General features: G+C 37.3%; 1 pseudogene; it reads right to left on the reverse strand.

Moving 5' to 3' along the window:
• Positions 1-16,177: 16,177 nt before the first annotated feature.
• LOC124107037 (small ribosomal subunit protein uS5-like) lies at positions 16,178-47,474 on the reverse strand (annotated as a pseudogene).
• Positions 47,475-72,089: the final 24,615 nt, after the last annotated feature.

A 72,089-nucleotide genomic window follows, 5' to 3' on the forward strand; every position in this document is an offset into this window, starting at 1 on the left:
AGATAAAAAATGTCTGGGGAAAAAAGTCTGGAAATTGGAAAGAGGATGGGAACATGATGAAGGATGAAACAGAGCAGAAGCAGCTGTAACCCAGGACCCGTGGAGGAGGGAGGTCTGTGGAGAGTGTTTGAGGTCATGTGTGTGTCCGTTGTATGTCTGCCTTGCTCACGCTTGTGTATGTGGTGGGTGCATCATGCACCCTGATCTTCCGGGTCATGCTTAGCTGACACTTGGTTCCCTGGTTGACAAGGGAAAAGGATAGAAATGAGAAATAAAGCCATAAGCTGTGTTTATGGAGAGCTACATCTATTGGTTACCCATGTCCTTTCCCATCATTATACACAGAAATGTTCACTGCAGAGGTAGAGTATGTCAAGAACAGGATGATTTCATTACAGAACCAATGTTACAACTAGGTGTCACTCAAAAAAGAAGATATTCTAGTGTAAAAGTCAAATGTATTTGCTCACACTTTACTAATTACTTAAAATCACACTGCATTTCAGCCTATTTCATATTCGGTTATTCCTAGATTTTATAGTTGACTTTTTTTCTGCTTGAGAAAAGAAACATATACTGTATATACATTGACATATTTAATTTTATGACAAATCTGATAGTTGGTTAGAAAAATGAAAACAACCAGAAATAATGAAAGTGCTCACCAATATATAAAAATATTGGGTAAGGAAATTACAATGTGATGTTACTATGGAATGACGCACAACCTTTAAAAGGAAAAGAAGTAGATGTGTATGCTTTAAGGCAGAAAAATGTTAAGAGGCATACTTTCAATTGAAAAAAAGAAAGACTCAGCAGTTTATAAAGTTGATTCCTTTACTTTGCGTGTGTTTGTATGTGTTCATGTGTGTTTGTATGTGTACATGTGTGTTTAAAGAAAATATATTAATAGGTGCATGCATTTTTCTCATGTGCTAATGTCTTTTTTCTTACAATGAATTACAGAAATTGGGAACAGTAATTAGCTCTGGAATAGGTGGGAAGCAGGGTGGCTTTTGCTGTCAATTTTCTATAATATTTGTAATGTTGGGTAGGAAGCAAGTTTTCAGTGTTTGTGTTCATTTTGCAAAATACAGGTATATATAATGTACATCAAAATATATTATTCATAAAATTTGTATTAAGACATATTTACAAAAATAAATACTATATTACAAAGTAAACAGTGGTAATTTTGATGCCTGTGATTAATGGCTTAAGATCATTGGTTTTCATTATAGGATATACAGTAAAGGATAGTACATTTTTCAATTTTTAGATCGTGAACTTATATTACTTTTACTTAGATTTAACCAAAATAAAGATGGGATATAGAATCAATGGCAGCAGAGGGAAAGGCAGAGTAGAGCAGTACCTGAGAGCCTCAGCTTGAATCCCATGTCTGCTACTTACTAATTTAATACAACTTGAGTAACAACTAACCAGTCTATCTGTGCCTTGGTTTATCCAATTGTAAAATGAACAACAGAAGTGCCCTTCCTATGGGATTGTTGTGAGGATGAAGCAAGTTAATAGAGATGAAGTGCTTAAACTCACATCTTGTGCATAGCGTGCTCTGCATCTAATTTATTATATATGTGTACTTAGGCAAGAAGAAAGGACATATGCCCTGAACCAATTCAAACTATATATTTCCTCCAACTTGATCCATGTCTACTTTCATTAATAATTCCAGGTTTGAACTAATTCCAGGTTTGAGAGGGTTTTCAGGGAGAAGAATAAAGGTTGAATCTGAGCAGTTGTTTAGAATCCCTGAAGGAAGAACACCATGAGAGGAAATTGAATTTAGCTGAATGTTTTTAAAAATGCAACTTGTATTCTAATTGTTTTGTCTTAATCAATATCTTCTTTTCCCCCTGCTACTACCATTCTGAAAGGCCTTGAAGACATTTTTTTTCCTGTTCTTTTTTAATTTTAAGGAACATTCAATCCTGATTCTCTCTAGGAAACTTTTGGTGAAGCCTCTGGCCCACTCTGAATTCTCTTGCCTTATATTACGTTTTATCACCTTTGGCCTTATTTATATCATGTGGTCTAAACACTGGGACCACAGGAATTAGTACTTTATTGTATGATACCATTCTGTAGAGTATATTTTACCAATTACACAGGTTTTCAGGATGTTTATGGTTTGGTAGCATTTTTATGAAAAATATTGATTTTTACCTTGACCCCACATTTCCTATAATCTTGTACTTTATTATTCCTTCTTTTCAAAACCAAACCTTAAGTGTAAAAATTTATAATACATAGCAGTGCAGTTTCCACTTCTACAGCATGTTTACTCCTTGCACTTTATAAACTCCTTTAACCTCTTCACTCTGCTGAAACCATTCCTATTTAGTCAGAGGCAAATATATATTTAAGCCTTTATTTTACTAAACTGTTCAACATCAACATCTTGATAACTAACTTGTTGATTTTTTCTCTTGAACCCTTTCTGTTGGATTCCAGGAAAACTCCCCCCTAGCTTGCTTTCCACCTGTGACCACTCCTTCTAAGTCTTCTGCATATGCATCCATATCTAAGATCTTTTGTAATCTTAGATCTAACACACCAATCATTGTGAACAGCATTATCAAATTTAATGAAAATGCTCTTAAGAACTGAAACATTATGCAAAATGTAACAAACAACACTTTCTAAGGAAATAACCGTTATAGAGACAATAGCAGTTTTGAGTATCCAGGATTATGAAAAAAAATAAGTTTCTGTGAAAACGTTAAAATTGGATATTTTTTCAGTGTTCAGTAATACAATTAAAAAGAAACTCTTAGAAAGTGAGCTTACAAAACTAAAACCATTGCTGGGAAAAATGTTTTAAATGCAGTTCTTAGAAAACCCACCTGTAGGCTGGGTGTGATGGCACACACTTGTAATCCCAACAATTTGGGAGCAATTAGGTAGGAGGACTGCAAGTTCTAGACTAAACTTTGCAACTTAGTGAAACCCTCTCTCAAAAAATAAAAAATGTGGGGCGCCTAGCTTGGTGGTAGAACTAGAACCTCACTGAGTGCAATCCCCAGTACAAAAACAAAAAGAAAGAAAGAAAAACCTGCATGAAAATTCATTCTGACTCCCTAACAAGCCCCCAAACCCTATTCTTCAGAGCAAATAGACTCAGGGATGTGCCTGTAATTCCAGCACCTCAGGAGGATGCAATGCTAGGTTGGAGGTTCTGAATTTGGCTAGAATTCACATAATTTTGTTTCCTATATTTTGTAATGTAGATAACAAAATTCTAATATCCTCTGGTTCTCTACTGTTCTAGTATTTTCATATATTTACTTTTTTAAAAAATATGATACTGAGGATTGAACCCAGGGAAGCTCTATCACTGAGCTACAACCCAAGCCCTTTTTATTTTTCATTTTGAAACAGGGTCTTACTAAGTTGCCAAGGCTGACCTTGAACTTGAGTCCTCCTGCTTCAGCCTTCTGAGTTGCTGTAATTACAGGCATATGCTGCTACATCTAGCTCATAACATTCACTTTGAATGAAAACTTTCTCCATGTTTCAGAATTTTTTCACAATTTTTTAAAATGATAAATTAAAAATTAGGATCAGAATTCATAACAAATGCAAACCTTTTTCTTTGGGGCTTTAGGACTATATAATAGTAATAAAATGCATTTTACAGTATTCACTTGAGGATATTAAAACATTACAGTTTTTATAGACAATTCCAATCAGCATCCCCAATATATATGTAAGGGAAATGTTGAGTCATTCTAGTTTAGGTGGAGAATGCCTGGCATAGTTAAACACTGAAATTCCAAAATTCTAACCCTGAGCAATTTGAGGCTCAGCCAGATTAATTTAACAAAGATTTACTGAGTAACTACCATGCATGAAACATGGTGTTAGAATCTGGGGAATCCAATACTTTACCAGACCTGGTCCATGTCCCTGAAATTTTTTTTTTTTTTTTTTTCAGAAAAGGGAGAGAGAGAAATGTGAATCAAATAAATCAACTGTAAGATTCTCTTTTTCAGAGGTGTAAGATTCTCTTTTTCAATACCAGGGTGGCCAGGTATTTTTTGGCTAAATACCAAATGGATTAATGCTAAGTTGGGGTTTCTGAATACTGGATCTTGGGCTGGTAAATGCTCTGAACTGTCCAGGGGTGGGCAGAATTATTTGGTAAGTAAAAACCATGATGCAAACGAAGCAACAAAATTTCCTTGGAGAATTCCAAGATCTAACATTTGGGGGAGTGGAATCTAATCCTCATAAATTAAAATCCAAGGCACCAAGAGTCTGGTAGACAGTAGGACCAGGTAGACAATGAGAAGAAGGCAGAAGGAAAATGAGAAGACTCAAAACCATTGCAGAGAACAGCCGGCCAGCTTATGACTCATTTCTTGTGGCTGCTGGCCATGTAAATTGTGAGCTAAAGGCCTGAGTTAGGAGGACACCAGCCAAGTACTATATCATCATGGGGCAGTGGTAAGAGGACAGTGATTTCAACAAATCATATAAGTTAGTTGTTATTTTCAGCAAGTTCAATTTTTAAACTGGTGGATGGGAGTTCTCCCAGAGCAGCAGAATTATAGAGATGGAATAACTAAAATAAGCAGGATCATTGACATATATTTTGGACTTAGTGTATTTGCTTTCTTTTATGTCATGCATTTATTTCTAGATCTGTGGTTAAGACCAGGTCTTCTAGACATATATATGTCTAGAAGGATAGGTGAATCTACTAGGTAAAACTGGAAAACTGTTTCCAGATTTGCAAGAAACTGAATCCAGGCTGGTAAAGACAAAAGGAGGGGAAAAAATACAAAAGTCAATTTATTAAATGCAGGCAAAGAAAATGATGTTGAGAAAGAAAAACACATCTGAATTTGTCCATAATCTCAAAGGTGAAAAAGTCTTCAGACTCTTAAAGGAAAACTTTGAACCAGGCAGGTACCGATTGGAATCCTGGTTTAGCCACCTAGTAATTTTGTAATCTCTGGAAAATTAAGTAATTTCTCTGAGCCTCAGTGGTAAAGACAAAATTATGATGCATACCTTGACTATGAGATGAGAGAACTTTTCTGGCACATAGTTAATTCTTATTAACATCTTTCAAGAGAATATATATTCAGTGGTAAGAAATGGAAGCCAAAAAGTAACACAGAGAAAATAAAAGATAATAGGAATATACCTTTGACACAAGAAAAATAGCCAGTGAAAGAAAATAGAGAAATCAGATGATAACTTAAAGATGGCATCAAGCTATCCTTATTTTTACCACCCTGTCTGTCACTGCTCTAAGATAGGGAAGGCTTCAGAGAGCCACTCAAGTGAGATTGTGCCTTTCCTGGGCTCTTTTATGCCCAATGGCTGAACACCATGAAAGCACAAAAGTGGAGCAATTTTGACCTCACTGAGGTCATCTCTAATGGGTGATATACTCTCTAGACCTCTTGAGAGATTGGCTGAAGCATTGTTAGACTTATTGCACAGTTGATCAATCTTTCTGCTTTACCCTACTTTTACAACCTTCCTTCCACAGCATTCGATCTCTAATAGACACTCACCATGCCAATCTCTGCCTCAGCATCTGCTTCCAGAAAACACAAACTGCAACACACCAGTACCTACCTGCATTCCAAACCAGAAATCTAGGTATTCTATCTTCCTCACCTCCTTCGTATACCTGCCATTAAAATCCCAGAAATTCTTTCTCCTAAATCTTTTCCCATTTTCTAGTTACTTTTTCTGCTACTCCCTATTTGCTGCCAATGCTTTAGCTCAGGTTTCACATCCTAGGCAATCCTGTCTTAATAAACATGAAGGTTAAAGTTTCAACTGTCAAATGGACCCAGAAGGGTCGTTGTTCTTCTGCTTGCAGAACTGCGAGTTTATACAAGTCTCTCATTTAACTGTGTGCTCTTCCAGGCTAGAAGCCAAGTCTAATTCACCTTAGTATACAATCTCCCCAAACTTCACTTACCCCTCAACTCTGTGGCAGAAACCTCACTGGGTGTCTGACACTTAGAGAAACTCTGTAAATGTTTGAGTATTTAATGAATCAATATTACCCAGGTACATAAGGTTTAAACAATGCTTAATATGGTATTATTTAAAAATATAGTTAAATAGTTTTGCCCTACAGATTGCTTATTTATAAAACAACTTAAGCACATCATTCACACATCATAAAGCTGCCCCCTTTTCATCCTTTAGCTATATTTCATGGGGGGAAATTTAGCTGTGATATCCCCACTGAGAGTATTTAGTGTAGGTAAGGTAATTCAGTTCACTCAGAGAAGAGAACAGATTTTAGCTATTGCTTATTTTTCACATTTGTAGTTTCAGTTTGCTGTTTGAAAAAGTTACCTTTGACTTTCAGTTTTCCATGCTCCATACAGAGCATGGAATAAGTACATAAAAATTAGGGGTCCATCTTCATAATGAATGTGGTTTCATGTTCAAAAGCAAATCCTTCATTTCCAAAGACTGATTAGGATGATGCTTGGGAAAAGAATCCCACATGGTTAGGGCCCTGAAAAAAAACTCCACCCAAGGATCTCTTCTGTAGCATTTTTGTTTGATTATGATTTGGATACATTTTTATTTACTCTAAACCTTTCTTTTGGAATTACCTATTCCAATATGCTTAAGTCAGTGGCAAGAGAACTGTTGGCCAAAGTTATTGCCTACCTTATACAAATGGTCTTTTTTAATTATATGACTCCCACTTAAAAGTGGTTTTATGTGGCCAAGATGTTTTCAGTATATGATTGTGCAAGAACTGTTCTGTGATTTTTGCCACTGAACCTAGTCTTTTCCCTTTCTCCCTCAGCTCTTGCCTTTTCTCTTTCCTGAGGTCATCTGAGAAAAATGGAGAGGCTTATAATTAATTGTGCATTGGTCTTTTTGTTTGCAGTTTAAGACTGGAAAGTTTCAAAAGAAAGAGAAATTGGCATGGATCATTGTTTACTTAGGATTTCAAATTTCCTTCAACAAACAATTGTGGAGTGCTGGCTGTGAGCCAGCATTAAAAGTGCATATTTGTCCACATATCTAAGGAGCCATGTCTGATAGGAGACATTAAAACCTGTAGTGATTCCTAATCATTGTGACCATTAGGAATAGGGATTGTACTGGGGCTTCAGAAGCACTGAAGAGGTGTTTGATTCTACATTGACCAGGTGTTGCTTTCCTTTCTGAGTGGGCAACACCCAGACCTTAGAGAAAGAGTGGAAGTAGTTGGGGAAGAGGAGGAGGTTGTGGAATGGACAAGATAGAAAGGGCCTTCTGAGGAGTCAGGAGTTTGTGAAATTGTAAGAAATTCTGTCTTACAAGAAGAATGCAAAGAGGCAGAAAAAAAATGATGAAATTGTGAACATTTATAATTTTGCTTCCAGTATTGTGGAAATGTGAGTTCTAGACATTCTAGCATTTCTTTTTTCTGAGTGGGGCAACATACTGTAATGCAAAACCAAAGTAGCTGGAGATTTCACTACTTATCTAAAAAAGATGGATAGACCCAAGGGAGGGCAAAACATTTGCACAATAGGACCTTAGATGGTCTGGATGGAGAAAGAAGCAGGCGGAAAGCTTGAGGAGATGGTAGTGGAGAGAGACTTCAGGAGGAGGTGGTGTGAGAGACAGAAAAAGACTCACACACATGCAAACACACACCGAGAGATAGTGAGAGACCCAGAACAAAACAGGTAGTGATGCCTATAGGGAAAAACTCAGAGATAGGCAGTGAGAGAACAGAGGCAGAGATAGAGATACATAGAAAGACAGACATTAAAAGGCTACCACAAAGATTAGAACTTTCAGGAAGGAGAACTGCTATTTTAAAAGAAAAATTGCCTGTACTGTTTTATATAATTTCCTTTGTTGACAAAAAGTTCAATAAAACTATCCTGCTTTTTAGCGCTGTTAGAATTAGTGTTTTGCAGATCCACATGGGCAGACTTGCCCCACAGATGCCCAGTTATATACCATAGTGGGTGAGCCAGGATAAGAACAGAGAAATCCCATGTGTCCCAATACAAGTTGGGGTTCACCAGAGGTCAACTCAAGTTGATCAGGCTTCTTTTCACCTGAAAAGGGTGACTTTTCTCTATTTAAAACCAGGAATGGTGGGGCACACCTGTAATCCCAGCAGCTTGGGAAGCTGAGACAGGAAGATCTAGAGTTCAAAGCCAGCCTCAGTAAAAGCAAGGTGCTAAACAACTCAGTGAGACCCTGTCTCTAAATAAAATACAAAACAGGGGTGGGGATGTGGGGATGTGGCCAAGAGCCCCTGAGTACCAAAAACAAAACAAAACAAACAAAAATCAGGACTGGGGCCTGGGGTTGTGGCTCAGTGATAGAGTGCTCATCTAGCATGCGTGAGGCACTGGGTTCAATCCTCAGCACCGCATAAAAATAAATAAATAAAATAAAGGTATTGTGTCCATCTACAACTGAAACAATAACAACAAAACCAGGACTGATGTGCAAAGAGCCCTTGGAATCTCTGAATCTCAGGAAGAGCAAGTTGGGCATCACCTGGCCTGGGAAATCCTCCTTGTTCCTGCAGACACAGTTATGCGTGCTTCTCCTTTATGTTCCCACAGCACCCTGCCTCACTTCCTTTCCCACAGGTAAGACAGGTGTACTTTATTCACTAGGGGCCATATATCTTTATTGTTACTAATAGACACCATGAGAACTTGTATTAGTAGGGATACTGAATTCTTGGTTTTATAGTGAAAGGCACAGAATACATATGGGAAATTAGCTTACTGGTTTGTGCTATGCCTTTACATGAGTGGATCCTAGAGACTTGCTCAAATGGAGAGAAACCTCCAGTTATTTCTCCCAACTGGCCAAAGTGGGACAAATCATTTCCTTGCTTTTCTAATTCATCAAAAGTCAAATCCAGTAGTTTATAGGCATTAATGAATGTTATTGTTCTCACATTATCTAGAAGAAAGGGCTTATAAGATTTAACAGAGTTGATCAACATGAGAGTAATAAATGGCAGTCAAAGTCATCTAACATACAACTATTTCCACTCTATTGCTTTTCACTTCAAAGGAGTTCAGTGAATTAGAAGTAGCTGCAGATGCCTGAGTAAGCCCATTCCACATATTTATGCCATCTCGAGACTGTAAGGAGGCCAAGTGGCAAATATAGATGGTTGGATCTGACAATGTTATATTTTTTTTCTGACAAATTATCCTGATTATCTCTATTGCCAATGATCAAATACCTTGATATTCTTTTCCCCCCCACATAGTAGGCACAACTAACTATAGATAGTGAATTAAAGTGGGACAGGCCATCTTAGACCGTTCCAGGTCTTGGAACTGGCCTTCCCCACTGTGATGGGCATGTGCTGTAGTAGGAACAGATCCATTTATAGATGAAAAGAATAATTTCAATTTGACAAGTGAAATGTGGAAGTGAGTGAGTTATTATATAATAAGCATTAGCTAGGGGGACAGTCAGGGATGGGTGAGGATTCTTTAATGGGGAATTGTTTCAACTGAGAAAACAGCACTATAACAGGGAGGGTGAAAACATGTGGTACTCTGGAATCCTGTTAATCTATCCACTTTTTGCTTCTGGTACTGGGGATTGAATCCCAGGGTGCTCTGCCATTGAGCTACATCCCAAGTCTTATTTTATTTTTATCTTTTATTTGGAAACAGGGTTCCAAAGTTGCTGAGGATCTTGCTAAATTGCTGAGGCTGGCACCAAACTTGAGATACTCCTTCTTCAGCCTCCTAAGTGCAATACCAGGGATCACAGTCATACACCATTATGCCTGGTAGTATTCTAGATTACTGGATATGGAAAGTGGACATCAGGGGAAAACAGGTGCAGGAAGCAGAGGCCTCATTTTGTTATGTAGTAAGACACTGTGGACCAAGAGGGAAATAGAAGACTACAACAGTACAAAACAGATTCCTGAATAATAGCCTAGGTAACCAGATACTATGTGTACAGGAAAAAAGTAATGGCTGGACTGCAGAAGAGTAAAGATATCAAGTCAAAGAATGGTAAATGGAGATGCTTAAAGCCCCTGTACCTAAACTCAGGATTGGTCCTAACAGTGTGATTTTCCAAGTGTGCAGACTGGAGCCAACATATAGAGAGAAGAGCTGCAGCCCCTAAGACACAACAAAGGCTCAATACTTGTATTTTGAATAGAGAGTAGTACTGTTTGGGGGCATCTGACTCAGCTGCTCATGCAGAAAAGTATAAAGATATGGAGACTTTTTTATTAAAAGCAATGTGCTTGCAGCACTAAAACATCTGTTAAAAGATAAAATATCTAGGAGTAATTCTAAGAATATGTCATTCAAATAGATTATGCATAAGGAATAAGTGAGTACTTTTGTTCAGTGGTATTTACAAAACAACAAAACACCCAAAACATTTGTTTTTAAACAGAAGACTCTAGAAGGGGAAAACAAAAAAGCAACTCTCTTTATGATGAAGCATTCAAATGATAGAAGAAATCAAATTTTTGCACAGATTTTATTTATTTGGATCAAATAAATTCAAACTTTCCAATGAGCAGCTCTGATGATACATTCCTCCAATGAACCATCATCTTCAGAAACAGTTTTCATGTATTATCCAATAATCAGTTGGCAATATAGGAATTTACCTAGGGTTAGCCTGGTAGACACAGGAACCATGGGTTTGTTACAAGTTGAGCCAATTCATATGTGGGCAGTGTTCTGTATCCCAGCATCCCAATCTTGATTTAGATTTGAGGGAACTGACAATGTTGTTGGTGGTGATGTTTTTTTTTTTTTTTTTTTTTTGAGTTTGAATGTTAGTCATCTCTACCTTACACTGGGATCCCTTTTAGGGCTATGGTGAAATTGAAATACAGCTTTACGGCCACAGAAGGGAATGAAAGGAGGGCTTCCTTTTACTTATCTCTTCTACTACATAAAATTATGCTAAAGTACCTCTGTCTGGTCTTAAACCATGACTATGTCTATTCTTCATCATGTCAATTTTGAAAGATGAGAGACTAGACAACACAAGAAGGAGATTCAATACAGACTGTACAAGACATTCTGTGGTCACATCCTGTCCCTTGAACAAGATTTAAGAGCATTAGAGTTTTAAAGATCCTATGGCTTAAAATTAACCAACCAACTAAACAGAATCCAACTCAAAACACTACATTATATTTACTGCATGAGAGAATGTAGGCCTATAAATAATTCAGCCCCAGTGGCACTTCTCAGTACAAATGAACCTGGGTCATTTTGCAGCATTAACTCTGATGATTTTTTTCTTATTTATTTTCTTTTTTTTTTTTTTTTTCTTATTTATTTTCTAATGCAGCCTTGGTTTACCCATAATGGATTTCTTAGGTCATTTATTTAAAATAGTCAGGTTCATCCTGCACTCCCACAGAAACAATGCCTATTTCTCAAATTGAGAGTTGCAGAGAGAGAGAGAGAGTCTAATTGATTTTGTGTGTGTGTGCCATGAAAAGGATCTGTGTGTTTTTCAAAATGGGCAGTGTCGCAGTGGCTGGAATCAAATTGCTCTAGATTAAAAACAGACTCATATCCTGGAATGCTGAGTAGAGAGCCTAATTAGGTGACAATTGTCTGTTATTCTTTTTTTTTACTAGGCAACTAAAATTGACCAATTTCTCAGGGGTGCAGAAAAGGTGAATTAATATGTAATTGTTCAGCATTTTTTATCAAGGTAGAATATTATAACATTACTTTTCATTATTACATTATTACATTACTTTTCATGATGTGTGATGATGCATGTGGATTAAAAAATTCAGTTTTTTTTCAGTTGCCCATTTTGTAGCAATTTGCACAATCTGCTTATTTTGGAAGAAGATCTTTCTTTCACTTTATTTTAATCTAATTTTTTGCTTATTTGTTTTTTCTATTTTCTGCCTCCAAGGTGAAGAATGCAATCCAACCACGGAGCTTCTAAGGAACATTTTCTTGCTGAGAAGGTACTTCCAGGCAAATATACCATGTGAACCTGTGCCATGATGCCCTCTTTCCAAATGACCAGACTAGATGACAACTGAGATGAGGTTAATTAATTCATAGCATGGGCAATTGCTGATGATATGATCTTTTGCAAAACTTTTATTCCTAAAAAGTGAAGTGTCCTTTAGATTATATGTCTTATGAATCTGCATTGCCATGTATGTAAAGAAAAAAATAGAGAATTCTGAAAAGGAAGAAGACACAGAACAAGAGCTATGCTGAGACTGGCGGAGTTAGTTGAAAGGTCTAAATATGAACTGGAAATCCACGAGCTATTGCTGTCAGGGTTGCTTAGACTCTGAATAACCATTTGATTCCAACTTCTATGAGCTATATTCTGTTTTCTACCCTTCTAGATAGCTGGTTCTTCAGCGTTCATTGGCTTCTGGGAAGACTCTTTATGTGATAGTGCCTGCTCCCTATTTCCATAGGACAAAGCACCGTTACTTAAAACGATCAAGTTAGTCTTTGTCCTTATGGCAATAAGAATAAAAATAAATGGAGGTTTTAAGCAGGCAAGTTCTGAAAAATGGGTCTTAAGTTGGAGTCACTTTTTGCTCTACTAAGTAGGAAGGTGAAAAAACTGCTCCCAGATTTTAAAACAGAATAGCAATAGACCAAGGATCTCCTATTCTGTAGTTCTAGGCTCTTGTACTTCAATTTCTCTCACCCACCCCTCACCATCAAAAAGACACAAACTCAGGTTTTTTTGTAATACTTTTGTTTTTTGTAATACTTATTTTTTAGTTGTAGTTGAACACAATACCTTTATTTTATTTATTTTTATGTGGTGCTGAGGAGCAAACCCAGGGCCTCGCACATGCTAGGCAAGTGCTCTACCACTGTGCCACAACCCCAGCCCTGTGCTGTAACCTTTTATACAAGGGAGTATAAGTGTGTTAGTTGCTTTCCTATTTGCTCCTAAATAATTTCCCTGCCTTTTCTTCCTTTATTTTACATGGCAACGAACTACATTTCCCAGAGTTCTTTGCCAATTAGTTTCAAGTAGACTGAAGGACAAATAGTAGGAGGAAGTCATCTACTATGGATGGTTCTTCAGTCTCTCCTCATTGGTTCTGGTTCCCACAGGACTGCTCCATTCTCTTATTTCTTATAAGACAACATTATAATAAATTTAGTTACATTGTTCACAATTGTCTTTAATTGCAATTCTGAAATTAGATAGCAGCCCAGAACAAATATGGTTCAGAATATTCAACCCTGCTACATGTGGAGGTTATATTGATAGCAGAGGAGAGAAAAATGACACACAAAATTGGCTGTAGTTGGTATTTCTTTACAGAGTCATATTTTGGCAGCTTTCACCCTCTGATTGGCTGGAAGTTCAGCTGTTATGATTAGCTTAGATTTAGTTGCATGGTTGTGGAGTATATCCTTAGGTTACATGCCAAGCTAGGTTATAGTTTGCAATGTACAAACGTTGCTTTAGGCCAATATTTACCACCAAATTATAGAGATAAATTTAGGCCCAAATTAACTGTGTTTAAAAGTTCAGATTTCTGGCAGGACAGGTAGTCCTTCTGTGCTTCTAGCTTTCATTCTGTGACCCTGGTTTTTGGATTTGAGGATAACTTCCCATCCCCTTTTGCTCTCCTACGCTAGAGCTACAGAAACTTCTTATTATTGCTCAACTGTCACTTAATTATCCCCTACTTGGCTTTATAGCTCTTCCATTGCTCATATAACCAATTTCCAGTATTAAATTTCTCCTGCTGAATATCTACAGTTGTTTTCCATTTTCTGACTGAATCCTTACTGATATAGAGTACAAGAAAATAATAAATGTTCATATTTAATAATAGATAGGGGTTGAACAGAGTATGTGGGAATAGCAAGCTTTATAATTAGAGATCCTTGTTCAGACAGAACATATCAGTTCAAATCCTGGCTCTTATTCTGTTTGTGATCTAGGTGAGATGTTTAACTGAGCCTCTATTTCCGCATCTATAAAATGGAGATAGGAAGATGCCCTTCAAAGCTAGAGAATCCTGTTCTATCCACCATGGCCTCAAGAAGATCTCAAGTCTATAAACAGAGCTGATTAAATTAAGCACTGACAAATCCAGCCTCCTGAAATGGGGTTTGCTGTGTTAAGAGGGTGCAACTAATCCTTTAGCCATGTGGACAAGTTCCAGGCTAAAGGATTAGTACTTTCCCAGTACTTCTAGTGGATGTGGCGAAATGTAGTTTGCAGACAGAATCATGGAAGACAGCATTAATCTTCAGTAGAAGTATATGGAGTAAGTAGATATTTCTCATCACAATGACCCTGGATTCCCAGCTTAGCACATTAACATCTTAAAGTTTCTAAGACGTCTCAATAGAAAAGAAATTGTTAATTTATTCTTTCAATATGGCAGTAAACGTGGCTACCACTGCAATTTTACGTTTTATGATTTCAACTCTCTGGGGTTTGTGCTACCTTCCTATTGTTCTTTATCCCAGATAAAGGTCTTTGCTGCCCAATTTCTGACCGTTAATCTGTGGCTAGAGGTAGTGGGTGTGACTCATGCTTTACTAAGGAGGCAGCTGGTACAGATCCATTTAGGAAGGACTAGGATTGTCTGCCAGCTCCTAGAGGAGGGGGTCTTAAAGCAGGAGATTCCACAGATGTCCTTTAGAAGTGCTTTTGAGGTAGGCAAGAGTCTAAATGGATAGAAACAAGAACCTAGCCAGTGTACTATAACTTAATTTGGGGGGAAAAAGGCAGAGGGATGGTGATATAGAAGAGAGAGGATTTTCAGTGAATGGTAGATATGGTGAAAGAAGAAGAGTCAAAGACAGTTGAAGGATTTAAAATACAAGTGATTAAAGGAATGTTTTAAAAAACCAAACAAACATGACATTCTCGGAACTGTTCCAAGTAATTTCCACACATTAACTGATTTAATTCTCGTAACAACCCATTGTGGTAAGGAAACAGGCACACGGAGGTTAAGTAACTTGTTCAAGACCACACAGCTAGGAGGTGGTAGAGCAGAGCTAGAGACCTGGTAGGTTGGTTTTAGGGTTACAACATGGTAAGAATAGGCAGACTTCCCAAGGGAACCATCAGGGGCTGAAACCTGGTCCCTGATGATTGCTGCCATAGAAGACGGCACAAACATGTCTTCCTGCCCCATTATCCATCTCTGGTTGGGTCATTGTAACCAGAGTGATGGATTAGCTGGACAACTTGGCTATATGTGTCAGGATGGGAACCTTCTTACTTAAACAACACAGCTGAGGACAGAGGAGGATGATTCCTACATCGTAAAAATGTGTTTGCTATTTGCTAGAAGATGGGGAAGATGAAGATTGGTGGCAAAAATAACACATACCACAAAAATGAAAGAAAGCAGGGGATTTCACACTTAAAGGGGGCAATAGGAGTTGCTGAATCAGGACAAGAGAAAATAGGAGACCACAGGATGGACAAGAGAACAAATAAAAGCACCACTTGGGGTCTTCCTGAAATAGTTAGGCTTTCATGGTTAGTGTTCTCCACTGTGATTACTGGCACCCACACAAAAAAGGCCTATTTTGTCACTACTCTGTGGTCCCATTCTGACCCTTATGTTCTTAACTTACAGCAACATAAGTTGACCCCAAAGCTGAACCTCCTGTGCATCCCAGTGTCTTTTTTTCCAGGACTCTATATACTGTATCTATGTCATCTGCATGCATCTTTTCTTTTGAGCAGAAAAACAAGAAGGACAGTTTTCATACATAATTTGACCTCATAACCTCATATTTCTATTTTAAAAAGCAACATTCTACCAGAATGACTCTATCAGTGTTAAACCATAAGGTGTAAGAAAACTGTATTTTGCTTCTCAATCTCTATTGTCTGGGGTGGGGTATGGTCAATCTCGATTCAGCCTCAACTCCGTTATAATCTTGGTGGAAAGGGGGCCAAAGCCAAGAGAAGAGAGGAAAATATAATATGTTAACACTAAGTTACCATAGCTCATCTTTCTCTTAAGAAATATAGTTTTATAAAAGCAGCCTTTCATTTAATGTAACAAGTAAGCAAGGAAAAAATCCTTACCTTTAGATTTTAATTAGATTGACCACTGATTTACTAAGAAATTTTTGACAAGTCACTCTTTTTTAGCTAATGGGAAATAAAAAGTCCAAAGATTTTTTTTAAACAGGCTTAATTAGTTCATTTTCCTTGTATAAAAACCTAAGCTCATAGCCACAGCTGGGGCCCGAGACTTCTACATAGAGACTCCGGTGTGGGTTTTTAGGAGTTGGGCACTGACTCCTTATAGGGTGACTTGATGAGTATGGTCTCTTTCCAGAGGTTGGGAGTCAGATAGCTGTAGGTCTTGGAGATGGGCTCAAAGGTAGTCTTTGCAAAGATTCATGGGGTGGCAGTGCTGGTTCTGCTTGAGATGTAGATGTAGTAGTCCTCAATACTGGCAATCAGCAATCACTCCTTAGGTACAGGGGCTCAGGCAATGCTCTATCTTTGTAGGTGGAGGGATGAGGTGCACCAGTATAGAATCTTAGTGGCCTATTTCCTTGCTAGGGACAATGTGGGGTTTGCCCTCTTGCTCCCCCAGTAACCTACCTGTACAGGGACAATGGAGAGCTTGGCCAGGATGATGGCCCCATGGATGGTGAAGGCTACCTCCTTCAAATTCTTATCATCCAGATCAATAAGGCCATTGTAGTCCCTAATTGTGACAAGCATCTTGAATCTGGTCCTCTGGGCAGCATATATCTAATTTTTTTACAAGTATAATATTTAAAAGCTCATCTTTGAAGGATTTTTTTTCCTTGAAGGAAAAGGTCAGTGATCTCAGATTCCTGGATGGGCAGAGAGTAGAAATAGACCTCCACGGACTTGATATTCATGTCCTTGACCAAGTAGTCTGCTTGGTATAAAGATCCTGGCCTTAAGCTTGGGGTCTCAGTACCTCTTTTCTGCACCTATATAATCCACCATTTGGTATTTTCCCAAAGAAGATGATAATGGAAATATCTCATTGCTATATTTAAATATAGGTTTCTAGATTATTTCTAGGCTACGTAACTTAGTCGACCAGTATTTAACTTATTGACTTAAATTATTTTCAAAATAATCTAGTGATTATAAAGGGGATATCAAGATTTTTAAAATGTACTGACAGATAATATTCAGATCCCTAAGATGCTTCTGGAGCTTTAATTCATTCTCCCTTTGCATACATAATTATAAAAGTACCATTTCTACTTCTCATTCATCTTTGGAAAGTGTAACATAGATTCCATGCCTCTTCTCACTTACTTTGTTATAGTATTATATTTTCTCGTTTTTAAATTGAAAGATATTACCCACCCAGAGTCTCCTCCCATAATGCTAAGAAGAATAACACCATCATCTGATCCATTTTCTGACATTAGAAATTTCCCTGTGGAGGCCTGTTGATTAAATAGTTTCTATTCTCTTCACATTTCCTGGCTCTAAAACTCTATTTCCTTGACTTATAGCAAAAATATTGCTTTGTTAAGACATCATTCTTTACTTAAAAGCAGTTTGCCACCAAATTTCAATTATTGCAACATCATTTAAAAGACAAACAACTCATGTTTGAATATTAGTCACATGACCAAAAATGAACCAGGTATCTTCTTATTGAGTTGATTTTACTAAGTGAGTTTTAAAAGACCTAGTTGTTATTTTACTTTTTTTTTGGAAATATAATCTCTAAGCTGATTTCTGAACATTGTGTAATGCATTTATCAAAGCATGTGCAAATATAAAAAATCATATTTGTATTATTTGAAACATTTATACTTTCCAGCTTGAGGAATTACAGTATCTATCAATATTGTATTAAAAGTAGTCATTTAGGGGCTGGGGTTGTGGCTCAGTTGTAGAGCACTTGCCTAGCATGTGTGAGGCACAGGGTTTGATTCTCAGCATCGCATATAAATAAATGAATAAAACAAAGGTCCATCAATGTCTAAAAAAAAATAAAGTAGTCACTTGGTAGAGCTCAGAGAAGCTAAACCATTTTAAAGACATGTCATGAACAGCAAAATAAGCCAATAGTAGTATCAACTCTATCAACTCCCATACTACTTTTGGTAATTCTGTGTCTACTGGCTCTGTGAGGTAAGCCTGATGGTTATACTCACTCCCAGTTTAAAGATGAGGTACCTGAAGCTAACTACATTTTAATAATTTATTCATGGTCAAAGGACATAACAAAGCTAGAAGCAGGGCAAGACACAAGATTTTCTAATTTTGAAGAATGCATATGTAAATATGTAGTATTTTGTTACATCAAGGTTTTGATACATCAAGAAAATTTGCTTCTCGTCAAAATAAAATAAACATTTTCATGCAAAAAACCTCTTTAAAAAAGATTTATCAATTCTGACAGTCCAAATTTCTTGGTTAGTGTGACCGGCTTTCCCAATCTTTCATAACTTTGTGATTCTACTTGGTGCTGAAGCATTGGAGGAGCTTGTTTGGTTCTCAGTCAATAGTCTGCTATGGTTGGACAGCAGTCATGCTAATCCAGTTTGTACAGTCACCTCAGGCCTGGAACTCTGCTATTTACATACTGTCCTTGGGCAGAGAAGACTGCAATGACCAAGGAACAATGAGTCTGTGATCTTGTCTCCTTATACATACTACACATCTGTTCCCCTCTGTGGTCTTGCTATGTTTAGGTTGCTGTAACAGAGTAAGTGGGGGCATTGCTCAGGGCACTTATATATCTTACTCCCTTTGCTTATCCAAAGTATCACTTCTTTACTTCTTTTTTCTGTCTGGACTTTGTGAAGCTCAAAGAATCTTTCTGCTTCTCACTTTGTTAAAGACTTGAATTTGGTTTTACAAAAGGGCGTCATTCTGCTTGAGAAGGAGTGAATATAAGAAGGACACACACAAGAGATCCTGCCAAACACATTACTATGGAAAGTTAATCATCATTGGCTCTTTTAGTTATTTGAAAAAGTTACCAAGCCTTAAAACTTTCCCCTTCTATTCTGGGCTGAAAGGCAGAGAAATTTTGGCTGAGGGTATTTGTATTTGCCCTGAGAAGGAATAGAAGGAAATCATCTGTCCTCCAATTCTTGGTTGTATGTGGAAATAACTGGTGCCTCTGGGTACTGAAATAGAACAAAAGTTTATTATTTTTTTCTAACTTTAATAAGATTCAAAGTAAGATTTCTAAAAGTAGAGAAACACGTACATGCTCATACTTTTTTGTTGTTGTTGTCAGCTTGACATTAATATTCATAAATCAGGTAGAGGTGTCAATTCTCTCCAAAATGAAAGAGCAGAGTATTTCCAGTGGTAGTAAATAGACTCGTCTTCTTTCCTCACATTCATTTTTCTTGTACTCAGGAAAATGTTGACAACAAAAGTATAAACATTCATTCTGAGTTTGGATAAAGCATTTGATTGATTATCAAAAGTTCTTGTTTTTTTTCCTCTGTGATTAAAAAATAAAAAGCCCTTATACCTTAGTTTATTCCAGTTTTAGCTTCGCTACGAACAAATGGCCAACAACTATGGCCATTCTGTACTGCAATCAACATTCCCTTCAGCATACTCGAGTAGATGTCGCATCAGGAGTATCAACTGCTTAGGCAATGATTTATCCTGCAAGGTTTTTGGATGAAAGGAATTGCTTTAGTTTAGCACAGTATCATGTGTTGTGCAGCACAATATGCAAGAGCTTTCAACCATGAGCAGATCTAGATTTTGAGTGTCTCGTGCCCTGCTATTTCGTGTGGTTGTGGCTGAGTTTCAATGCTCCCTGTGATATCACTTCCCTATTTTTAATACCAAGTGAAGATAGTAGTGTTTGTTTTATACTTGACCCAACTTATTTTCTTAGTACCTCACAAGACCTTTAATAAAGCTAGTTTAATAATTCAGAAAGAGTTAAGCAGCCTTGGAAGTAGTTACTTCCAATGAAGGGGAAGGTCTGACTGGTTATACTTTTATGGAAGGTCTATACAGAAATACGTCAAGGGTCAATGAATTTTGTGATTTGTAAGATGTTACCAAGGAATTTTCTTTTTCATCCAATGTTCATCCTAGCATTAAGACTTATTAATTTAGAAAAAAACAATCCCAGAAAAATAAATTCATTTTAGGTTTAAAAAATGTGGGGAAATTAAAAGAAATGAAATATTCAGGATGTAAGTGACTTGTAAACCTTAAAGTGCTATTTTGTATTTCAAAATTTCCATAAGACCTGGATCCTAGTACCAGAGAATGACCACTAGTGCTTGTGATAACAAAGAAGTACATTACAGAAAGAGTTAAGAAAATATCATACCTATGCCTAGTGATATGATCTTTCTAAGATGAGTGTATGGTTGGAAAAATAAAGTAATATCATTCATCCTGCCAAAGCAGTGTTTTTTGAAACAGAAAGACCTCAAGACCTGCTAATGGTTTACAGAAGACTTGGTTGAATGTGGTTACAAAATATATGATCTTAACTGTTGGCAGAAACAGGTAATGGCCAGTGAAAAAGTTTTCTTTTACATTCTACTAGGCATTATTCAACTATTTAAAAAAAGGCCCACCTAACTGGGCTCTGAGAAGGGCCAAAGGTTAAATACAAACTCAAGGTCACACAATATCTTGAGTCTCCAAATGGTCTGAAAACAGGGCTTCTACTCTGTCACACTGCTCAGGGAGCTGTTCTACTTTCTTGCCAGGGTTAGAAGTTCCCTTGGGTCAAAAGCAACCATCCTGCTTCTGTTTGTGGTTGGACTGAAGATGTTCACAAAGTTAATGACCTCTGTTACCTGAAAAGAAGCAGGTGAAGCTGAGGTTAATGCAATATTGAAGTGTTAGGAGAATTTTCAAAAGGAAACTCTCTTAGCTGGGCTGGTTCTCCTGAAATGTTGAGTCTTGTTTTCCGTGGCATGGTATAGTCGATGTTGTCACTTTGTGGTCAAGCAGCAGGAAAGCTGGTGGGGTGGAGAGAGATTAGTGGTCTGAAAATATGTAACTAGAATTGAATGGTAGCGTGGAGCTGACAGTCCCCAGGGACTGCAACAGAAGACCAACAACTCAACTGAATTAAAACCAACTATGATTAAAAAAAAAACTATGAGAAATATATCCAAGTAGTTAGGAGTTTGATAAATTATAAATTTCACATTGCATACCCTAAAAGGTAAAGTTTTAAGTGAGATAATATATGCAAAGATTACATATACCAAGATTATCAATTAAAACCTTCAGCTTTTGTTATTGCTGTGCATGAGGGAAAAGGTCAGCACAACTTAACCTTAGCAGCTGTATTATTTCATTGTAGTTTTCCCTCTATTGGCATTAGAGAATTTTGATTCTTATTTCAGTTCCTGTACCTGACACGGTGGGTGGAAAAACTCCACTCATGAAGTTGGAGACGACAGGCACATTGCTAAGGCAGTTGCCATCCAACTGAGTGTGGTTAGTTTGTATAATTGAAGCCAAGCAAAGCTAAGGCAGTGCTGGTACATGGATCTTTCTGTTAGGCTATAAAAAGAACAGTGAGCCCATTTTCATAGGGGGTTGGTGAGGGAGGAGAAGTAAAAATTGTTCTTACCAGTAGAGAATGGCTTTAGGGTATGTCTCAATGTTACTGAATATTTAAATAAAACTGCAGGAGAGAATTTACTCAGTTGTCCAGATATTTTTAGAAATGCAATCTTTCGTTTTCATGTGAATAAAATCAGGGGCAGATTAGATATCTTTCTGGCATTGTGAGATATTCTCAGTATCTTTATGGCTGACTCTATGGTGGATCCATGCTGTACCTGCCCAGATGCTTTCCGGGATATTAATCCCCTGCTGGAGTCACTCTGCAATTTATGAAGGGCTGCTTGTTCTGTGTGAAGCTCACATAAGAATGGAGCCTACTTTGATACTGGGTTAATTGATATGAGCCAGCTGAGATCAGCATTCTGGTGGCTTCAAGTCAAAGGATTAAAAAATACAAAACAATTCTTTTTTTTTTTTTTAGAGAGAGAGAGAGAAAGAATTTTTTAATATTTATTTTTTAGTTTTCGGTGGACACAACATCTTTATGTTATTTTTATATGGTGCTGACGATAGAACCCAGCACCCCGCGCATGCCAGGCGAGTGTGCTACCGCTTGAACCACATCCCCAGCCCTACTAAGCAATTCTTCTTTTTTTTTTTGTTTATATGTATTGAGTAACATGGTTTAAATCGAGGGGACATTTGCTGGATAGTATTGCAATTCTCATTTTATGCCATACTAATCATGGGTTGTGGGGCAAGTTACCAAGTCACTCTCTGACTCAGATTTCTCATCGCAGAGTGAGGGCAATCTCTATAACACAGAGAGCTCTATGAGACTTTAATAACGTAATTTATAAGAATTTGATTTCAAACTCTAGGCAAACGGGAAACACCTGAATCTTGATTTAGCTCATCTGACCCTTGCACAGTGGCTCTGTGTGGCTGTGACTTTTTTTTTTTATTGGTTGTTCAAAACATTATAAAGCTCTTGACATATCATATTTCATACATTAGATTCAAGTTGGTTATGAACTCCCAATTTTACCCCAAATACAGATTGCAGAATCACATCGGTTACACATCCACATTTTTACATAATGCCCTATTAGTAACTGTTGTATTCTGCTACCTTTCCTATCCTCTACCATCCCCCCTCCCTCCCCTCCCATCTTCTCTCTCTACCCCATCCACTGTAATTCATATCTCTCCTTGTTTATTTTCCCATTCCCCTCACAACCTCTTATATGTAATTTTGTATAACAATGAGGGTCTCCCTCCATTACCATGCAATTTCCCTTTTCTCTCCCTTTCCATCCCACCTCATGTATCTGTTTAATGTTAATCTTTTCTTCCTGCTCTTCCTCCCTGCTCTGTTCTTAGTTGCTCTCATTATATCAAAGAAGACATTTGGTATTTGTTTTTTAGGGATTGGCTAGCTTCACTAAGCATAATCTGCTCTAGTGCCATCCATTTCCCTGCAAATTCTATGATTTTGTCATTTTTTAGTGCTGCATAATACTCCATGGTGTATAAATGCCACATTTTTTTTTATCCATTCATCTATTGAAGGGCATCTAACATCATCAAAATGGCGATATTACCAAAAGTTCTCTATAGGTTTAATGCAATGCCAATCAAAATCCCAACGGCATTTCTTGTAGAAATGGATAAAGCAATCATGAAATTCATATGGAAAAATAAAAGACCCAGAATAGCAAAAGCAATTCTAAGCAGGAAGTGCGAATCAGGCGGTATAGCGATACCAGACTTAAAACTATATTACAGAGCAATAGTAACAAAAACAGCATGGTACTGGTACCAAAACAGGAGGGTGGACCAATGGTACAGAATAGAGGACACAGAGACTAATCCACAAAGCTACAACTATCTTATATTTGATAAAGGAGCTAAAAGCATGCAATGGAGGGAGGATAGCATCTTCAACAAATGGTGCTGGGAAAACTGGAAATCCATATGCAACAAAATGAAACTGAATCCCCTCCTCTTGCCATGCACAAAAGTTAACTCAAAGTGGATCAAGGAGCTAGATATCAAATCAGAGACTCTGCGTCTGATAGAAGAAAAAGTTGGCTCCGATCTACATATTGTAGGGTCGGGCTCCAAATTCCTTAATAGGACACCCATAGCACAAAAGTTGATAACAAAAATCAACAAATGGGACTTACTTAAACTGAAAAGTTTTCTCTCAGCAAGAGAAACAATAAAAGAGGTAAATAGGGAGCCTACATCATGGGAACAAATTTTTACTCCTCACACTTCAGATAGAGCCCTAATATCCAGAGTATACAAAGAACTCAAAAAATTAAACAATAAGAAAACAAATAACACAATCAACAAATGGGCCAAAGACCTGAACAGACACTTCTCAGAGGAGGACATACAATCAATCAACAAGTACATGAAAAAATGCTCAGCATCTCTAGCAGTCAGAGAAATGCAAATCAAAACCACCCTAAGATACCATCTCACTCCAGTAAGATTGGCAGCCATTATGAAGTCAAACAACAACAAGTGCTGGAGAGGATGTGGGGAAAAGGGTACTCTTGTACATTGCTGGTGGGACTGCAAACTGGTGCGGCCAATCTGTAAAGCAGTATGGAGATTCCTGGGAAAGCTGGGAATGGGACCACCATTTGACCCAGCTATTGCCCTTCTTGGACTTTTCCCTGAAGACCTTAAAAGAGCGTACTACAGGGATACTGCCACATCGATGTTCATAGCAGCACAATTCACAATTGCTAGACTGTGGAACCAACCCAGATGCCCTTCAATAGATGAATGGATAAAAAAAATGTGGCATTTATACACCTACTAAGCAATTCTATCTGAAAAAGATCAATGAACAAGGATTCAAATGTGTTATGTCTCACTTCAAATTTTCAACAATATCCTGTCCTTTAGGATCTGGGAAGATTAGCAAGATCAGATCTTTGGTCAGGACAAGAACACAGAGAATGAGTAGGATGAAGAATGGGTTTAGTACAAAACGTTCCACAAAGCAGGGGTTCTAGATGTTGAATTTTGAGGGAATGAATTGGAATATTTCACAAAGAAATGGCAGTGGCTTAAAGATCAAGAAAATCAAACACAATTTTTAACTTCATTTATCTTGTGTAACAGAAATGTACATGGAAAAGCACGACCTCAATAGTCCATAGGGCATAAATTCAAATCCTAAGAAAATCATTTATTTTCTTCAAAATATCTTTCTCAACTGCAAAAAGAACATTTAAAACTTGCACTTCTTTCATTAAATTGATTCCCAAGATTTTTATTTTATTTTATTTTTATTTTTTTTTTAGGCATTGTAAATGGGGTAGTTTTCCTCGTTTCTCTTTCAGAGAATTTGTCACTGATATACAGAAATGCCTTTGATTTATGGGTGTTGATTTTATATCCTGCTACCTTGCTGAATTCATTGACTAGTTCTAGAAGTTTTCTGGTGGAATGTTTTGGGTCTTCTATGTATAGAATCATATCATCAGCAAATAGTGCTAATTTGAGTTCTTCTTTTCCTATCTGTGTCCCTTTAATTTCTTTCATCTGTCTATTGCTCTGGCTAGTTTTAAGGACCATGTTAAATAGAAGTGGTGAAAGAGGGCATCCTTGTCTTGTTCCAGTTTTTAGAGGGAATGCTTCCAATTTTTCTCCATTTAGAATGATGTTGGCCTTGGGTTTAGCATAGATAGCTTTTATAATGTTGAGGTATATTCCTACTATCCTTAGTGTTTCTAGTGTTTTGAACATGAAAGGGTGCTGTATTTTGTTAAATACTTTCTCTGCATCAATTGATACAATCATGATTCTCATCATTAAGTCTATTAATGTGATGAATTACATTTATTGACTTCCGTATGTTGAACCAAACTTGTATCCCTGGGATGAATCCCACTTGATTGTGGTGCACTATCTTTCTGACATGTTTTTATATTTGATTTGCCAGAATTTTATTGAGAATTTTTGCATCTATGTTCATTATAGATATTGGTCTGAAGTTTTCTTTCTTTGATGTGTCTTTGACTGATTTTGGAATCAGGGTGATATTGGCCTCATAGAATGAGTTTGGAAGTGCTCCCTCTTTTTCTATTTCCTGAAATAAATTGAAGACTATTATATTAGTATTAGTTCTTTTTTAAAAGTCTTGAAGAACTCAGTTGTGTATCCATCTGGTCCTGTGCTTTTCTTGGTTGGCAGCATCTTCTATTTCATCACTTGAAATTGATCTGTTTAAATTGTGTATATCATTCCTGATTCAATTTGAGCAAATCATATGACTCTAGAAATTTGTCAATGCCTTTGATATTTTCTATTTTATTTCAAAACACTAGAAAAACTAGGGATAACAGGAACATATCTCAACATCCTAGAAGCTATCTATGCTAAGTTGAGAATCAACTTAACAAAAAGAGGTGAAAGACCTCTACAATGAAAACTACAGAACACTAAAGAAAGAAATTAAAGAAAACCTTAGGAGATGGAAAGATCTACCTTGTTCTTGGATAGGCAGAATTAATATTGTCAAAATGACCACACTACCAAAAGCACTATATAGATTCAATGCATTCCCAATCAAAATCCCAATGACATTCCTCATAGAAATGAAATTTATCTGGAAAATAAGAGACCCAGAATAGCCAAAGCAATCCTTAGCAAGAAAATGAAGCTGGTGGCATTACTATTACAGATATTAAACTATACTACAGAGCAATAGTAACAAAAACAGCATGCTATTGACACCAAAATAGACTTGTAGATCAATGGTTCAGAATAGAGGACACAGAGACAAACTCACATAAATACAGTTATCTTGTATTAGACAAAGGCACCAAAAACATATGTTGGAGAAAAGATAGCCTCTTCAACAAATGGTGCTGGTAAAACTGGAAATACATATGCAACAAAATGAAATTAAGCCTTTACCTCTCACCATGCACAAAACTCAACTCAAAGTGGATTAAGGGCCTAGGAATTAAACCAGAGACCCTGTGTCTAATAGAAGAAAAAGTAGGCCTAAATCTCCATTATGTTGGATTAGGCCCCCACTTTCATAATAAAACTTCTATAGTGCAAAAATTAAAATCAAGAATCAATAAATGTGATGGATTCAAACTCAAAAGCTTCTTCTCAGCAAAAGAAACAATCAGTGAGGTGAATAAAGAACCTACAGAATGGGAACAAATTTTTATGACACGGATATCAGATAGAGCACTAATCTCTAGGATATACAAAGAACTCAAAAATATTAACACCAAAATAAATAAATAATCCAATTAATAAAAGGGCCAAGGAACTGAACAAACACTTCTCAGAAGACAATATACAATCAATCAACAAATATATGAAAAAAATATTCAACAGCTCTATCACTTAGAGAAATGCAAATCAAAACTACTGTAAGATTTTATCTCACTCCAGTTAGAATGACAGCTATTAAGAATATAAACAACAATAAGTGTTGGCGAGGATGTGGGGAAAAGGGCACACTCTTATGTATTGGTGAAGCCAATATGGAAAGCAGTATGGTGATTCCTTGGAAAACTGGGAATTGAACCACCATTTGACTCAGCTATCCCACTCCTCGGTTTATTCCCAAAGGACTTAAAATAGCATACTACAGGGACACAGCCACATCAATGCACATAGCAGCACAATTCACAATAGCTAAATTGTGGATCCAACCTAGATACCCTTCAGTAGATGAATGGATAAAGAAAATGTGGCATATATACACAATGGAATATTATTCAGCAATAAAAGAGAATAAAATCATGGCATTTGTAGGTAAATGAATGGAGCTGGAGAATATAATGCTAAGTGAAGTAAGCCAATCCCCCAAAACTAAATGCTGAATGTCTTCTCTGATATAAGGATGCTGATTTATAATAGGGATGGGGCGGGAAGCATAGGAGGATTAGACAAACTTCAGATATGGAAAGGCGAGGGAGGGGAAGGAGGATTATGGTGGTAGGAAAGACTGGAATGAGATGGACATCATTACCCTAATACATATATGAAAACACAAATGGTATGACTCTACTTTGTGTTTGACCAGAGACATGAAAATTTGTGCCCTGTTTGTGTAATATGAACTGAATTGCATTCTGTGGTCATATATAACTAATAAGAATTTAAAAAAAAAAAAAACTTGCAAGAGCCAGGTGTGTTGGCCTACTCCTGTAATCCCAATAGCTCAGGAGGATGAGGTAGGAGGATGCCAAATTCAAAGTCAGCCTCAGCAACTTAGTAAGGTTCTGTGAAACTTAGCAAGATCTTGTCTCAAAAATTAAAAAGAAATAATAAAATATAATAATAAAAAGGCTTAGGATGTGGCTTAGGAGTTATGTGACTCTGGGGTCAATCTATGGTACTAAACAAACAAAAACTATCAAAGATTTTATAAAATCAAATGCTTATAAAGAGCTACACCCATGTCACTGGATGTTTACATGCCTATGAATAATGGTTCAGAGGAATACTGGCATAACTGACTAATTCATAGTTATGAGTATATTTTATGGTGACTTTAACAAGTTCTTCGAAACTCATGGAATGTTTGCACAGTGTTATGAGATCTATGAAGTTGTCCTTTTTTTTTTAAATGTTCCATAATGGGATCTACTTTATTCCATGAAAGAAATGCTAGAGAAAATAATGGTACAACTAACTCAAGATACTATGGCATTTTGAGAATTAACTGGTTTATTAAAAATCCTATGAAACTGTCTTTATTGTTCTAACATAGAGAATTTTTTTTAAAAAAAGTTTATTCCTGGAAAAGATTCTTCTGCTACACTCTGTACTTACATGGTATAATCAGTACACACTTGGAGTCCTCAGTACCTACTGGAAATACTAGTCTCTCCTCTATTACAGCATGATCTCAGAACACTAGGCCTAGAGTGGAAAGGTGATGTGCAATTAATTGTGTGCAATGGATGTCTCTTGGCACTTGTGAAACGAGGTGCTTACTTTGAGCACAAGATCCAGTTAGGAAGTCAATCTCCAGAACACCTAGAGCTCAATGTGACCATCCTTCACTATGGCAAGGAATGTGACCAGCAGAGAGACCATAGTTTAGAGTAATTGGCTTCCTAAGGGAGCCAAGTAATAGGAATAGGCACTTTAGAGAGATCATTAAAGGAAAGCAAAACTTGCTATGCATGATGGTATACACCTGTAATCTCAGCAATTTGGGAGGCTGAAGCAGGAGGATCACGAGTTCAGAGCCAGCTTCAGCAACTTATCAAGGCCCAAAACAACTTAGTAAGACCCTGTCTCAAAATAAAATAAAGAGGGCTGGGGATATGGCTCAGTGGTTAAGTGCCCCTGAGTTTAATAATCAATCCCCCCCCCCAAGAAAAAGGAAAGCAAAACTCAAAAGCAATTAAGTGATAAAGGCTAAGAACAGCCTTCAAGCAAGCTCTCAGGATGGATGTCACAATGCCAGAAATGATTATATAGGAGAAAAAAAATATTGTAGAAGAAAGAGAAAATCAGCATATTTAGAAGAAGAATAAGCCCAGTGAGATCCAAAATGACATTTTTTTTGTCCTGTTCATTCTTCTGGTCAGGTCTTAAGTGAAGGATAGCTGAATACTGGTAGCAGAACCCTATCTATTTGTATCTAGACACAGAGGTCATACCACTAGAAAGATTTCACAAAATCAGATGACATTAATTAGCTTAACTGAATCTTATGGGGATGAAGTTCTGTGACATTAAAAGTTAAATATTGTGTTTATATTCCTGATAATTCTGGTTATGTTAAAGATTTATATTCCCAAATAGAGGCCTCGTCCTCTCCAACCTTGTTATGGTGACAACTTCTCCATCCTCACATCTCATGGAGAGAGATTATTGGTTTCTCTCATTTAATAGCAGGTCTTCTAGGTTAAACAGCTCATTGGTAAGACCCTACTCATATGAGCCCTCAACACAAATGGGCTACTAAATTTGTTTCCCTAGTAGCTGCCCTACAGTTACTGCAGACCTAGCCACAGGAATGGCAGGAAGAGCCACACCCATTACCTATTTTCATCAGCTCTCCAATCAGCTGATAGGGATTATCCAACAGGTAGCAGAATTTACACTATACCTCCAGAATCAACTGGACTCCTTAGCCTCTGTGGTCCTACAAAACCACCGTGGACTGGACCTATTAATAGCAGAGAAAGGAGGCCTCCACCTATACTTACGAGAGGAGTATTGTTTTTATGTCAACCTGTCAGGGGTAGTGAAGGACAAAATCAAACAACTATAAGAGCAGCTAGAAAAGAGGAAACAATGACTAGGCCAACTGAACATTCCCCTTGGGGAATTTTCAGTCAAGTATGGCCTTGGAACCAACCCCTCACAGGACTCCTGTTAGTTCTCTTTATGTTTCTCCTAATAGGATCATGCCTGTTAAATTGCCTACAGAAGTTCCTGCAAGATCATATACACAAATTCAAAAACCAGTCAATCAACTATTTCTCCTTCAAGACCACCAGCCCCTGGCACCCAAGACAGAGACCTACAACTCATGGTGAATTCCTCTGACTCCAGAGACTCTGCCCCTGAAGCCAGAATTAGACAGACAGTCAATAAAGATAGGTAAATCGATTCAGGTAGGATCAAGGAAATCAATTTTGAGTGAGTCGGGCAAGATGGAGACTGTCCTCTGAGGGATTAAAATGTTAATTCCTTCAGAGCCCTTTCTCCACCCTTATCAAGAATTTCCCCCTGCTCCAAGAGGTTGCTAAACCTGTCCTAGGAATTGCCCCTCTTTATAGGAAGCTATAAAGTTGTTAATTAACGTGTGCTTGGCTGCTCCATCATGCCCTTCTCCCTTCAGCCCACCTATTTCCCACCTTTGGCCATCCCAGGTCTACTCAAATGCCTAGTCAGTAGGGAAGAGGGCAGGAGAACAAAGGAAGCCTAGGACATATAAAAAGGGCAGAACATCTTGCTTCTTGGGATACCAGGATATCAGCTATGGCCCCCTTCTCCCTCCAAGGAGAAGTCTATGTTACCCCTTTTTAATATGTCCTAGGCTTGCCTTGGTGTGATTCTCTAATGTTCAAACTTCAACATATGAGGAAGCAGAACTTGTCACCAATAACTGGTAGTATCACCCCCACCTAAAACCCTTCATGATTCCCTTTATAGGAATGAGATTCTTCACCCCTAACCAGCAGAAAGAAGCTACAGAAGAAAGACCATCATACTCATACCCTCATACCCCATATCTATAAAAACAAAGAAGGAGGAATATTGGCATCAGATCTGTCATTTTAGGTCGGGAGCCACTTTTATCTAGGTACTCCTAAGTTTCAATTTAGGAGCCATTGTATCTAGAGAGGCAATGCTGCTTAGCCTCCTGTAAGAATGTGTGCCTGCTAAAGGGTTGACCTACTCAGCCATTGACATAATCCCTAAGCATGCTTGTGACATTCCTCTTGTGAACTATAAAGCTGTTCTGTGAGTGCCTATAGACTGATGCTCTCCTTGGAGGGACAGCCTTGTCAGTTTGCTCCATGCTCTGACAATAAATCTCTTGAGTGGGATTCTGGTGTGTAGTGTGGTCCTTGAACTTTACATAGACTTTGCGAGTGTCCTTTCAATCTGGCTTTAAGTTTAAATATGGCAAATTTATACAGTTCTTATGTCAATGGAGAGGTTCACACATGTTCAAAATTTTCTCTTGTTTTTATAAGATCCCAAGCTAGTGAAATGAAATGAGCTATTTCATTGGATGTGGATGCCTAGACTAGATAAATCCACCTTGACTTTTATAGTTAAATAATAATTCCCAGAGTTAGAAAAATTAGATAAGCACTAATCTGTCAAGACTATTGATAGAATGCGTAATTTTCTCAGAAACCCACACATTGTAGTGTAATGGTCTGATTTCATCTTATGCATGAGCTTCATGTGAGCTGCTACTACTAGGTGTTACTCATATGATTATACCTAGCATCAGACATAGGGTATCCTTCTTGGTTCAGGCGTTTGTTAAATAATGGTTGTGTGTGTGTGGGCAGGGGGTGGGTGGATGTGGGTGGTGTGTGTATTTCTCTGCATTTTAGTACAGAAAAGAGAATATGACCTAAAATACAAAGTGCGTTTACTGGGAACAAATATCCTTGGCTTTTCACCTTGCCTGTAACTAATCAGTCTTCACTTTGGTCTAGGAAATCATACTAATTGGTACAGATTTAGATACTCTATGTAGGACTGATGAGACCAATTAGTAAAAATAACACTATAGAAATAAAGGACAATAAGCTTAAAGATTCAGTCTCATGTGGGTCATCTGGGTTTATTGCTCCATGGGAACTACTTGGAAATTTCTGTAATTGAAGCATGGTGGCTAATGTTGAAGCCAGAATTAGACAAGCAGATACACGCAAGGGTTGGATCTGGAGAATGGAGAAATTGAAATGTCAATTCCTTCAGAGCCCTTCCTCCACCCTTATCAATATAACCTGCCCCTGCTCCAACCTGTTGCTAAGGTAACCTGTCTCAGGGATTGTCCCTCCCTCCAGGGAGTTGTTAATTAGTCCTCCCTGGATCACTCCCCACTGCCCCTTCAGCCCACCTGTTTCCCACCTTTTGGCCATCCCACCAGGCATTTCCTGAGCCTAGTCACATAAGCAGCAAGGGAATGGATAAGGGGAAGAGAGCAGAACAAAGGAAGCCTAGGATATACAAAAAGGCAGAACACCTCACTTCTTGGGGTACCAGCTATAGCCCTCTTCTCCCTCCCTTTTTAAAATAAACCCTGCTTTATAAGCTTGCCTCTCCGTGCTTCTCTAATATTATACTTCAACATGTGAGAAAGCAGGACTTGTCACCAGTAAAGGGAGGTATGAATGTCAGGCCTTTACTGTAGATTTTTGGGATAGCTAATTGTAGAACTTTATTTATCAGATAATTTGATGGATTCATATGTCACATGGACCAAAAGACTAGTAGTTATGTACACTAAGCTGGACCCTAGATTAGAAGGGTCAAACCACACAACTCCACAGAGGGACCCCTCACACTATCGTTTTTTGTTAATTGTGCAGCAAACACCTGGAGGGTGCTCTAGATGTGAAGCAGATGCTCTCAGGACCAACCCATACCACTCAGGTGTCTCCATTTGTTCTGACTTTCGACTGCCAGTTAACTCATGGATTAGCTCTTTCTACCACATTCAAGAAATTAATGTTGGGATGATTCTAAGGCATATATTTTACACTGGGTTGTCAGGCTTTTATCACTGTGACTGAGATACCTGATAAGAACAACTTAGAGAAGGAAAAGTCTATCTTGGAGCCCACAGTTTCAGAAGTTCTGTCCATGATCAGTTGATTTCATTGCCCTAGCAGAACTTCAAAAAGGGATAACGGAGGGAAGCTGCTCACCCCAAGGTAGCCAGGAAGCGAGCAAGCTAATGGGCCATGGATAAAATACAAACCCCAAAGGCAAGCACCTAGTGACCTAACTTCCTCCAGTCATACCCCACCTGCTTTCATCTACCAGATAGTCCATTCAAATTACTAATCCATAATTTGATTGATTAATCTATTGATTAGGTTATGCCTCTCATAACATAATCATTCACCTCTTGAATTAACACAGGAGCTTTGGGGGACACCTCATATCCAAACCATAACATATACCATTATCAGCATTCCCCTGTAAGAATAACTTCTAGCTATCTGCTGCAGTAGTTGGCTCAGGAGCATATCCTTTATTGACCACCTTCTGTTTACTGTGTCACTTTCCCACTTTTTCAGCATTGCCTGTATTTGCTAAACAAAGCATTTGAGTTAGAATCCTTATCCCAGGATCTTCTTTTCAGAGATCTGATACTAAAACAATATGCAGTCCAGGTCTGCTTAGAAATTTCTTGAATGTGGTTGTGATCTGATTCGTCTGAAGGAGAAGTTCTTTTCCTTGTCACTCAGGTTGGCATAGTGGTCTTGAACAGCGGTCATAATACAATGGACATTCTTGTAAAATGTGACAGGAAACCCTCTCCGCTGCCATCTATGCCCTTTAAATAAGCAATTTAAAATCCCAATTAGAGGACTCAATGAGTCATAAAGCGTTGAAATGAATGTTGCTTCTGTTTTTATTGAATATTAAAGGCTCATTGAACCAATTCTTTTCATTGCCTTATTCTAGTTTCACAGTACATGGAAATAAAAATTTTTTAAAAAATTATTTCTATTAGTCTCTCATGGAGCTAAATGGCAGAAAAACTTAAATTTAGAAGAGATGACAAAGCAACTCAAAGGATGTGAGACACCGGTTAAAAATATATTAGGAAATGGTGAGTCTGCCTACAGTTGACAAGTGGGGCATATGTAGGCCTATGCTATCCAGTTGCTAAAAGATAGTCATTTCAGAGAATATCATTCACTTGGAGACTGGTGGGAATCAATCAAAATGATACAGTTTAATTGGAGAATTCTGAGAATTAGATAATGTTATTCATATTCATTCTATTGTAGTAGCAAAATAATTGAAAGGAGAATGAAAAACAAAAATAAAAATGATAAACTAGTTCTTTATAAAGGGATGCAAATTATAAAAGACTTAAATGATGGAAGATCAATGAATGTGAAATACTGTAAGGGGAAATATCAAAGAGGATTGATGGGCAGAAAGCAAAAGTAGCAAAATCAGTAAATTCACAAGATAGAAAGCTACCAAAACCCTTTGTGGGAATACTTGTGGGGTCTTTGCCAGCTCATGTCACTCCTTCACTCATGAATGGCTGCCTGTTTCCCTCAGAATAAAAGCCCACATCCCTCCATTAGGACCTGACTTGCTCTTTTCTCATCTCTCTCTATCCTCATCTCATATGATTTTCTTTCTTACTCACTTATTTCTAGATCCACTGGGTCTCTTTTCTGGGCCTCAAATATAGCAAACACAATTCCACCTCAGAGTCTTTGCATAGCTGTTGCCTTTACCCTAGGGATATGTGCATGGCTCACACAGTCTCTGTCTTTGCTCACATGTCAACTTTCCAATGATGACAGCTATCAACATCCTATTTAAATGGTCAATCCCTGCCCACCTTGCCCTATTTGTTTTCAAACAATGTTTTTCACTTTCCAACAAAATGCATAATATATATTATCTATCAGTTATTTAAAAATCTACCCTACCTAAATTTCCCAAATGAAACATAGGTACCTTGAAGGCTGGAATTTTGTCTGGAATTTTCACAGATGTTTCTCAATCATCTAGAACAATGCCTGACACATAGTAGGTGCCTAGTGAATATTTATAGAATGAATGAATGAAATTTTCCTGATTCCATTTCTGTCATCAGTGTCCACATGAAATAGTTGTTGAATAACTAAATGAATGAATCAATGCAACTTTATAGGTTGAACTAGAAAAGTCTTGCAGAGGTTGAGGTAAATTTTCAACATAACTTTGATTATAATCACAGACATGAAAATGTAAATCAAAACTTTATTCAAAGGATGATATATTATTATTTCTAGGCACTGGTGCTTACAATTCAGTCTCCAGCTGTCAGATATGTCGTCATAAATCTCTTGAATGTAGTATCTCTCTTTCCTAGGCTAGAAGATTAGAGTTTTATTTAAACAAAATTTGTGATATGAATATGATTCTGGGAGGTAATTTCTGGTCTAGCCTGTATGTTCTAGGGAATAAAATCTAACTTCTTTCTAGTTTAGTAATTATAAACAGTCTCTCAAATCCATATTTTCACAAAATGTTAAGTAATTAAACAAAGTATATGAATACTATGAACATAAAAATATTAATCTTCTTAAATAAAACATTATTTCAAGTTAAAAATTAATATATAAAATTCATTATGTATAACAGTGAGCTAGAACTATGTTAAATATTCTAAAAGATATTTGAAAATATAGTAGCTTAAATTCAATGTGAAAAAAAAAGATTTTTGGCTGAAGTAAGTTTCAAAAACAGTCTTGGTATTTTGACCTTCTCTGAAACAAATGAATCATGCGCAATCTGAATGGATGAATTTTTTCCAGAGGTGGCTCAAACTCTAGCCATGTTTCCACCATTACCTCGTGGCAAAAAGGGATGTTAACAAGTAATGACAGTTACACTAACTTTTTTTTCCCCCCACAAAATTCATCTTTTTATGCTGATCAGTATTTTATTTTCATTTGCATCATCAGACTGACAGTTGCTAATTGGCTTTTGAGCCATGAGATTGGATCATCCTAGGTTCTATTGCACAAGACTATTATGTACCAGTATATTCATATAGATGAGGTTTGATGAGCTACAATCACCCAATTTTGACATTTTATTTTTATTCTTTCTAGCACCAGCCTGAAGAGACACAAAATTCATGATAGCCTTGAGAGACAGCCAGGTAGATTATACTTGGAACATGACCACATGAAAATTTCAAGCAGGAAGATGTTTATGGCTTCTTTCTCCTGGAGGGAATGTCACAGAACAGTGAAATCTATTTTCCTCACGAAACAAAACACTCTACCATAAAATATGTTCATGCTTATTTTCATTTTTCAATGGACTATATCATTCTATAACTTTTAAGCATACAGAAGTTCTTATAGACTAAAGTGAAAAGTACAGATGACAGAAATAATAAATTCCAATCATACGAAAATATATAAAATTCTGACTTTGATGGTTTAGTTTGTATTAGAATGTCTTAATTTAACAGTCTGAACAGTGTTGTCCTATGCCATTACCATCATCGTCATCATCCCCAGTTTTGTGAGGTTCTCTTAAACAAAAGATCAGAATTATCATGAACTCTTCCTGCAGTCCATTTAAACTAGTCTATGGACAACTACAGTGAAAATGAGAACTTACCCTTTTACTGGAGGAATTGAAGGCCATACCCAAAGTAATGGATACTTAAGCCCAATGAAAATTGTGAAGGGTGGGGACAAAGCAAGAGGTGAAGGTGAAGAATACTCCAGCATTTTGCCGCTAATTGCAAAAACAAATGGTGGAGACCATGAATGCAAAAGACATTTAACACAGTAAAACCTTCTTTAAAAAAATGTGATAATCTGCATAATGTAAAACTCTAGCAGATCATGATATTGGAGCAATTTTTTTTTGGTATTTTTTGGTATAATTATAGAAGGTGACTTAGAATTTTTGTGTGTGTGTGTGTGTGTGTGTGTGTGTTTACAAGGGATTGCACCTAGGAGCACTTCACCACTGAGCCATATCATCAGTCTTTTTATTTTTTATTTTCAGATAGGATCTTGCTAAGTTACTGAGGGCCTTGCTAACTTACTAGGGTTGGCTTTGAACTTATGATCCTCTTGTCTCAGCCTCCCAGGTTGCTGGGATTATAGGTGTGCACCACCGTGCCGGACTGAAAATGGCCAACAAAGCAAGTTTTTAAGATTTATAAGTATATGTGTTCTAAATTTCTATTTTATTTGTTTTTAAAACTAATCCAATGCAATTTAATATTTTATCCTTAAATCTGTATTTTTCATGGAACTTTGAGCATGACAATCACTTTTTGCCAACCACAATTCTTTTAGGAATATAACCCCTGAGTTTAAGAGATATTTTTGTAAAATTAATATATAAAAAATATTTCAAATGTTAATAACTCTTTATCTATGGGTGGGGAGATCATAAATAGTTTGAATTTTCCTTTATATCCTTTTCTACTTATTCTTAATTATCTAAAATGCACACCCATTTTCATAATCATATTCAAAAATACTGGGAATGTTCTGAGAGTCTAAGAGGAAAGATCACTTGGCTTGTTGATAGAATTTTAATACTGTGGATGGCTTAGTACTAAAACTCAGTTATATATTTATATATATAAAGAGTCTTTGCCTGTAGTTCCTGTGTGTTTCAGGAATTTCTCACATGACCATAGGGCACATCCTTGGGCTAGAAGTGGCCAAAAATAATTTCCTTTTGGAAATGGCCTTTTAGTTAACTTTTTCACTGCTGTGACCAAGAGACCTGACAAGAACAATTTTAGGAGGAAAAGTTATTTGGGGCTCATGGTTTCATAGGTCTCAGTCCATAGATGGCCAACTTCATTACTTAGGGCCTGAGATGTGTGGTGGAGGAAAGCAGCTGGGTACATGGCACCAAGAAGCAGGGGTGAGGGAACTCCTCACCATGATAAAATATAAACCCCGAATGTGTGCCCTCAGAGACCCACCTTCTTCAACCACAACTTATCTGCCTACAGTTACTACCAAGTTAATCTCTTTCAGAGCCTAATGCACTGATTAGGTTAAACCTTTTATAACCCAATAATTTCAAACTTTTTTGCATTGTCTCACACATGAGCTTTTGGGGGACACTTAACATCCAAATCATAACATATGGAGAAAGGAAAAAGGAAGAAACCATTAAACGACTTAGATTTTATCACCATCCTGATTTATTGGAGACAGATAATAGAGTAAGAAGAACACAGTTCTGCCTAGACCAGATAATTAGTCACTACCCCAAACTACTCTCTAATATACTCTTCTTCTGCTCCTTACCACCTCAATAAATGGCGTCCATTCAGTTTATTTCTCTAACTAGAAATGTAGAAGCCATCCTTGACGTAGTTGCCTCACTCATCCCTTATATCAAAGTCATCACCAAGTATCAACTAATGAATACTGAATAAAATATGGTGTCTACATATTATGGAATATTATTCAGCCATAAAAGAAATAAAGTACTAATAAGTGCTACATCATGAGTACACCTTGAAATTGTTGAGTTAAGAAAGACAAAATGGCAAGATATGGCAATCATATATTGTAAGAAATATTTAGAATAGCAAAATCTATCGAGACAGAAGTAAATTAGTACTTTCTACAGGCAGGGAAGTGGGGTAGGGAGAAATGTATTAGTTTTTTAGGGCTGCCATAACCAAGTACTATAGACTAGGTGGCTTGAAAAACAGAAATATGTTTTCTCATGGTTCTGGAAGCATGAATATCAAGATTAAAATGTCATCAGGGCTGATTTCTTCTGAAGCCTTTATACTTGGCTGTAGATAGCCCTCTCCTCCTTGTGTCTTTTGGTGGTCATTCCTCTTTTAAATAAACTTTCAAAAGTATTAAAAATGTTGAAAAACTTTAAAGTTCATTCCATTAAGTTCTGTAGTCCTATTACAAAATTCATTAAAAAAGTGGGGTGGGGGGAATAGATCAGTCTCATATATAAACACAAGTACATATATGTTAAGTTGAACATTAAAAAGTTAAAACCAATTATTCTAAGTAAAGAAATTACTTATGATATTTCCAAACAAGCCAAAAATAAAAAAGACACCTATCAACTTAAGATACAAGTTTAAATTTATATTTCAATTCCAAATATTTAAATTTCAAGTTTGAATTCATTTTCAAAAATATTTTTAATTAAAATTCATATTCAATTTAAATTTCAGAATAATTAGAATATGGCACTGAGATAATCACCCCTTCATTTGTTTTTTAAAAATTATATCTCTTCTTCCCCAAACTGTAAAAAATAGCTTCCAAATAATAATTAATCAAATACCAACGCAAAAAGCTACACACTTTTTGAATAAAAGAACAGGAGATTATTTTAAGATTATTTTAAGAATAATTAAATGGAGGGGAATAGTGAGAAGCATCAAGTCTAAAAACCATTTAAAAATGAATGGATTTATCTAAATAAAAATTCAGAAAAGATTATCAGCAAACTTAGAAGGTAAATAACAGACTGGGAGAAAATGTGTGCAAAAAATACATCAGAAAAGGAAAACCATCTTAAGGTTCACGTAGTTCAATAAGGAAAAGCAAATAACCTAATAAGAAAATTGGGCAATAATAAACTGGAAGTTTTTTTAAAAAATACAAATGACTACATACATCTGAAAATGTGCTTAAAATCACTAGTGCTCACAAGAATTCAACTCTATGTGTCAATGAGCTATTTTTCTCTATCAAATTAGCAAAACTTAAAAAGATCAGTAATGATCAGTGCTGACTTGTATGAATACTCTTGGTGTTTTTAGGAACTCCTGCTGGTGGAGGTAGAGTCTATAGGTAAGGCAGGGTGGCTGGTGGAGACCCTGTCTCTCTCCAGGCAGCCTCCCTGAAAACCATATGCAGTTTCAAATTTTGAATTGATTGTTTTGGAGACAAAGAGAAAGGATTCTCAGGGTTAGGGATGGAGAAAAGTTACAGGCTGGGAAGCCACCTGAAAGTCACAGGCTGGGAAACACAGGAAGGACACATAGACCCCCTCATGAACTCTTGATTGGCATTTAACCTGGTTACTCTAAAGTCAATTTGATGATTTATTTCAAATTTAAGATTTACACATTCTATGACTAAAACACCCACCTTTGATATCCTTGTCTTTTGCCACCTGGATCCCACCTTTTAGAGTGTGAAGTCATAACTCATGTTTATGTTCAATCCAGCCAACACTGTTTCTGGGGTTAGACCTCTTAGGCTTTCCTCAGGTGTTCAGCCAAAGTTTCTTAGTTATAACTCCAGGAGGCTGAGTCAGCTGCGGCCTTCCATCTCTGCTCCATTCCATAAGAGTATTGGCACTTTCCCCCCAAATCATCCAGGCAAAAAGTCAAGAGGTCAACCATCTGCTGGGTTCAAAAGTAATTGAAATGAAAGAAACAGGGATGTGTAGGTGAGTGTATCCTCCTACACAGTTGCTTTGAAGCTGTGGAGCATGTGCCCTGTGCATCCCATTTATATGTGAATCTATATTTATATGTGAAATATCATGACTTTTAAATTCTGATGCTTGTTATTAAAACAAAGAGAACACAATTTGTACAGGGACAAATTGCTTATGGGCTATTTCTAAATAGTATTCTCACTTTGGCCACTAGTCCAGTATTACCTTCCTCATAGTTAGTTTCCCCTAACAGTTCCTGGTGTGTTGATCTGCCCGTATGCCTCATATAGGACTACTAAGCACACTGCAAACTCTAAAGGCATTGAATCTCCAAAATCAAAGGGTCATATCATGTTTTCCTTTCCCAGAAGTCTCCTTAGCTCCTTTGCAGATGACAAACCTCTTCCCCAGTAACAAAGTAATACCATTTTCCCATTATTACATGGAGTAACAAATTCTGCCTACCAAGGGAATGGGATTGTTGGTGGACTGCATTAAGCCACCAGGCCCTGGCACTCTTCTCTTAGGTAAGAATGTCAGGTCATCCTTTGGTCAATCACATGTTGGAAAAAGTTTAAGTTCTGTCTATTAATCTCCCAATCACATCACTACCAGTAGAAAAGCTACATATTTGAAGAAGTGTAAGCAAACAGCAAATAAAAAAAAAATGTGTTCTATCTTCTAATAGAGAAAGGGTTAAGGAATCACAATCTCCAACTTAAAGACCAAGGTTACTTTACCTGGTTAGGAAAGTACACACTTGTTTTCATAGAGTAATGAACCACAGTTTTTCTGCCCCACAGAATTCTAATGCTGTCAAATATGGTAAGACAGATGATCCTGTTTAAAATGATATTTTGCAAAGCAAAACAGATATAACTCAGTAACTGTGCATCTAATTGACTTAATTGCCTCATTTATCACATGACTTAAGTGAGCTGATGTTTTCTACTCTGCTTCACCCATGTAATTCTTGTAATATAAGAGCTGAGACATGGTGCCAGGCATGAGCGAGAAATACTGTCTCCTGAGAAAAGATATCACTGGAGCGATGTTGGCTTTGGGTTCCAGTTTATTGAAAAATCAATGTCCATTTGTGCGACCAACACGTATGGCTCTCTTCCAGGCTGATGATGGCTTTGGGAGGCCGGCTATCACCTAATGAAGTCAGATCAGCTTACCCAGCACCCGCGTTACAGTTGGCAAAGTGACTTTGTCATTAAAATCCGGTTTATCATTCCTCTCCGTGTGTTTTCTTCTCATTTCACTCCCTCCTCTCCACTTCTCTTGAAGCCACAGTATCCTTTTTCTCACGTGCAGATAACAGGCCTAAGGCATCAAATTTTAACATTTCAAAGGGACTCAGTATGATGTTTGGTCTTCAAAGAATAAACAACTTTCTCATATGTCTGTGTCTCTCATCAGGGGCAGGAAAATATATATATACATATAGAGTCCTCCTCAGTCTTGACTCAAAATAGTTGTCGTTACAAGTTGGAGCCAGATTTGTAACAGGCTCAATTGAAATTCGTCAGTTTCACTGTCTTGGGTAAATCAACAAGGCTGAGTTGTCTAATGTGTTGATACGTTTCAATAAACAGAGTCCAGTTGACATTTTACATGGGGCTTTGTTTTTTAAAAAAAGTTAATTACCAGTAAAGTAATACCATTTCCCCATTATTACATGGAGTGGCAACCTAAATTGCAATGCAATTTTTTTTCCCTGCAGTGTTCCCTTTCCCTGGAGAATGTTCTCGGAATGATAGTCATTGACAACAGAAACTCTGGTGAGACTTTTTTTTTTTTTTTATTTTAAATTTCCCTCCTGAAATTTGCCAGGAGTCACAAATAATTCTGTCAGGAAGTGCCAGCTCAGCCAGGGAGCATCGTTACTGGGTTCCTACTAGCTTCAATAGGGGAAGACATTCCTTTTCAAGGATACCAGGAACTCATAGAATCATCAATAAGAGGATAGAGAACCAGATTCAGAGACTGGGTATGAACTCAGGCATTGCTATGCCAAGTGACAGGAAGTCAAGATCTTTAAACTCTAAAAGGCTGATAGAGAGCTGCAGCTGCTATGAAGGATTTTGAATGGCTTCTTGTGTGTGTTTCAGGCTAAAAAGTCCCAGTCCCATGTTGACTGGGCCTGGGATGTTTGATTCTGCTCCAGCTGACAGTCTCCAAAGAAAAAGGATGCACTCTCTTTGGTTTCTCCCCCTATACCTGAGGAAAGGGAAGTCATGGGGGAACTGCCCCATAAGACAAATGTCATCTACAGACTGAGGTAAAGCACCTAAGCTAGGAGGTCATTAATGAAAACTGCCAGGGAGCCTACAGTTTCTGAAGTGTTCAACATGTCTGGGGTGCCTAGAAATTGTGGTCAAAAGACACTGTAAATTTGTGTTCAGCGTTCCTAAAGAATTAAAATGTAAAATGAATATCTAACATTTGCTGTGACTATCACAGGCTTGAACCAAGAATTATAAACCAGAGCCGTGGATGACCATGGGCTAAGTAAGTCTCAGACCATGAATCAAAATAAACCTTTCCTCCTCTCTGTTGTTATTGTTAGGTCTTTTAGTCACAGCAATGCAAAAGCTGACTAAAACAGAAATTGGTACCAAGAAGTGGGGTTGTTGTTGTCACTAACCTGAATATGTGGTTCAGAAACTTCTGGAGCTTTGCTTTTTGGAATTTGTGGCCAAAATTTTGATAAGTTTAGAGATGCAGACCGGAAAATCTTTAGAATGTTGTAAGCAGAGTTAAAGGTCAATTCTGGTGGGTGCTCACAACCATAAACAGTAAAGGCCTGGCTCTTGAGATTTTAGAGAAGAAAGACTCTATTGGAAATTGAATCAGAGGCCATTTGTGTTATGTTCACAAACACATGAAGACGTTGAGCAGTTGTCTACATTTGCCTATGTCCTGAGACTTTCTGTGAGACTGAATTTAAAGATGATGGACAAATTAATCAGGCAGAGGAAATTTCAAGGCAGCATAGGATTCGGGTGGTGGCATGGATATTGCTGGTGGCTTTTAGACAAATTTACTGTGATAAAAGCAGAGCAGAAAGATTTGAAAAACTGGAGTTTTGCCAGAAAAATGCAAGTAAAACTGGGACTAAGAAAGGTGTGGTTATTAATGAGATTACAAAATATTTTACTCAGAGATAATAGGAAAGATGGCTTGAGGGCATCTCAGGAATTGGCAAGACTACAAGTATCTCAGGCTCAAGGGTATAAAAGTAACAGAGACAATGAAAAGAGGCAACGGATGCACGATGCTTATACAGGGGGCCTAGGAAGTTGTACCACCATGCTCAGCCACCAGGCACTCAGAGACTATTGAAGTGGGGTCCCTGAATGCTTGGCTATTGCTTGAGATGGCCACAGACTTTGGTATCAACCAAGTGGTGCTGGTTTTGCAAGATGCTGGAATTAGGGGGTCATAAAAAGAGCCTTCCACCAAGATTTCAAAGGAAGGCCTGGGAGGTCAGTAAGTGTAAGAGGATTGCAGTCCCTTGAAAGGGCAATGTGTGAAGATGTTAAGAAGGAACCTGCAGCTGCAGTGGAGACCCCTGAGATTAAGAGATGCCAGTGCTATGGGACATCAGCTGAGGAAAGCTGGAGCAATTCAGCTAAAACAAACCAAGAGAGAGGTCATGTGGGATACAACCCCCAAAGCCATTGGGGGAAGAACGACACAAGCCCTTTGAAGAGAACATTATGATGCCACGTGCTCCAGGTGCTGGACGTGGAGCTACAGAACTTGTTTGCCCATCTGAATTTTGGTCTGGATTTGTTTCCATACCTTTTTCTATGCCTCTATTTTCTTCCATGTGGATGGAAATGTTTACTGTGTGCCATTATATATCAGATATATGTAACTTGCTTTTGATTTTTATAGGGGCTCATTAGAGGGTTTGCCTTGAGTCTCAAGAAACTTTGAACTTGGATTTTAAGATAATGCTGGAACTGTTAAGACAATGGGGACTCTTGAAAATGGACTAAATGTATTTTGTGAAATGGGCATGAGCTTCAGAGGTGAAATGATTAGATTATGAATTGTAACCTAATCACTGGATTCATCCACTAATATGGATTAACTTGGTGGTAACTGTAGAAAGGTAGGGTGTGGCTAGAGGAGATAGGTCACTGGGGATGTGCTTTGGGGTTTATATTTTGTCCTGGTGGCAGAGTTCTCTCTGAGATCACTATTGCCATATGTTGAGCTGCTTTTTGCCACCATGCCCTTCTGCCATTCTGTTCTGCATCAATTCAGGCCACAGCAATGGAATCCACTGACCATGAACCAAAGCTCTGAAACTGTGAGTCAAAAATGACTTTTACTCTTCTAAAACACACATATGTGCATGCATACCTACACACATGTAAATAAAATAAATAAAGCATGTGAATTGGTTCTTTTAGGAGGCATAATAAACAGGAAACAAGATGGTAGGTGAATTAGCTAGGTAGGAAGTACACTCTCCAAAGAAAAGCCCTCAAAGTTAGGATGAAATACAAATAGGTCATAAATTCACAGTGATGTACAGTTGTTGTAGTAAGGCATATCACCCAATGCTTTTAGGAGATAAATACATAATTTCTATACAAATATGGAAATTATTTATTTTAACATAGCATTTTAAGAAATTATTAAGATATTTTAATTTGTTTCTGCCATGTGGTCCTGGTTCAGAGCAGTATGTTTAATTTTGGGCTATAGATTGGTTTCAAGAACTCTCAACTGGGAGAAATAAGACCTATATTTATTGTATTTTCAGGTTGTTCTAGGCATTTTCCCATGACATATCACTCAGTTTTCAAAACAGACCTTCAAGGTAGATCTGAGATACTCCAGTTATAGATGATAAATCCAAGGTTCAAAGAAATATATGAGCTTTGCCCAAGGTCACATAGAGCAAGAACCAATTTTGTGTGACTGTGCATGTAAAAGAATCACATTTAGTCACACTCTGGTCATCCACATCTCTCACACCAGTCTGACTTCTGGCCCCATCCCTTTAGGTCCTCCTCCTACTTAGGCTCAGCAGCATCTCATTCCTGGTACAATTTTCTCTGCATGTTGCCACACACTTGTGCTTATCCTTCTTCACTAAACCCTTTTGTCTTGGTCTCCTTTCAGTGTGAGCCATTCTTGCCTGGACTCTACTCTTCTGGATTTTCTTGCTATTTCCAAGGAACTTCTTTTAGGCCCACATTTAATAACCACTGAGAAGCAGATATAGTATAACTGTCTTTCTAGACCAGACCTCTATTTTTTTAGTTCACTTTAATCGACAGAATGACTTATTTGATATCACTTCTTGGGATATCACTATTTCAAAAGTAAAGTGTTTTTTAGAATTTATTTTTGTTTAGTTTTTGGTGGACACAACATCTTTATTTTTTATTTTTATGTGGTTCTGAGGATCGAACCCAGCACCCCATGCATGCCAGGCGAGCGCACTACCACTTGAGCCACATCCCCAGCCCTCAAAAGTAAAGTTTTAAAACTGAACTATAAGTTCCACCCCTACCAAAAAAAACTAGCCAAAATAAATAAACAAATAAGTATATAGACACATAAATACCTGATCTTTTCCAGTATCTACTATTGTAAGAAATGACACATTTGCAATTTTACATTATTGCATGATTGGTGCCTGTTAGTCACTTAGCCAAGATATTAATTGTGTATCTCCTAATTGTTCAAAACAGAGTGAAAATAGCTGTGAACTAGACAGGCAGAATCCTTTTGTGTCCAGACCATGAAATCTAGTGAGGAGATACAGACAGCAAAAATAGTTAGTCAAGTGGTAAAGTGTGACTGAGAAGAACACTTTAGCTGGGAATGCCTACCATGGGGAGCTAACAAATAATTGAGATATGAATGATGAAAAAGAAGGACATTGTTGAGAAAGAATATTCCAAATGGAAGAAACAGCAATTGTAAAGTTTCCAAGATGGAAATGATTTTTATGTGTTCTAGGAGTTCAATATCAGATGGGAGTATAGTGCAAGATGGTGGAGGGAGATTGAGTCAGTTCTGTAAGATAAGGATATTCACTTCAGATCTTAGGAGTAAGAAAGAAGTGAAACAACAAGGAAAGAAAGTTGAGTTAGTGATTGAAGGAATAGTATCCCTTATGAGAAAAGTTAAACAAATATTGGAAAAGAGAGTCGGCTGGGAATACACTCCATCTTGATTCTGCTTTTATAATTGCCTCTTTTTAGGAGAAAGTAGGACATAAGATGCAGTGAGCCTATCTGATGTGTCTCAAGTCACCCCCTGGTAAAAAAAATATGAGTTCAGAAAATTGTGAGAGGACTGGAAATTTTGGCTAATGTGTTCCTTGTATACAAGATTGTGAATAGAAATTCTATTGACATCTAATTGTTGGCATGTGCAATCTGATAAGTGTTACCAAATGCCTTCCCAAATAAGTATGGAATGGTGTGGAAAGAAATGTGTCTCGGTTGGCTAAATGATGAAAAAAAAATGTCTTTCTTGGCTAAATGGTGAAAGCAGCAACCTATTAAGAGAATTATTCTCAGAGGTTGGATGCTAATTAATTTTATGTGCATGTCAAGAAGTCAATCAATGGCAGACTTGTAGCAAAATAGCAGAGCAAAGAATAATATACGAAGCAGATCCTAGTCAAATATGGAAAGCCTCTGATCTTATCACTAGAAATGTCCAGCACAGTGATCACACAGCTGTTCTTTTCACCAGTTTGGCACCTATGAACTTCAATGGTATCTCTTCAATTTAACTAGAAACAATTATGGAAGCATGTTTTTTTTTTCAAGAATGCATACTTTATAATTTCATAATCTTCAAAATTTTCTATTGAAGTGAAACTCATGTAATCCAAATTAATTATTTTAAAGTGCATGATTAGTGCCATTTAGTACATTCAAATGTAGTACAATTGTCACCAGTATCTAATTTCAAAAAGTGAAAGCAGGATCCAGGGGCCTAAACATGGACACCTGAGGCACTTCCGGATCCTAGAGCCTAACCATGGATGCCTGAGGAACTTCCGGACCCGGGGGCTTAAACATGGGTGTGCACCTGAGGAACTTCCAGATGCTGCGGCCTAAACATGGATGCTGAGGCACTTCCGGATCCTAGAACCTAAACATGGATGCTGAGGAACTTCTGGACCTGGGGGCTAAAACATGGACATGCACCTGGGGAACCACCGGATCTGTGGGCCTAAATATGGACGCCTGAGGAACTTCTGGATCCGGGAGCTTAAACATGGACACCTGAGAAACTTCTGGATCGTAGAGCCTAAACATGGATGTGCACCTGAGGCACTTCTGGGTGCTACAGCCTAAACATGGATGTGTGCCAGAGGAACTTCTGGATCCGGGCACCTAAACATGGACGTGCATCTTTGAAACTTCTGGATCGGGATCCGGGGGCCTAAACATGGATGTCTGAGGAACTTCTGGATCCGGGGGCCTAAACATGGACGCTTGAGGCACTTCCGGATCTGAGGGCCTAAACCTGGACGTGTCCCTGGAACTTCTGGGTCCCTTGTGCCTATAAATGGCAGGGCGTGACTCTCAGAAGGGACATGGCCCATAAAGGGGAGCTGAGTATGGGTCCTGTTGGGGGGCAGACAGAGCTGTCGCACCCTGAACTTGAATGTGACGGTGGCCTCACTGCCCGGCCTTCCCCTGGGTGTCACTTCCTCCCCTTCCAGGCAGTGCTGGGGAGGAAGTGAGACCAGGCACAGGGGCCAGGCCCTGAAGAGGGACACTGTCTTTCTCCTCTCTTAGCCAGGCACCCAGCCTGGCTGGGGATGGGGACGTCTTATGACACTAGCTACTTCCTACATCCCTGCCCCAGGACCTCAGGGACCGCAGGCAGGGAGTCATTGACATGATTCTCCCCTGGCCGTTGCAGCCCCAGGGTCTACTCAGGGAGAGCTCTGTCTCCCAGAGGGTCAGGGGGCCTCTGTGACCTTATGCTCCTTATTCACCGTCATCCTGGGCGAGCAAAGTTCAGGACACCAGATGCTACTGAGAGTGACATCTCCTGGATGGGTGGCTGGGGACTTTGCTTCTGTCCCCAGGCCTCAGACACCAGATGATCCCTCCCAGAGACAGAAAATAACACCACACTGCCCAAGACTTATTTTTAAGCTTTGGATTCTGAAATTTTCCTGCTGCCACCTTCTTTGTGAAGCTAGTTTTTCAACAGAGACAATATTCCGGGGGGGGGGGGGGAACCAACTACATGGAGTCAATCAAACCAAGTTGACACATCTGGTCCTCCCAGAGAAATCTAGACTGGGGGGAGAACAGCCATTCTCAACTGGCGAAATAGTGAAGTTCCCTTGTCCTTATTTTGTGTAAGCAAAATAAATAATCTGATGTTAACTCATCAAATTATTTTTGAGGAGTGCTTGGCTCATAGGAAAACTGATTCTGTTTTATGGAATGAAGTGTTCCCTGATTTTAAAATTAAAAATGAAGCCAATTAGGATTGTTAAATTACACTGTCATAATTCTGTTCTTTGATAGCAGAAATAAATAAACCTTTTTTTAAAAAAAAAAGTGAAAACAACTCAAATGTGCGTGAATGAATGAACAAAAGAATGTGATATAGCTATGGAATTGAATATTATTTAACTATAAAAGAAGCAAATACTGATATATGCTATCAAATGGATGAGCTTTGAAAGTATTGTAAGCAAAAAATACAAGGCACAAAAGATCACATGTTGTTTGTTTCCATTTATATGAAACATCCAACAACACTTATTTATACACACAGATATAAACATAAATACATAAGCATATGCATATATATTTATATGGATTTATCATAAGGACTTAACTTTATACAACTATGGAAGCAGGAGAGCAGAATACGCAAAGTTAAGTTTCTAAGTTAAGTGCTGAAACCTAATGCCCACAGGCAAGTGGCCAGGAATAGAAGGTGATTGTGGAGCAGGGGAAGCAAGGACAAGTAGGAACCTGTGAATCTGAGATGGAGCCTCCCAAAATATGAACTGGAACCCACAGGGGTTCCTTATCACCTCCAAGTTTCTAACCTTGATGATGAGGGTTTTCTGTAGGAGGAATGTGTACCCTTTGTGACAGAGCAAACCTTATACCTGGGCCTGGAGTCAGAGACCCAAGAACAGGAGATACAGAAGCATCTGGAGTGGTCAGGGGCTTGGCAGTTGACACTCTACAGCTAGGAAGCCAGAAGGTCAATACCAACTGGCGTGGGCTGCAACAGTTCCACAGCCTGTTTGGTGGGACGTTTGCAGCACCAGAAAAAAGAAAGCCAGCTGATGGAATGAAGGAAACCTGAATCTGGGAAATGCAATCCCAGTTTAGCTAAACTGATGCAATATAAATCTTTCTCAACCACCAGGGATGCTTATAGAAGAAATGAGTAAGCAAGTGCATGAAACAATGTTTTGGCAAGCATTTTAGTACTCCTCTTGCTTACAGAGTGTACAAAAAGTATTTTACAAGTACCTTATATAGACCAGAAAATGCATTGGGCGTTTTGTCAAGATTGTTATTTTATTATGCCTTCACAACAACTCTATGACATAGTTACAATTTTTATTACCGTTCAAAGATGAAGCAGAGGCACAGATTGTTAAGCAGCCAGGGTAGCAAATAGCTGAGCTAGAAAACCAAATTTAAAACTGAATTTAGACCTATCCCATTACAAAGTCCATGCTCTATCCACTGTACCACACTGCCCCCCACAGCCCCACTTCATATTCTCCATGTATGGGAAAGTTTTCTACTTCTCTCTCCATCTTCTTCCTTTTCCAAGGGGGTGGGGAAGTGTAGGGATATATTTTTCTTTCTTTTTTTTCCCCATGTGACTGCTTGTATAGATGGCTCAGTTCTGAAATTTGTACTTTTTTCGGCGGTGCCTATCAGAGATTATATGAAGCTCAGTACCAGGAAATGAGACCACCTCTTTTTTCTCTCAGGAGTAAATTATTCTTTCTCCTGATTACTGTGCTCTGCCCTCTGCTGTTAAATCTATTTTCATCACCTGCTACCAATAATCTACCTTGAAGCCACGGACAAGTGCAATTCAGAAACATTTTTTGTTCAGCTGTTTGTTGGTAAGTCTCATGAATACCCATCAAAAGTGTGCCACAAAATGTTTGATTTCACCACAAAAGTTTCAATACATAACTTACATATACAAAGAGGCAGATTAAATAGTTGCATACTTTAAGATGCATAATAAGATGCATAATAGTTGCATACTTTAATATAACAGGTAACATTTTTAGCATTTACTGTGTACATGCATCTGAACTAAGAGCTTTATACAAATTATCTCATTAATCTAAATGACCACTTAGGAACAAGTAATAAAATATTGCTATTTTTCAAGTGAAAAGTTTGAAGTTTAGAGAAGCTAAAAAACTTGGTCAAAGAGGTAGGGAAATAATCAGATCTGTTTAATCTCAAAGCCCTTGATCTTAATTATCATAAGATATTTAAAATTCATTGACAAATATTTCTATTGTTTAACAAATATCCACTGAGTGACTATTAGGCATTCAAATAATGAGGGCAAGTTAGAACACCATGGCACAGGATAAAATGAGGAATACAATCATAATCATATTTTTTTGTGTTGTAATAACTATTTAAAGCAAGTTTCTGAAAGATGTATGAATATTTGACAGATGCAGGCACAGTCATTGAGGGTTTTCCCCCAAATGACTGACTGTACAGTAATCCTCCACACAGACATCAAAATTACTGATTTTGTTTTAGTAGACAGCAATTAAGTATATTTCACAACTGCAAATCTAATTGAAATTTCTTAAATTCCAGATTTTGTCTGAACAATTTATGAACATAAAACAAAGTAGTAAAGACTAGTCATCATTTTATTTTGTCATTGCTGTGCACTATAGAATGAATGAATCCAGCATATGCTAACTGTGTCCTGTGGAGGTTTCTGCTGCTCCTACAGCAAATCCCCTTTCAGGCTATTTCAGATTTTTCTTTTGCTACTTGTACCATTCCTAGTTTTTCTTTTCATTTCATCTTTGCCCTTCAGTGTTTCTACAGTGGAAAGGCTGGGAAATTTGAGCGGACTGGTAAATTGCATTTCTTAGAAAATGGAGAGCACAAGAAAGCAGGAGAGTGACCAAGATGATCCCCTGGAAGGTCATCTGTCTCCTAGCTTTCCTACAGTGCACACTGGATTCATGATTGCAAGAGTTAGTGTATCTCCACTTGGCCCAGAGTTTTTAGGAGAAATCTCTTGGTAGGGCTTCATGTCTAAGACAACCCCTTGTAACATAAGATGAGAACAATGTCTGCATTAACATGGAGTTTACTTAAGCTACCATTGTGGATATTGAGTTATAGATGACCGAGGGTTGGGGTTCTGATATAAACTTCAATCCCTCCTTACTATGTGAATCAATTGGACTGGGTGTGGCTCAGACAGTTATCTTTGTAATGGTTAGTTTTTTTGTTTTTTTTTTTTTGTAGAGAGTGTTTACTGTATAATCTCTTATTTTGCAAGTTTATTTTATTAAATGAGGCTTAAGGAGAAATTTCTTCTTTCAACTTTTCTAAAGAGGATCTACTATCATTTTCCCTTTACCCTGGCGATCTTGTCCTACATGCCTGGGCTGTGCCTCTGGTTTGGGTGCTTGTTTTCCCTCTTTAATCAGGACAGTCTGTGTCCCTACCTGTGATTTGGGAATAGTTTCCATATATTGAGTGGTTACTTTGAATTACCTCTCACTTTCATAGTTTCACAGTGGTGTGGTTATTTTTTATTTGATGGATAAAAACCAAGGCTCAGAGAAGTTCAGTTTACTTATGAGACCACAAAAATCAGGATTTAAATCTTTATCTGTTTTTAAAGCCCAGGAAAGGATGCCTTATTTACTTCCCATTTTATAGAGAAAAGTAACCATCATGGTGGAAGGAAATGTATAATGGTTGTAAGGCATCATGGCTTGGATCTTTAATGTCTCCCCAAAAAATTCATGTGGCAATGTGTTGTGCAGGAATATTAGAGGTGAAATGATTAGATTGTGAGATTAATCCATTTGAATTGACTACTTGGTGGTAACTGTAGTCGGGTGGGGTATGACTGGAGGAAGTAGGCCACTGGGGGAGTGTCCTTGGGGGTTAGATCTTGTCCCTGGCTCCTCCTGCAGGCATTCTCTCTGCTTCCCAGTTGCCGTGAGCTGAGCAATGTTCCTCCTCCATGCCCTTCCATCATGCAGTTCTGCCTCACCTCAGGTCCAGAGCAGTGGAAATGGCTGACCATGGCTGAGACCTTTGAAACCATGAGCTCAAATGAACTTTTCCTCCTCTAAGTTAATTTTGTCAGGTATTCTGGCAACAGCAACAAAGAGCTGATCTGTAAGTGAGTTCAAACCCTGGCTCCATCTTTACTCTCTAATCAGCTTCCAATAGGTTACCTGAACTCTTTGAGACAGTTTCCTGATCTATCGACTAGGTATAAGTTCATTAACTACCTCTCCGTGAAATTGTGAGGACTAAATGCAGTATCACATGCAGTGTGCTTGGGACAGTGGCTGGCACCTAGGAAGAGTTCAATTACTATTACTATTGCTATCATTGTTATTTCTTAACTGAAAAGTGGTCTTCTATTAACAAAGAAACCTGAGTGTTGTGGTGTTTACTCCAAATGTCCATGAAAGTCCTTCAATGCCTGCTAGAGTCTAGAGGTATGAGTGGTGAACCAGTTCATACTCACTGTCATGTGGGGCCATATCTATGATGGACAGGAAAGAGCATTTTTTTGAAAATTGGTGCTTTAAAGCCATGGTAATGTTACCACTTCTTTTTCCCCCCCTACAGTGATTATGTTCTTAAATATGAAGTGGAAATCAAGTACTACACAATGCATGAAGTACTCTCTCCTATAAAACCCTATTCCTGGAAAACAATCTTGGCTTGGCTTTGGTGTCTCTAAATGTGAGGATTAGAGTCCAAAACTGACTCCCTGGAAAGGCTGACCAGACAGTAGTTAACAAATCACCCACAAACAGAAAAAATTCCCGGACAAGCTGGCCAGGATGAGGACTCTCACTTCCCATAAATCTCTGACCAGCCGTTGCATTTTATTCTCGTAACCAACACCATTGCCATTTTCCCCTTTCATCCATTCATCCTTCTCTCCCTCTGTTTCTCCCCCCTTCCCTCCCTCCCTCCTTCCCTTCCCTACTTAGTTCCTCTCTCTCTCTCATCTCTATTATCTCTCTTTCTTTCTCTCCTTCTTTTAAGGAATTAAGCACACAATGAAAATTAAATTATAAAACTGACCCTGTGTGTGTACAGTATTTTTAACAGTAAGTGCTCTGTGTATGTATATAAACTTGGAATGTTAGGGTCTCAAGGGCAGGGGTTGCATGTGGTCCTGCTCTGGACAATGCCTAAAACACTGAGCCGTCACAGTCTGTGCCAAGGCCACAGAGTGACTGAAATGGGTTCTCTTTTTAAAACAGAGAAACAAACATTGTAAGTGTTAATCTCATGAAGTTCTTCAGATCTATTTAAAGAAAATATAATAACTTATAAAGGTAATGAAACATTAGGCCTTCTCTTTAGCTCATAGAAATGATCTCTGTGAATGGGGAAGGAAGCCCCGGTATCCCTAGCCAGCACTCTCCTGTCTGCTTGTTCTGCGATGCCTATTAGATGCACAGTGGTCTTACCTGCTTGAAATATTGAGGTTGATCCTAAGCTGTCTTTTTCAGATTTGAGTATTTCCTGGTGTTTGTCTACTCTGGAACATTGCTCACCTTAATGAGGTGATTCAGCCTTTCCCAGCTCTCTGTATAGCTCATTAACTGAGCTGTCCCTCTGCCAGTGGTTTCCAAACACAGGTCTGTGACAAAACTTCACTGGTATGAGGTAAAATGAGAAAAATAAGGATAATGTAGGGACTTTTTCTTAGGGCTAAATTTGCTTAATTGAAAGGAAGGCCATTTATTTTGAGATTATGTAATTCTTATATTTTTGTGACAAAGAAGCCTTTCTTTTATGAAAGGATACACACGAAGCAACTCAAGGACTCAAGAGTCTCAAGCTTTGGGACACGAGAAACATATAAACTGTTCTAGGTCACAATTGCTCTGTGTGTGTGTGTTTGTGTGTGTGTGTGTGTGGTGTGTGTGCACATGTGATTATGTGAATGTGCTTATGTCCAGGGGCCCACCTCAAGAAGCCATGTGAATAGATAGCCCCTAAAGGAGGCTTGTAGTGAAGGACTTAGTGGGGAGCATTAGCACTAGTCAGATGGTTTCTTCCTCCATTCCTCCCTCCTTTCCTTCCACCCTCTACTTTCTTTTCTATGAAGGAATTGAGGCAGGCATGAAAACCCTTCTAGTGAGGGACTTGTTGGTGAGTGTCAGTATGGTCAGATGATTGCTAGAGAGCACATGGCAAAATGCAACATCTACCCATGATGAAAACTCTTAGCAAACTAGAAATAGAGAACTTTCAAGGAAAACTGTGAAACTATGATGAAAAAAAAAAAAAAAGAACTAAATAGATATTCCCTCGGAGTTCCTGAAACACAGTGGGAAACTGTTCCACACTTACAGACAAATCTTGAACCCCCACATTGCCTTTATGGGATGAATATATTTTGTTCTGAGTTTCTCTTGGTGTCCTTTTAAGTTTCATTTGAATAAAATTGTTCTAGAGGATGGGCTTGATGAGACTATTCTATTTTCCATCAAGCAACTTGAAAGAAAATGTGAAAGAAAAGAAAACTTGCTGTGATGCTATTCCTCATAATGATACTATTTTAAATGAATGTGATGGTTCAAGTTTTCTAGGAACAGAGTACAATCTCAGGGTAGCAGAAAAAGAGAAACATTAAGTGCTGTCATATACAAAGTGTATTTAACCATTTTAACTGAAATAAAGTGAATTAGTATGAAATCAGAATTTTGTGAAGTTGCTTATTCTAAATGATTTTTTTCTTATTTTAAATGAAAGATAAATGAGTGACTTTATTCAGGAGGGTGAATGATTGGTCTAGTTGTATATAGCTGGGGAGGGACAGAGCCAGATTCAAAATCAAGCTTAACTTCCAAGCTAATGGTCTTCCACCATCCTTGCAAATGCATGGCATAGAACTTATTTTGAGGAATACAGGAACAAAGCATATTATTTTAGGTTTGGAGAAAGAGAAACAGATGCATTGAGAAGCCTAGTAATCTCTCTACACAAAAATCAGAAAGTCAAATTTAATAATATATAGAATCACACACCTCAGTCAAATGGAGTTTATTCTGGGTATGAAAGCCTGGTCCAACATTTGAAAATCAACTAATGTAATCCATCACATCAAAGAAATCACATAATCATAACAAATGCAGAAAGAGCACATGGCAAAATCCAACATCTACCCATGATGAAAACTCTTAGCAAACTAGAAATAGAGAACTTAATTGGAAAACTGAAATTCTGATGAAGGAAACAGAAAAAGAACTAAATAGATATTCCATGATCATTGATGAGAAGGTTCAATGTGTCCATTCTTCCCAATTTAATTTGTAGGTTCAATGCAATTCCAATCCAAATCCCAGGAAGTTATTTTGTGGATATTGACTATCTGATTGTAAAATTTATATGGAGAGGAAAGAGACCAAGAATAACCAACACCATATTGAAAAAGAAAAATAAAGTTGGACTATTGACATCACCCAAATTTAAGACTTGTGAAAACTACAGTAATCTGGAGAGTCTTACTGGCTAAAGAATAGGCAAGTAGATCAATGAAACAGAATAAAGGGCTTTAAAACTGACCACCTCAAATAATATAGTGAATTGGTGTATAACAAGGGAGCAAAAGGCAATAAAATAGAGGAAAGTTTTTTTTATTTGTGTGTTTGTTTGTTTTGTTTTGTTGTTGTTGAAAAATGGTGCTGGAACAACCAGACAGCCACATGTTTAAAAAACAAACTAAAAAGAAGGGCATCTGGTCCCAAACCTTATGTTCTTTACAAAATTAACTCAAAATTGATCTTAGATATACATTAGACATAAATGTTAAATACAAGACTATAAAACCCCTCTAAAATAGTATAGGAGAAAAATCTAAATGATCTTGGTTAAGTGATGGGTTTGTAGGTATAACACCAAAGACATGATCCATGAAGGAACTACTGTAAATAAATACAATGAGCCTAAAGCTATTTTAAAAACAAATCCTTTTAATAAAAACAGTAATGAACAGTGAATGGAGTGAGTGGGTGGGGATGATATTAAGAGTAGTGACCTCTGGAGAAAACTGGACCTGGATCCTGTGAAATGGCCATCAGTGTGCCTTGGAAAAGCAGCAGTCTCTCTATGCCTCATTCTGCACATACAAGACAAAGCAAATGCAGTAGCGATCTCTAAAGCTTCTTTTCCTCTCTGATTTGCTCAGTTTTTGAACAAAGCAATCAACGTTACCCTTGAGGAAGCTCACATAGGTCAGGGGTTCCTGGGGAGCTGAACAGATATGTCCTTTCGTTCCAAAGATTGCCTAAACTACCTGATGTGTCCAGTAGTAGAGACCCATTGTTTGGTTCTCTATATATAAAGTGTGTCCCTGGCCCATATTAAAATTCAGATCACTCCTAGCCCTAGCACTGATCCCTAATACAATTATCTTAGAAAATATTATATTTTAAGGCAGAAGGTTAATTAGTGTGTATTTTGTCTAGGATGGAAGAATCTGAGCAGAATCTGGTGTTTATCCGGGTTCAATGTATTATTGTTAAGTAAATGGATGGTTGAATCCATAACTGTGAAGAAGAAAAGCATGGGGGTAAGGAGAGCTGCAGTAGTTCAGAGCTGGGTTAGGGTCAAGAAAGCAGTGATGAGCTCAAGAGGAGGGTTTAAAGAAAGAATCTCCAAAGATAGATTTACCCATTTCCAGGACTCTCCTGTTGTTAGTCCTGGAAACCCATTACACTTCTATTATTTGTCAGTCATTAATTTATTGAGCACCTAGTACCCGCCAGAAACTGTGTCCACCATTAGGGATTTAGTGGTGAGGGACTTGAACCTCTCTCCCTCATGGAATGCCTCTCTAAATGTATTTCCTCACTAAATGCCTACATGGCAGAGTGGATGCCAGGATTTCCACACATTTTCCTTTTCTTTATATCCCATGTACTCACACCAAATTCAAGAAAGTGTTCAAATGTCTCTTTCATCCAACTTCCCAACTTTTACTGTTTTGAAGCCTAGTGAAAGAAGTCTTTTTCTTGGTTTCTCTACTGTGAAGAAATGCTGCCCCCTTCTGGAGCATTGGCAGAAGCATCAGAAACTGACTGCAAAAGTTCCTATGATTCCTGGAAAGTTAGGGTTAGAAAGGACTTTAGTTAAATTTCATTGTTTTTATCAATGGGGATCTGATGCTTGGGAATCTTAGAAGAGAAGATGGTAACGAGAGGGAATGAAGGAGGAGACAGAAATCTATACTTCTTTTCAAATTGACTAGAGTGGGGACATGATTATAAATGTTTGATAGTTCTTATACATGAAATTACCCTCATTTTCTCATTGTATTCAGACTTTGATTGCTTGTTCCATTGTACAGTGATGAACAAGCTCTCTTTGTAGACCCAAAGCAAGCTATAAGCTGTCTCAAGCAGTGTCTCTGGTTGTATACCTGGATATCTTCTAAATTTTTGTCTATTTGGGTATCTGATAAAAATCTATAGATTTCTGTGTCAGAAAGTTTAAGAAAACACTTCATTCATGGATTTAGATCTGGAGAAACAGACTTAACATAATCTTCTCTTCCATTCACACAATCATTTGGACCACCTTATCATGTGTTTAGAGCTTGGAATGCAAAAATAGAGGAGACAAGGTCTCAGTTCTCCAGAGGTTATTATTTAGTTGAAAGAGACAGAAAAGTAAACAAATGATCAAAGCCAGCAGCATGATGTGGGCCGTCTAAGAGGGACCTTCAGAGCGTGGAGGGAGACATCTAATGCAGGCTGAGGAGAAAGGAGGCTGCCAGGGTTTTGAGGATTACTTGTAAAATAAAGGGGAGCACAAATGTCAAGAGTTTCATAACATTTCTATTCAACTCTTCACCCCTTGGACATCCTTGAAGGAGATTTGCAAATCTCAAACCAAAAATACCATCTCAGTGATCATGGAAATCGAAGGATATAAACATCTGATATAATATCTGAGGCCAAATCTTACATGTCAAATAAACAATCTGGAAACCTCATTTTTAATAAAATTGTGATAGTATCTAGTATTCTTTCCATCTATTTCTGTAATTGATATTCCGACATTTATATAGCTTAAGTCAGTCCCATTGTTTATGTAGCCCTTTGCTGTACTGAGTGTTTTAGTTAACTTTGTGTCACTGTGACTAATACACCTGACAAGAACAACGTAGAGGAGGAGGTCTGGTTTAGCTCACAGTGTCAGAGGCTTCAGTCCATGGTTGTGGTCTCTGTAGTTCTGGGACTGAGATAAGGCAGAACATCACTGCAGAAAGGTGAGACAGAGGAAAGCAGCTCAGGACATGAAAGCCAGGAAGGGGAGAGAGAGAGAGAGAGAGAGAGAGAGAGAGAGAGAGAGAGAGAGAGAGAGAGAGAGAGAGAGAGAGAGAGCGCCTGAGCACATTATGCTCACCAGGGACAAAATATAAACCCCCAAAGACATGCCGCCACTGACCTACTATCCAGTACCTATACACCCAGTTAACCCATTTAAGTGAATTAATCCACCAATTAAGTTATAGCTCACATAATCTAACATTTCACCTCTCTGAACATTCTTGTATTGTCTCACACATGAGCTTTTGAGGGACATCTCATATTTAAACTGCAAAACTGAGGATCTGTGTTAATTTCTGATTAGTAAACTCTGTAGGGTATCTAATAAAGAAAAAGCCAAAATAAAACTAGAAAAAGATTGAAATGGCCATGGAAATTGAACTCTAGCAAAAGGTCATGAGAACAAAGGTAACTGACTTGTGTTGACAATGCCCTGAAGTCTGTTTTAGTGTATTGTAATAGAATGAAAATTTAATTCAGAGAAAAATTTGGTTAGGAGAGAAAAATAATTGGTTGATTCCTGGATGAATCTTGGGCCAGTTGTTTAATCCCTAAACTCAGATGCTGGGCTATATCAAGCCCACAGAGTTCCTATGAGCAAATAGCTGTGTGGGTGCAGCCCCTCAGCCTTTAGGCTTGGTGAGCAGAATATGGGGATAGGTCTTAGCCCTTTCTCTCTTTGTTCTGTTCTTCTTGTGTAGTGGGTAACCTGCCCCACTATATGCAGAAACCCTGACCAAATACTGTAAAAATAAAGAGGAGCTTATATGCCTCACCAGGTGCCTGTGGGGATCTCAAGGGAAGATAAAAATTATATATATAACCACATGCACACATGAGCTGCATTATATGAAACCTAATGCTCTATGTTTGGAAGGCAAGGTGCGGAGAGAGTGTTTTATCAACAGAGCTACCCTACTAAGAGTTGCTCTCAAGAAAACGTGTCTTTGCTGATGTATCTGCTATGAATGTCATTCAGAATGGCCTCAGGATGTCCATGCTCCATTGAGCTCAGCAACATTGATTTCTTGGAAGCTGTCTTTTATTTGTACCAAACTTCCCAATAGCAAAGTCACAGTCTCTTCCAAGAATTCTGAATCCTGTGGCCTAAATTCCAAGGTGGCTGTGGGAGAGGACCATACTGGAAGCATACAGCAGCAGATGCTGAGAGCTACCACTGTTGTGTTGAGCACATCAGAGACATCAGCTAAGCCAGGGCTCTTGTCCCCTGTTAGTATTCCTTCCCTTCCAAAATACTTAAGTTTCTTAGAGAAGAATTAACTCAATATGTATGTGATTCAAAAATATTTCTAATAACTGGAGGTTAAGTTTCATTGTTCAGTTTAATTTAGGAAAATTAAAAGTATTGAAGAAAAGCAGTTACATTTTCCCCTCTTAAAAGAAGGCCTGATTTTACATGCCCCCACCCCCCACACCGCCCCACTGACATGTGCTCCTATGTTAGGATCTTTGAACTCATGGCTCATCTACCTGGAATGCTCTTCTCTGCAGATCTGCATGTGAGACCCCCACTTCCTTTAAGATTTTGTGGTTTGGTTTAATGGTGTTTATGTGAAATAAATATTTATTGCATTTAATTGAACATTAAAGTGGTGGGAGCCATTGATCCTTATGATTATTTTGGACCTATTTTTAAAATTATAAGTCCTTTCTCTAATTAAGACTTTTATTTAAGACTGATGTTTATTCCATTATTCATAAGTGCCTTTAAATAGAATTATCATTTTTTCCAAGTTTTTGTGCTCACCAATAAACTGGTGAACAAGCCAACTCCTTTGCTTGGCATTAACTTCTGGAGTTACCTGGTGTGTGTGTGTGTGTGTGTGTGTGTGCGCACGCACGCGCGTGCACACACGAGTGTGTGTCTGTGTACACTTATACACTCACATGTATGTGCAAGAATACCTGAGATTTTTAACATCAAGGCTCTCGGATAAAGATGTAAAATGAAAATGGCACATGAGGCAGTACATGAATTGAGGATGATCATGACCTTGAGCGGTTTGGGCCACCATTTCTCTGGTAGCCTTGACATACTGCTTTCCTACCAATTAACTCCTGAACCCAACCCTTTCCGAATAAATCTTCAAAATTCCTGTGACTCACAAACTCATGGTAGAAATCACATTTTAAAAAAGTAAACATGTGTATTGAAATGTCATACTTTGACCCATAAATATGCACTATTACTATGTGCTGATTAAAAATAAACAAAGCAGACATACAAAATTTTGGTACTGGGGTTAAAGTTTACATAGATAATAATCTCTCCTGCCTTCAGTAGACCATGATATGGTTTCAAAGGCTGTAGCTACAATCCACAGTGTCTACATTTTTAAATAAACCCACCTATATAGGTGTACAGGTCAACTGATCTTTGAAATATTTCAAAGACTAGACATGGGGAATGGATAGACTTTTCAACAATTTGTGCTAGGGAAACAACGTAGTGATTTGCAAAAGAATGAAAGGGAACCCCTATGTTACACTATATGCAAAAATAAATTGTGTTAAAGAGTTAGAACTAAGACTGGAAACTGTAAAACACTTAGAAGAAAACATAGGGCAAAAGCTTCTTAACATTGGTTTTGGGAATAATTTCTCAGAGGAGGCACCAACAGCACAGGAAGTGAAAGAAAAAGTAGACAGGTGGTGGGAAAATCGGAAATCCATGTGTAACAAAATGAAATTAAACTTCTATCTCTCACCCTGCACAAAAATCAACTCAAAGTGGATCAAAGACTTAGGCACTAGAGCAGAGACCCTGTGCCTAATAGAAGAAAAAGTAGGCCCCAATCTTCATTATGTCAGCTTAGGACCTGACTTTCTTAACAAAAGTCCTAAAGCACAAGAAGTAAAATCAAGAATCAATAAATGGGATGAATTTAAATTAAAATCTTCTTAACAAGGGAAATAATCAATAATGTGAAGGGAGAGCCTACAGAATGGGAGAAAATCTTTACCACACACACCTCAGATAGAGCACTAATCTCCAGGATATATAAGGAACTCAAAAAAAACTTAACACCAAACAAAAAAACAAAACAAAATAACCCAATCAATAAATGGTCTAAGGAACTGAACAGACAATTTAGCACAGAAGAAGAAATACAATTGATCAACAAATATATAAAAAAATGTTCATCATCTCTAGCAATTAGAGAAATGCAAATCAAAACTACTCTAAGATTTCATCTCACTCCATTCAGAATGGCAGCTATTAAGAATACAAACAATGATAAGTGTTGGTGAGGATGTGGGGGGAAAGCACACTCATACTTTGCTAGTGGGACTGCAGATTGATGCAGCCAATATGGAAAGCAGAACAGAGATTCCTTAGAAAACTTGGAAAGGAACCACCATTTGACCCAGCTATCCCATTCCTCAGTATATACCCAAAGGACTTAGAACCAGCATACTCCAGTGATGCAGCTACATCAATGTTTAAAGCAGCTCAATTCACAATAGCTAAACTATGGAACCAATCTAGATGCCCTTCAACTGATGAATGGATAAATAAAATGTGGTACATATACACAATGGAATATTACTCAGCCTTAAAGAATAATGAAATTATGGCATTTGCAAGTAAATGGATGGAGCTTGAGAATATCATGCTAAGTGAAATAAGCCAAACCCCAAAAAACCAATGGATGAATGTTTTCTGTGATAAGCACATGCTGATCCATAATGGGGTGGGGAAAGGAAGAATGGAGGATCTTGGATTGTGCAGGGGAGAGTGAGGGGAGAGGAGGAGATGGTAAGGATGATGGAATAAGATGGACATTATAACTCTCTGTATATGTATGATTACACTACTGGTGTGATTCTGCATCATGTACAACCACAGGAATGAAAAGTTGTGCTCCATTTGTGTACAATGTGTCAAAATGCATTCTACTGTCCTGTATAACTAAGTAGAAAAATAAAAAAAAATAAAAAAATGTTTTAAAAAAGTAGACAGGTGGGAATGGATTGAACTCAGAGCTTCTGCCAGCACATAACATATTATTTCAGCTATAATGGCATTTGACTCTAATAAGGGACTTAATGAATAGTCACAAAAAACAATCAAAAGTGTGCTAATAGGTACGAAGGGGATCTATGTGTGCTCTTGAGTATGATAACATGTTAAGACTTATCTGGTTGAAGGGGACATTACGATGTCAACATTGTAAGCATTCCTGTGGGAGACTCTGGGATAAGGGGAACAGAACAGATAATCTTCCACAATGAGATATAATCACATGGAATTCAAAATACTAGACTAAGATAAAATGGTAGACTTAGATAAAATTCTAGGCACACTTATCAAGAAAAGACACAAATACCCTTTGGCAAAAACTGTTAAGTTCCAAAAATAAAGAAAAGAATTCTTCAAGTGTCTAGGACAAATGTATGACTAAGAAAGAAATAAAATGTGCTGCCTTCAAACATTGCTGCAATGGGAAAATTTGGAAAACAAGGGATCATCTTCTAAAGAACTCCGAGAAGAAAAGAATGTGATGCAATAATTTATAGTCAGATGATGAAATAATGAGAGAAAGGTAGTTTGAATTATTTTTGAAGTGTAAAAATAATAACTGCTAGTTTGCTAAAAATGGAGGATACAATTCTAAATTATGACAAATGTTAAAATAGAAAGCATCAAATATAATTTAAAAGTATGGAAAATGTATTATACAGGCAATATAAGATAGATGGGGTTAAACATCTTTAAGTTAAATAAAAATATCTAACTGCATACTACAAAGAAAACATAAAAAGAAAGTTCAATGACAGAGAACTTGAAACTGAATAAATTGGGAACTATTAATAAGATAAATTTGGGGGCAATATTTATTGCATACTAATACAACTTTATTTTAGAGAAGTCATAATCCATAATGAAAATAATAAGCCATCAAATACATTTAGATGATAAATTACATAGCCTCAAATTGATAAAGAACACAATAAAGAAAAACCAAATAAAATGACAGAAGTTCATTTCCTTATGGTGTATTCTGTTTTGAAACCAATTTTTAAAAACCTGAATGCTAAAATAATTGCTGACAACAAACTTATAAATGTATCAAATATTTCTCCTGTGGTTAGAGAATATGCCTTATTTCTAAGCATCACTAAATACTAAATGAAAACATGCAATGAATTCCAAAAAGTAAAAAATTGTCAAGGATATATTTATGATAAAAATAAAATAATATTACATTCTAATTATAAATATGCAATAAATTGAAATCATTCAATGACTAATTAATTAACCAATTCAATAATTATCTCTGAGTTCTACCAAATAGGTAGCCTGTTTTGAACTGGTTAACAGAGCAAATGAGAATTCTGTTCTCTATTTCTGACTCTTTGAGTAAAATAGAAAATTAATTCTGAAATTATTTATTATTAGAAAATTTAAAATTAGAGCACTGCACATCAGTTATTCAATGCATCCAAAGCTATACTGACAGGAAAATCTACAACGTTACATGATTTCACTATTTAACAAGAAGCATGGGCACCCATGAAATAGGTATTTAATTCAAGACATTTAGACAAAATAAAAAAAGAAAAAAATTGCACAGGCCTGAAGACCTACCAAAAATACAATCAGAAATCACTTAATAAGAAAATAAAAATGCTACTTCCTTCTCACCTTTTTTTAAGAAATAAAGTAACACTGATTTTAAAAAAAATCAAAGGGGTGATTCTTTAAGAGGAAAGAAGATAAAACACTTAGGAAATTTAATAAAAAACAGAACACCACAAGTTTACAAAATTGATGGTCAGAAAATATATGAGTAGAGATAGGGGAAAGGTTAAATACTTTGCTCAATAAAATTTGCTCAATAAAGAAATATAGCCCAAAAGTCATAAGAAGAGCATAGCTCCAGAACACAGAAAATATTAAACACTTTTCCTTGTAGTCGTTTGTGTGTGCATATGCTCTTATATCCTTGCAGTACATGTGTATGTACACATATATATACACACTTATATACATACATATGCACAAATGTACACATATCTCCCTATATACACTTACATACACAATATATACATATATATGTACATCTACATATTCATTTATACACTTATATCTATATATACATATACACTTGTATCCTTGCAGTCATATATGTAGTGTTATCCCCCAAATAAAAAAAATACACAAATCATCAATGAACATTTTGAAAATAGATTATGGATAAGCAGTTCTTAGTTTGCTCAATGTAAGTTCGTCCTCACACATAGTATGGTTCATTACTTTGCAACACTTCTATTTTGATTCCCTTGACATTGTTCCTATTGACATTCTGACGAAGATATCTATCTATCTATCTATCTATCTCTCATCTATCCATTTAAAATGGAACCATTTCTTTTTCATTGTTTTAGTTTTAAAACTTTATCTCTTTTTAAATTGACAGATAACAATTGCTTATATTTATGGAGTATGACGTGATATTTTAATAAATGTATACATTCTGAAATGTTCAAATTAGGCTAAAGTATCCATTACCTTAAATACTTTTCATTGTGGTGAGAGGATTTAAAGTCCACTCACTGTCTTAGGTATGTTGAAATATACATTATTGCTGACTAAAGTCATACCATGATGTGCTATAGATCACCAGAACCTATCCTCATGTCTAACTGAAACTTTGTGCCTTTTCACCATATCTCCTCTTTTCCCATCTACCCTCCATCCTGGCTTCTGGTCACCACCATTCTACTCTATATTTCTGAGCTTTAAGATCACATAAAAAGGTGAAATCATGCTTCATTTGTGTTGGTATGCCTGGCTTATTTCACTTAGCAAATTTTTGATTTAGATACCATGTCATCTACCTATTTTTTAGTTAATATTTTAATTATTTCAAAAAAATTATTTTTGTTAATATACATTCTCACAAAAGTTTTGGTTAGAAATGATGGTGGAATGTGATGGACATTATTATCTAAAGTACATGTATGAAGACACAAATTGGTGTGAATATACTCTGTATACAATCAGAGATATGAAAAATTGTGCTCTATATGTGTAATAAGAATTGTAATACATCCCACTGTCACATATAAATTTAAAAATTAATGAAAAAGAAATAAGGTAGTGTTTAAAAATATGATCATTTATTCGACCAAATTTCTGTTTTGGCTGATCTCTTTTAAAAAATACCACCATTGCCATCCTTGTTGGCACCCCTCTGAATCAATGAGGCTACATTTTCCCAGGTGTCCTTGTTCCACAGAAGTCACAAAATAACTTTGTATTTGTTTACTATATGGTTTAGTAATTGCTATAATTTGGATCCTAAGTGCCCCGCAAAGGTCTACTCCTGGGAGGTGGTAGAGCCTGTAGGTGGGCCTAGTGGGAGGTCTAGAGGTCATTGGGGGTGTTCCCTTGCAGGCAATTGCAGGAGCCCCATCTCTCTCTCTTTTTCTGTAAGTCCCAGGCATGAGCTGAGCAGTTTTGCTCTGCCATGTGCTTCTGGCACGATGTACTTTCTCAGGCTCAAAAGAATGGGGTCGATAGATCATGGACTGGAACCTCTAAAACTGTGAGCCAAAATAAACCTTTTCTCTTTCTAAGCTGGATTTCTCAAGTATATGTTACAGTGATAGAAAGCTGATTAACACAGTAACTGAATAGAATGCAAAATGTACATACATTTTAAATAGAAAACTAGAATTTCCAAGAAATTTCAAGGCATCAGCTTCTTTGAGAGTGAGGACACTGTATGGGTATATGGGTTTGTGGGGAAATCACATTTATTTACATCAAAATTTTTTCTGATGGACAAATTTGAGAAGTTTTTAGGACACTGCTCTAACAGTAGAATTTGTAGAGTGAATGGCATCTATATTTTGATCCATTTTGTAAAATTTTCCTCTAGACAGTTTATATCCTTTTGCCTCAGATCTGTAAAAATGTTTAAGTTTTTTAGATGTGGTATAATCTTTTATTGACTAGAATATTTAAGTGCATATTTTAAATAGAAAATATCATATGTACAAGTCTTTATAGGTTGAAGTCTCCATTTTTCTTTCTTTTCAAGCTATTTATTTCATCATCTTAAGATATTCTTTATACAAGCAACCTTTTCAGAACCTGAGTTAATTTTCAACAAAAATAATTTTGTTCTTAAATTTCTGACATAAATAGATAAAAGTTAAATTTCAAAATGACTCCACAAGGTTGGTCAGACCAGCTGCATCCAAATTTTGTAAAAGCATTTAAAGATGTCCAAATCTATTTTAAAATAAAGTCATCACATTCTGCAGTGACTTGCATTAAACACCCAGCTTTTCAGACAGCTGTCAGACCATCTACAGCTGGAAGTGAGCACTGATTCATGAGTATAACAGTGAGAACTGTTGAGTGGGCCATACTGTAGGAAATGGTTAGATAGTGGCCCAATTCAACCCTGGAATAGAGGAGACATGGGCATTAAACCTATTGGGATCCCCCACCTCCCATTCTGTAAGTCACTCTAGTGCCTTTCTTACATTAGAATGACTTTTTAAATTTCATGAATAATTGTTCTAATGGTATCTCTAGTCATTGCACAAATCTTTTGAAGCTACAATTATCATGTAAGCTCTAATAAACTAAGTAAACTCTCTAAGATCCCAGAAAGTAGGACAGACATATTTTTATGTCTTTAGTGCTCAGCACAGGTTTGTCACCAAGAAGAAACCCAGTATAACATTCTTGAAAAATAGAGCCCTTAAATTAAGGTATAAAATTAAAATATCTATTTCAGAGATGATTTTCAAATGTGCTCTTTAATCAGTAGTAATTGAAAGCCTATTATGAGTGAAGTGCTGGAGATACAGTATTGAATAATCCAGAGTCCCCAGTCTCTATATCCAAGAAATTCAGTCATTGCGTTACTAATGAAATGATCATGTTCCCCAAATCTCACCTCATATTCTCTATCAATATAGGAAGTCGGCCTCACTAGAATTTCCCCAAATCTCAGCTGGGACACACTTGCACATTATACTAAAACTTAGTGATTACAACCGCCTCTTTTCTCTTCCTTCCTTTGCTCTGATGATACTGTTTCATCTTTCTAAACACTTTCTAGTCATAGGGACTATGTCTTTGCTGTTCATTTTATCTGGAATGTTCTACCATGGGAATCCACTTGTTTGGGATTTTGATTAAAATCCCCTCCTACACCTGTTACTTCAGGACAGCAAACTGTTTCATTTTCTTATCATTTCATAGCACAATAATGTTTTGAAATTGTTTTGCCTATTTGTCTGTTTTTTAGTGGCTTTCTCCCCACAGAATATAAATTCCATGAAAACTAGGACTTTCCATGAAGGCGAATCGGTCTTGTTCACCACCAAACTTAGTATATAAATAGGATATTCAAGTCCATGTCCTTCCTCATCTCCGTCCTGATCCCCAGTAAACCATGGTCTGTTTTCTATTACCTTCTATTAGTTTATACTTCCTAGAATTTTAGAAAAATGGAAACAGATTGTATAGCTCCTCTTTGTCTCGTATCTTTCCCTCAGCAAAATCATCTTGGAATTCTTTGAAGTATAGTATGCAAAAATGTGTTGTTTTATGGATCATGGTTTTGGTGTTGGATCTAAGAAATTTTTGTATAACTCAAGTTCAACAATGTCTTCTACTATATATGAATCTAGATATTATATAGTTTTAGATCTTACATTTAGGTCTATGATCAAATGAGTTATAGGGTACCTTTGTGATTATACTGGTCCCATCTGATCCGTAACACTCTCCCCCTTTCAACATCCTTAACTTAATTGCATTTTCAAAGTCTCTTTTGCCTTTTAAGATATCATATTTACAGGTTCTGGGGATTTGGAGGTGGCTAGTTTGGCAGGGGGCGCATTATATTGCCTATAAATATTCTTGGGTTTTCCATATTATACAGTGACCTTCATGTTGCTCTAAAATGCTTTAATATGGTGAACAACTTGAGGACAGTAGTGGGAAGAATGAATACTGAACAAAGCATTACCATTAACAGTTCACTCGATTTATGGCAGAAAGAGCATAGGCCTAGGAATCAGTGGGATTTGGGATTAAATCTCAAGATTTTCAATTTTGGCCTCATAACTTTGGACACATTCATTCACTTTCTACCTTCAGGTTTCTATTTCAATAATAAGGTCACAATGCACACCTTGTGGGCTATTTTGAGGACTAAAGAGAGAATGTGAATTAAAATGCCTAGACAACAGTTGGCACATAAAAACTGTGACGGTAATTTACATATCTCCCAGAAACCTCTGCCTCTATTAGGCTGTATTTTTACATACGAAATATATGCTTTATTTATTCCTGATGCTTATGTTATTGGTTCATCCATGCTGAAATCATTCATCATAGTGATGTCATGGCTCAGGTCACACTGGAATGAGGGTTAAGAGTTGTGGAGCCCTAGGTCTAAATCTTCATGTCACTATGTTCCAGCTGGGTGAAATCAGGCCATTTGTCTACTCCTCAGTATTCTGATCTTCTAAACGAGGAGAGTAACAGGACGTGTCTAGCTCTTGATGTTCTGAAGATGGCAGAAAAGCAAGTAAAGTGTTTGCTACCTGCAGAGAACAGAAGCTTCCTTTCCGGTTGTTGACTCATTGGTGCAGTAAGGCCATTAGACCATTAGAGGGCGCTCCATACGAGTGAGAATCCTGAGAAGCCGATGAAATAAATAGCTGGTGTTTCTTCCCTTGGATTCTGTTTTTAGCAAAACTGATTAAAGGGTGATTTACATCGCAGATTCACTGCCATGTGACATTATATTGCATTTGTTGAATTTTGAAGCAGAACATTAATTCAGAGTCATTCTGGGTTATCAATAATTTGAATGACTTCACAAAATGCTCTTAATGTCCTTGGTGAGATCAGAAAATTCAAATGATCTCACATACCACAGTAACCTTCAGTGACTGACAAAGTTTGTAAATCTTGTAATTTATGAAATGGGTTTTTGGTGTATGTATAAGTGTGTGTGTGTGTGTGTGTGTGTGTGTGTGTGTGTGTGTGAATACCCTAAAATAGGTGAGGCAGTAATCATTTTGAATCTTTTGAACCCTAACCTTTCAAAGAAATTAATTCTTCCTGCACAAAGACTGCTGAGGCAGTAAGCTATAAATGGATTTTACAGAAACAAATCCAAATAGAAGAGAGTTACAATTAACATCAATGTTCTGGATAACCCAGAGCTGCCCTAAGTTTATTTTCAGCTTATTGAAACACATTAAAGGGGGAGATGCATGTGAAATTTATTCTTCACATACAAAGAAAAAAATACATAGTTGAAAAACATTTCTCCTAAGGAATTATTAAATCCAATGTTTAAAGTAATTATGTATGTACTATTTTCTAAAGCAAAGGAAGGAAGTACTTTCCTACTTTGGGCATAGTAGAACTTTCTCTGTGAACTTACATTTGCACTGAATTAATTAATTCTCTTCACTACGATGAAGCCTGGTCCTGAGTTTCAGCTTCACAGTACCACTTGCCATTTTCCTAATGTGCCACGTATGGGCTTTGAAAGTCTCCCTGGTTTGCTTGATGATTGCTTTCAGTGAAGATTCCATTCTTTCTACCAGTGTTTTCTGCCAAACCTCCACTTAGGCTTTGGGCAGAGTTCAAACAGATCCTGTTTGTTCAGAAATATTCTCTACTCTTTCTTCCTTTTTCCCACTCCATATTATTCCCTCATATGTTCCCAAAACACATGTTTTATTCTAGTTGTTGGCTTATAATCTTGTCTTCATGACTGAATTCTTAGCTTGTGTGTAAACAGTGATTCTTCTGAATGTGCTTCGTATACTCAGAACCTCCCAGGGCACAGAACAATACAGATATGATATAAATGTTATGAAATTAAGTTAGATTTTGTATCCACACTCATTTTTAAGTCTGTGAGATGAAGCCAGTGATGATAAGATGGTGACTAAAAAACATATGAAACCTCATAAACAAAATTAAGAGGCCATTATATTCTTTCCTTTCTTTCTAGAAACAAAGATATTATTGTATTCATGAAAATTAATACATTTTCTTTAAAAACGAATGTATTAGTGTTTTAGGAAAAAGCAGAACAAGTTAAAATTGATCATTTATATGTAGACTCAAGCTCCTCATCAGACATTGCTATGGTTTGGTTCTTGCTTTTTCCCATAAAGTTTCTTGTGTCGGGAGTGTGATCCCCAGAGTGTTGGAACTGGAAGTTGATGGAGCCCAATGGTAGATGCTTAGGTCACTTTGGATGTACCCTTCATAGGGACTAAGGAATTTCTCCTTTAGTTCTCTGGAGAGGATTACTACAAAGACTAGAACCTGGCCCCACCTTCTTCCTCTTTGACTTCCTGTTTGGAGATGTGGTCTCTTTCTCTGGCTCTCTGTCACAGGGACCTTACCAGAGGCTACATCATGCTGTTTGGACATTCAGTCCCCCAAACCATGAGCCAAAAACAACAACAACAACAACAAAAAAAAACAACTTCTTTTTGTTTTTGTTTAGTACTCCATTCCTGATATTTGTTTTTGAATATGTTTTAGTTGTAGATGGACATAATACTTTTATTTCTTTATTTTTATGTGGTACTGAAGACTGAACCTAGTCCCTCACAAGTGCTAGGCAAAAAATGCGGTACCACTGAGCCACCACCCCAGCTCCTGCCCCTGATATTTTGTTATAGCAAAGAAAAACTGACTAATACATCATATACAGGAAAGCACAGAGAGAAAATATACTTTCATGGTATATTTTGAGATGAACTGGTCAGACTCTAGTGGTTAAAGCTCCTTTTTATCCCCCTTTCACTTACTATCTAGACTCCTCACAGAAGCTTGAGACCATATAATAGACCACAAAGAAGCCATATGACCATATAATCTACGTGTTAAGATTCCACTAGAACCAGGTATGCATCTAACGAATTGCAACCATCTCAATGTATTTTGCTGAAGATGGGATCAAAGAAAAAGTGAGAAGGAAGCAGCATCAAGAGAAGTTCTTTGTTTTTTTTTTTTTTCAAATGTGAGAAATAATTACATGTCTCTAAGAAATGTTATAGGGCAAGGATAACATTAACTAATCAGGATTCGTATTACCGCAGACATTAGAGATTTATTCTTCAAATCTATGGTCCTATAAATTAGTCAGAAAAAAATCTCCAGCAATAGATACAACCATAAAATCCGTGTTATAAATTGATGAGGTTGTTGAATATTTGAGGTTTAGAAGAGGATTTTGGTATACCATGTCAGAATTTAATAAGTGAAAAAGTGCTCCTCGGTAGTATGAAG

This window comes from Marmota monax, unplaced genomic scaffold (assembly GCF_021218885.2).
Source record: "Marmota monax isolate L192 unplaced genomic scaffold, Marmota_monax_Labrador192_F-V1.1 WCK01_AAM20220418_F8-fsc00003, whole genome shotgun sequence".
NCBI classification, from domain to species: domain Eukaryota; kingdom Metazoa; phylum Chordata; class Mammalia; order Rodentia; family Sciuridae; genus Marmota; species Marmota monax.